The sequence below is a fragment of the Choloepus didactylus genome, chromosome 2, assembly GCF_015220235.1.
Source record: "Choloepus didactylus isolate mChoDid1 chromosome 2, mChoDid1.pri, whole genome shotgun sequence".
Classification (NCBI taxonomy): domain Eukaryota; kingdom Metazoa; phylum Chordata; class Mammalia; order Pilosa; family Megalonychidae; genus Choloepus; species Choloepus didactylus.
Window position 1 is genome coordinate 108,745,592 of NC_051308.1, and position 67,593 is coordinate 108,813,184.

The following is a 67,593-nucleotide window of genomic DNA, read 5'->3' on the forward strand; positions in this document are numbered from 1 at the left end:
GAGCGCCCCGCGGGGCCGGGGGAGGGGCGGGGACCGCTCAGTCCAGCCCGGCGCCAGCTCCTCCCGGGCGGGCGGGCACCCACCGACAGCGGGCACACAAAGCCTGCTCGGCCTGCTCGGCGATCGGCTCCTCGTGTCTGTTTCGCCGCCTGCCGCCAGGCGACTCCAGGTTGGGCGGCGGGCTGGGGCAGGCACAGGGCGTCAACAAGCTGCGCACATCGAACCGCCGCGGGAGGGAGCGCGAGGAGGGGGGCAGGAGGAGGAGGTGTGGGAAAGGGAGGAGGGAGGAGAACGAGGAGTGGGGACAGGGCGGGGGGTGGAGGAAGAGGCCTCGCGCAGAGGAGGGAGCAATTGAATTTCAAACACAAACAACTGCACGAGCTCGCATCCACCGCGCCGGAGAGTTGCCCGGGATCCGCGCCCGCCCCGTCCGAGCGGTGCGCAGGCGGAGACGCCGTGGCCGCGCCGGAGCTCCGGCCGGGGGCCACCATCGAGGCGGGGGCCGCGCGAGGGCCGGAGCGGAGCGGCGGCGCCACCGCCGCACGCGCAAACTTGGGCTCGCGCTTCCCGGCCCGGCGCGGAGCCCGGGGCGCCCGGAGCCCCGCCATGTCGCGATCCAACCGGCAGAAGGAGTACAAATGTGGAGACCTGGTGTTTGCCAAGATGAAGGGCTACCCACACTGGCCAGCCCGGGTGAGCAGTGCGGCCCACCGCCCCGTCCCCCACCGGGCTTAGGTTGCATAACACCCCGGCGGGCACTAGCGCCCTGCGCCGAGGGGTGGCAGTGGGGGTGGGGGCAGGGGACGTCTGGGTCCCGGACTCTTTCCCTATCGCCTTGGAGCCTACCCGCCGGTTATATGTATAATGGGGAGGTGGGGGACACCAGACGGGTAGGGCGTCCGCGCCTAGAGGCGTGTGCGCGGCGTGGGGATTCGAGGGAGCCGGTCACTTCCCGGCCCCGGGCTCCGCGTGCTCAGTTCCGCCCCCAGCCCCCATTCTCCTGGAGGTTTCGGGCGCGCGGCTTGGGTTTGAGCCAATCATGTAACTACTCCCACCCCACCCCCCCAAGCCCCGTCGCCTCCCCCTTATGAAATCCCCCTAAGTCCCCTAGTTTCTCCATTGATTGTTCCCAATTCATATTCTCTACCTGTATTAAATGATTAGGCAAGATCCCAGCCCAGAGTGGCATAAATAGAAGCGTAGTTCGCTTATAGAAAACTTTAGTTTGGGGCGTCCGAAAGAGGTCGAAAGTTGGAAGGGTCGAAGAATGGTTGGGGGCGGTTTAAGAGATGGTCTGTCTGGCTCGGAAATTGTCCGTCAGAACCGTTCACTCCTCGGCCCCACAAAAATATTACTCCATATGCTGCCAACTCATATTTGGAACCGAGGGTGGCACGGTCCAGGCTGCCTCTGGCGGGGCTGGGGGGAGCTGGATTGCCCCTCCTCCCCCCATAGGAGCATCTCCCGCCAGAACTGCAGTCTCTGCCATGTGGTTGAGCCGGCTGGCCAGTATGGGGGCTTTACTCCCCCACCCCCAGCCTCCTTAGCACCTGGCCAGGTGGGAGGGTGGGGCTCAAAAAGCCAAGCCCCGTGTGTTCCTCGTGTTTTCCCTAAGGACTAAAGCAGGTTAAGTGAGGAGGAAGGGAAGTTGCCAGTGCCTGGAGGAGGAGGATGGGGTGTCACCAAGGGCAGTGTAGAGGAGCCTTTGGTATTGGGTGAGGGCATGACTCAGTCCCCTAGAGTGTAGGAGTCATGTAGAATGAAATCCAAGGACAGAGGGATGAGGAGAACAAGTCTTTTAGGGGAGAGGGTGAAGTGCAGAAGGACTGCCAGTGGCTTAGGGTTGCTGTTGTCAGAGTGAGTCTGTTTGGTGGGGTCCCTGCTCTGAGCTTAGGAAGTTGCCTCAGGCTCCTCTGGGTCCAGCTCATGATGTCAGGCCAACATAGGGACCACTCTGAAAAGAACCCAGGGGACCCTTATTCAGTCTGTACCTTCTCTAGAGCAGCGTGACTAAGCCCACGTGCCTTGAGTTCCTTGTTCCCTGAAACTTTCAGATGGATAAAGGCCTGGCCTATGGAATGGGGGTGAAGTACAGAGAGAAGCAGAACTCTCAGCTCCCCAGGCCTCCTAGGGGACTCTGCCAGCTCCCCGGCCTCCTAGGGGATGGGGGAGGAGGGCAGTGTGAGGAAGGAGTCACAGACAGCCGTGTGTGTGCATGTACTTATGTGGCGTGTGAATACTCCTGTACTTTACCCTGCACCTTTGATCCAACTGGCTTCTTGGCCTAGATGCCCAGGCCCTGGTGGGAAGGCAAGAAATGAACCCAGGTCTCTATGGCTCCTACCTCCTGGGAGTAGGACAAAGTCCAGAAGCTGGGCTAAGCCCCGGGGAAGGGGCCTTTAGCTTGTATATGGGCTGCAGGGAACCCCTTCTGCATCAGGGAAGGAAAAAAAGGGGAGGAGGGAGTAGGGGCACAGAAAGGTCCATATTAGCCCCTGTGAGGAAGACCCTCAGGTTTCTGGCAGGCTTTGAATGAGGGTAGGGACTGGGACTGGGGATGCTATCCATTTCTTTTCATCCCCCAGGGCCTCTAGGACAGAAGAGTGGGACAGGCAAGGCAGGGTCTCTTCCTCTGTTGAGGCCTGGACCTTTCAGATAAAGTTAGGGTTGGAGAAGGGAGATCAGACTGGATCCCAAAGAGATAGCGCCCCACCCTTTGCTAGTCCCCTGGCGCTTGAGTGTGACACTTGTGGGGAAACGTACACCCAAGGCTGTTACCTCACAGATATATTCCCCCTTGAACTTCAGAAGAACAGACAGATCTGAGTCTCTTCACCATTTCCTGGACGTTGTCTTACAGTCCCTAGAGCAGCAGAGCCTGAGGGGTTGATCCCTCTTGAGACGGATGAGGAGCTGGAGGGAGCCTCACTGACTGCCCACCTAATATGGACCATTCCTTCCTCAGCCTCCTGCTGCTGGGGAGGATGGGTGACTCGGGGAGATAGCAGATTGGCCCAGGGCGTGGAGAGCCCAGCCAGAGAGGGGCCATGTGGCAGGCACTTAACAATTAACCTCCAAGACTCAGGGATTTTTCCCCCCAGGTTCCTTCCTCCTTTCTCTGCTTCCTGTTTCACAATCCCAGAAAACCTGAGCAGCCACAGGGCTTCACCCGCCTTTCCTCCCTCCACCCCTCCCCCACATCCAGGCACCACCTCCCTCCTTCTCTTTTCTGCCTCTTGGGCTTGCCACACTTTCCCGGGCCCCAACCGTCTCCTGCCCCAGATTTTCCGGTTCCTGGGTCAGGTTGGGCCTCGGCCCTGGGTGTGGTGGTCAGATCCCTGGCCGGCGGCCAGTGTGAGCTTAGCCCTTCCCCACTGCTTTCCAAAGCGCTGGGCAGGTGATCCCAGGCCTGGATTTGGTCTAATGTTGGGGGAGAGGTATCCAGTTCTCCCCCCTCACTCCTCACCTGGAACCGTCATACTCATCTTTAGATCTCAAAGGGTGTCCGTGGGCTCTTAGAGGGTGGGGGTTTCATGTACTCGGGCCTGTCTGATGGAATCAGGCAAATGCAGAGAGCCTGGAGTGAAGGTGGGGAGAAGCAACACTCTTGGACCCCTGGGATGACAGATGTAGCAGAGCCCACTCCTCTTCAGCCAGTGGAGGGGATGCACTGGGGTCCCCAGCACTCATCTGGCCCCACCCTGACCCACTTAGCCTTGACTCACTCGTTCTGAGTCACAGCCTGGATATAAAGGCACCGCCTGGGAGACATGTCTGCATTAGGGGTACAGGGGTCCCCTGAGACTGCATATCCTCTAAGTCTAGAAAGAACCACTCTTCACTTCCAGATGCAAGAAGACTTCCTTTGTATCTTGAGGATTGGCAGTCCCACTACAGAGGGGGCCTTCCCTCCTTTTTTGTGGGGAGGGGGTTGGGAATTCCATTAAGTGAAAAGAGCCCATCTCTCTTGACCCTTCCTTCATAGGTGCCTACACTCACTGGGGTAGGGGGTTGGAATGACCCTTTTGGGGCACATGCCCCTCAGCCCTGGCTCCCATCCTCCTCCCTCTTCCCTGTAGACCCACCCTTTATTTGGCTAGAAGTCGGCAGGGCGGGTATATCTGGTGTGTCTTGTTCCTTCTATTTTTAATTCGCATCCGTTCTTTTGTTTCTCCCCCACCCCTGGGGTTGAGCAGCTGGGAGCCTCCTGGGTCCTCTGTGTGGCTACCCCTCTCTGAGCTTTTCCATGGGAAGTTAGGGTGACAAGAGACAAATGGCGGGTAGACGCTTTTCAGTGTCTGTGCTCCTTGAGAGAAACTAACCTCATTTCTGACCCTTTACCCACCCCACCCCCTTTTCATGAGCCTCAGTTTCTCCCCATTCTTCACACATTTACTATGGACATACTAAGCCCCTGGCTCAGCTCTGGGCACTGAAAATCCAAGGATCAAAGTTCCCTTCTGGGCTCTCAGCCTCAACCCCTTAGATTCCCTGCCCTTACCCAGGTTCCTAGTCCACCGAAATCCACCTAGAAGAGAGGCCTTAGGGAACTACTTTTGCTCTTATTGTCCTTTGCCTGTCTCCTGGGATCTCTAAGCCCTAGAGACTTTCATTTTGTTTTTTGCTTCCCCCTGAGGGGGGTGGGAAGCTAGCTGGTAACAGGACCCAGGTGCCCTGGCCCGGGACTGGCCTGTCCGCCCCCGCCCCAGGTCTGGCTTCCTGAGTAGGGCCCTGGCCCTCCAAGCCTGGCTGTGGTTTCTAGCACAGCCAGGGACCCAGGTGCCAGACTCCAGGCTTGGGGGTGGGGTGTGTGTGTTAGTATCCCCTCCTCCCGAATCTGGAGGGAGGGCGTGGGGGGGAGGGGTGGTCACATTCCTGGTTGCTGAGTGGCCCCGGGGGCGGGTTTGGGTTGTCATGGTGATGAGGATCATGTTTGTGGGGGGAACGGCATGCCTTTCCACCCCCTGCACTCACACCCCGGCATCTCCTGGTCATGCGGAGGGCCCAGTTTGTGTCAGGCCTTCCTGGGGGGTGGGGCTGGACCTCTGCCCCCACAGGCCACGGGGCAAGGGGAGGGTGCCTGGGAGCCCAGAGACTCCATGTCTAGGGCAAGATGCCCCTCAGATTCGTGCCCAGGACCCCTACCCCCTCTCCTGGGTGTGTCTCATCTCATTCCCATCCACCCAGCCTTCCTGTCTCCCCAGGCTCCTAGACGGGCACTCTGTCCCGGTCCTCTGTATGTGTTATGTGTTAATCACTGCCTTAGCCTGTCTGTCTCTCTGCTGTCTGCGCCTGGGGCCCCAGTCAACATGGCCACCTGGCCTCTGTCCGGCGGGAAGCCAGGCCGCTGGGGCTGCTGCAAGGGTTGCTGGGAGTTGTAGTTTCCCTCACCCCCACCCCCAGCTCAGCTTGGCCTAGGCTTCCAGGGCCTGATCTGGGAGAGGCTGGCTGGGCCTCTGCTTCAGCTGCCTCCATTTCCCTGACCTCACATCTCTGTCCCTCTCACCCTCTCTACCACAGCACTCTTCACATCCCCAGGAGAGTCTGAGGCAGAGGATCAAGTCAGGAGATCTCGGTCTGCAGACCTGGCCCTCGCTAACTTGCCCACTTATCTCAGGCAAATCATTTTCTTTTTCTGGGCCTCAGTTTCTTCAGCTGTAAAATCAGAGTTTGGCTACATTAGTGGATTTTACAGTGTTTCCCAGAAGCCTTTAAAAGGCTGCTACGAGAGGAGGTTGTTGAACAGGCAGCTCCTTAGCCTCACCCCTCCACTTCAGCCAGAGCAGTCTGCTTTCAGCTGTTTTGTAGATTCATGTAGCTGGTATTTATTGTGCACCCACTGTGTGCTGGGCACTGTGCTGGGGAGGAAAACAGGCCTGGGCTCTAATCTCAGGGCAGATGTAGTCCCAATAGACGTTAATCAAATGACAGTCAAATAATTTGAATAAATCTAGAGCCGGAATTTTGAAAAGTGCTGTGAAGGAGAGGTGTTAGGAAATCCGGAGTTTTGTCTGGGGTTATTGGTGGGCCGGAGTGATGGGGAAGCTTTCCGAAGGAAGTGATGTTGGAGCTGAAGTTGGAAGAAAATCAGGAGTTAGTGAGTGTGAGACTGGAAGGTCAGTGTGGCCAGTGCAGACCATGGAGGGGGCCGTGCACTGGGTGAAGGTAATGACAGCTCCCACATATATAGGACTCGCTCCCTGCCAGGCTTTTCATCTTCATAGCCCTGCGATGTAAGCACTATGATTATCTCCATGAGGAAAGTGAGGCAGAGAGAGGTTAAGTAAGTTGCCCAAGGTCATATAAATATTGGAGGTAAGCTTGGGACTCAGACCCTGACATTGTGGAGAAGCGGCAAACAGTGCAGAAAAGAGGGGCATGAAAAGCCACTGAAAGGTTTCAAGCAAGGGGCGAAAGGTTCAGATTAGCATTTCGAAAGGCCCACTCTGGCTGCAACTTGGAGAACAGATTGTAGTGGGACAAGAATGGAGACTAAGGTGCAGGCTGTGATTTTAGTCCAGGTAAGAGAAGTTTTTGGACCAGGATGATGGCAGACGCTTGGAGCTTTGTGAAGAGGTTCTGAACACATTGGGGGGCAGAATGGATGCCATTTGGTTTGTGGAGGGGGTGATTCCTACATTTTGACTGGGCTTTCATGTCTGACTTCATTTGAACCAAGTTTCCACTGCTAAAAACAGTTCAAAACTTACCTTGGAGATCTCTTGGGTCCCTCCCAGTCTGATTTTATACAAATGTGCCTCAGATGTCAGCCCCCCTACTCCAGATTTGTGACCTCAGGACACCAGCTCACACTCCCTTTTCTATCTTATTCCCAGATTGATGAGATGCCTGAAGCTGCGGTGAAGTCAACAGCCAACAAATACCAAGTCTTTTTTTTTGGGACCCATGAGACGTGAGTGAGGGGCCGGATGGGGTCCAGGTGGGGGGACCGTTGGGAGGACCACCTTGGGGAGAGAGGGGGTGATGGTGCCCCTTCCCTGTGGGGCTGTCCTGGGGAGGAAGCCCCTGCTCAGAGGCCATGAGGCGCTAGAGAGCACAGTCTCCCATCTCTCGCCAGGGCATTCCTGGGCCCCAAAGACCTCTTCCCTTACGAGGAGTCCAAGGAGAAGTTTGGCAAGCCCAACAAGAGGAAAGGGTTCAGCGAGGGGCTGTGGGAGATTGAGAACAACCCTACCGTCAAGGCTTCTGGCTACCAGGTGAGCTTCCATCTGCCCCAAGGCCCCCCTGGAAAGCAGGCATGGCCAGGGCCTCTGAGTCCAAGGCCCACAGCGGGTGCTGCTTCTTCCGGAACTGAGGCTCAGAAACACCAGGGCTTTCAGGATAGGAGCTAATCTTGAGGTGGAAGCGGGGAGGGGATCTTCCTGAAAGAGGGGCTAGGGTTGTGGGTTGGGTGGTGTAGTTGTGTTTAGGGAAACTATCAGACAGCGGCCTGGGGTGGGGGGCAGGAACAGGACGGAGGCGGTAAGTGGGGGGCAGGCCTTTGTTGGGGGCAGTCCGAGTACGCAATGTGGCCTTAACTCTTTCCACAAAGGCCTCCAGGAGAAGGCGCTTGTGAGCCGGGCAGGACAAGGCGGGAGGGCGGGGGCGGGGGTTGGCGGGGAAAGGGTCCCAGCTCCCCTTGGGAGAAGTTGACCCGAGGTTTTGCCTCCTGCTCCAGCCCTCCCCCCCTCCTGCACAGAGCCCTGCCTGCCCGGCCAGTGGGTTTGCCCCGGGGCTAATCCGACAGAGGTGGGTCTCAAATCACTTGTGAGACTGGGCACCTGGGTGGGGGCGGGGGCGAGGTGGGAAAAGGAAGGAGTGAGTGGCCGAGGGAGGGGTCTGGGGAGGGGTCCCAGCACAGCGGCCACTGGTGCCACTCAGCCCCTGCCATCTCCACCACAGTCCTCCCAGAAAAAGAGCTGCATGGAAGAACCTGAGCCCGAGGCCGAGGCCACAGAGGGTGATGGCGATAAGAAGGGTAATGCGGAGGGCAGCAGTGATGAGGAGGGGAAGCTGGTCATCGATGAGCCAACGAAGGAGAAAAATGAGAAAGGGGCACTGAAGAGGAGAGCAGGGGACATGCTGGAGGTAATGCCATGCCTGGACCCCCTTGAGCATCCCCCCCTGGGGCATCCCCCCAGGATCAGGGCTCTGCCTTGGAGAGTGCCTAATCTGAGAAGTGAGACAGCTGCTACTTCAGTGAGTCCCCTGCTAAGAGACAGACCCCACCCCTAATCTTGGGGAATCTGTACCTGAGGAGAGGACAGGACACAGTAGCAGACTTTTCACTAGTGGACAGTTGGGGAGGGACTGTGGATGTCAGCCCAGGGAGGAACCTTGGAGGAAAAGAAGTGGGAGATGCAGGGAGGTGGCTGGCATATACCTCCCTCTCCAGCTTCAGCGTGCCTTATCTCTGCTAATGCTTGCCTAGGACTCCCCAAAACGTCCCAAGGAGGTTGAGGACCCCGAGGGGGAGGAGGAGGCAGCCACCTTGGAAGGTGAGAGGCCCGTTGCCGTGGAGGTGGAGAAGAACAGCACCCCCTCAGAGCCTGGCTCTGGCCGGGGGCCTCCTCAGGAAGAGGAGGATGATGAAGAGGAGGAAGAAGAGGCTACCAAGGAAGATGCTGAGGCCTCAGGTGTCAGAGATCATGAGAGGTAAGTGAGCCCCCTGCCCTCTTGGCAGCTGGGCTGGGAGGGCCCAGCCACCTGTGGAGAAGAGGCGGCAGGCCTCGGTGGTCAGCCTCTTGGGAGGCAGGGTGGGCTCTCCCAGGAGACCGGCACTGGCTGGGGCGAGGCCAGGCCAAGGCCACACCATTAACCCTTCTCCCCTCCAACCCTCCCCTGCAGCCTGTAGCCACCAATGTTTCAAGAGGAGCCCCCGCCCCGTTCCTGCTGCTGTCTGGGTGCTACTGGGGAAACTGGCCATGGCCTGCAAACTGGGAACCCCTTCCCCACCCCAATCTGCTCTCCTCTTCCACTCACTCTCCCCACCTCCAAGCCCGGCCCCTGGAGATTGACTTGGTTGGGGCAGGCCACCTGGCTTCAGCTCCAAGTCCCCACTCCCCTGTGATATGAGTCAGGGCCATGTCCCCTGCTCCCTGGGATAAGATGAGGCCATTTGTCCCCCCTGTCTGGAGCTGTTTCCCAGGGCTTCTTTTGGGGCCTGGACCAGCTGTTTCCATCTCCTGACACCCCTCTCCGACTCCTCTAGGCCTTCTGGACCTCTGGGTTGTGATCAGGGGTAGATGTGGAAGGGATGGAGGATTAACAGCAGGATATACTTCCCTGGGCCTGGGAAGGACAGTTCTCAAATTGCTATGGGGGCAGGGTGGGGAAAGGAGGTGTTGTCTTCCTGAGTTCCTCTCCCTCCCACACCTACCATCCCAGCTGCCTAGATTCAGAGAAATTGGGCCAGCTTGTGGGGGAGGGGCTTGCTCCCTTCCATAAAATCTTGATGATTGACGATGCCCATTCTTCCTTTTGCTGACCCAGGGAATTCTGGGAGTTGAAGTTTATCAAAAGATTTGGGGACTTTCAAGTTGTTTGGGCCAAGGATCTGAGATGTGAAGGGTTGACTTCATCCAGTTTGGGTGGTAGGGGACCGGTGAAAAGCATCTTATCGGTTCCTTTAGATCTCTGGAGCGAGACATGGGGATGTCCAGGGGAGATCCCTTGCTGCCCTTTTCCTTCTACCCACAGCACTCAAGGCCAGCCTACAGTCATATATATCACCCAGACATAAAGGAAAGACACATTTTTTAGGAAATGTTTTTAATAAAATAAAATTACAAAAAAAAAAAATTTTAAGACCCTATCCCTTTGTGTGCCCCACTCTACTCCTATCTGCCCCACCACTGCTCCCTTTTCTGAGGTGCACTGGGAGGCTCCCCTTCTGTTTGGGGCTTGATGACTCTTTTTGTAGCTGGGGCTGTGGTGTTCCTTCTGGTGTCATTTCCCATCCATATACCCTAACTGGTCCTCTCAGTGTTGTCACCAGATCCGATCTGTAACCTTCTGAGAGGACACAGGGCAGTAAGTGCCCTCTCCCAGCCTCTTCCTAGTGGTCTTTCTATGCCTCTCTCCAGTCTCGTCTCTTTCACCTTTGCCCCTCTCCCATGGGCTCTGATGAAAAATTGCTGACTGTAGCTTTGGAAGTTTAGCTCTGAGAACCGTAGATGATTTCAGTTGTAGATGATTTCAGTTCTAGGAAAATAAAACCCGTTGATTACTATTTTGGATTCTGACTGATTCTTTGGGGGTATACTGGTTAACTGAAGAGGGGGAGAGGGGAAAGAGAATGCAACTGATTTGCAGATCATCTCACATACAGGTAGAGGATGCCAGCGTCTCCTCCATTCCCAGGTTGTTAGAAATCCAAAATTTTAGATGAAGACCGAGTCCCAGAGTAAACCATATCATTCATTACACATCTCCTGCCCAGCCACTGTTTAATGCAGATTCCTCCATGAACAATTAAAAGACTTGGGGGGAAAAAAGCCACAAGAAAGTGGGGTGTGGGGTGATGCCAGTATCAGCCACGGCTGGTGACGGCATGGAAGAGGGGTGTTTGAGCTGGTTGTAGAAACAACTTTGACCCCCAGGGCAAACCAAAGAAAAGAAACCATAACCCTTTCTCCTTGCTACTGTGGAGGGTGTCTGCCACCCTTAACTGGTCGTATGCAGGAGGCTGGCACTCTGAACTCTGGTTCTGAGTCTGCCACTAATTGCTTGTATGATTCTGGGCAAGTCTTTTTCCCTTCCTCGGCCTCTTCAGCCTTTTCTTCAGTTAAATGGGACAGCTGGATCGGGTAATCTCTTTACTTTCATGTCTGACATTTTGTGACTAGACAACTAGCTTTGGCCCACATTTAATCCCTTCCTTTAGAGAAGACCCGTTACAGTTTTGGAATCTGACCTGGTTCCCTCCAGCAGAAAAGGGCGGGAAGAGTATTAGCAGCAGTCTTGCCTGTAAACGGGGCTCGCTGCCTGGAATAGGAAGCCACAACCAAACCACCCAGAAAATGGAGCCATCCTCCAGAAACTACGATCCTCAGCCACCCCCACTCAGAGCATGCGCAGAAACGGCCGAGGCGCGGCAGCCTATCCGGCTTTGCCTTCAACTACCGACGTGCTTCACAGTGTTCTGCTTCCTTGATTTCCTACCCCCAGCCAAACTTCCGGCTTCCAGCACGCTTCCTAGCGGTGGACTACAGCTCCCAGCATGCAGAGAGACTAAATTCACTGTTGAGCTTCCGCTCTGCAAGTAGACTACATTTCCCAGAAAGCTGAGGAGTGGGGGCGGGAGGGGCTGAAGGCCCATGTGTAGAGGTGAGAGGCGGGGGTCCGGCCGCACAGCGAGAAGCCGAGGTGCCTTCGGAGGTGTTGCAGGCTCGTGGCTCGTGGCTCGTGGCTCGTGACTCGTGACTCGTCCGGGAGGCGGGCCCGGTGAGGGCTTTCCTTTTTCCTGGCCGTGGCCCGGCCGCCTTCCTGGGTGCCCCTTTACCAGAAGCTTGAAACAGGTGTGTGTTGAAGACTACTAAGGCCTGTGGCGTCCAGGATCAGGGTCCATACCCGGGATGGGGCGGGCGGGGAAGTCCTTGGAGCCAAAGCCGGAAGGGTCAGGCATACGACCACAATACCTTGCACGGAGCCTTCCGAGCACGAAGTGAACGCCCTAGTGCGGAAGGGACACCAGCCTCTCCAGGGTGTAGAGGTAAAGAAAAGGAAGACCTAGGGGCGTGCAAATTGCCCAGGTCCGGCTGGCTTCTGGGATCTCCTCCCAGAGCCTCAGACCTAGAATGACTGAAAGGGATTTCTTGCAGCAATCACGCTGGTGGCTTGGACTTTACTAATGGCCTTGGGCAAGTCACTCCAGCTCTCGGCCTTGGGTTTCCTTGACTGTAAAACGCGATTTAACGGTATTTGCACTCGTGAAGACCAAATGCCAATAATAGTGAAGTTCCCGGCAACTAAATCTGTCGCATAGTGATTGGTGCTCCTGAACATTTGTTGAATCTGAATGGGAAAACTGAGGCCCTTACATTCAGCCAGCAATTAATTGAAAATAACATTAAGCCTTCTTTTTTAAATCCTGAGAACTATAAAAAAGAAAAATGACCCAGTATTTCATTGTTCAGATAAAGTAATTGATATTAAGAAAAACACACATGGTTAGAAAATGCAAATGTATGGCAAGAAACAAGATGGAAAGTAACAACCCTCTCAAACAATTCCTCTCCCTGAAAACAAATACAACTAGTTTTTCTTTACTTGCCAAAAATTTTTACTCCTGTGCCAAAAGACATATTTTTTCTTTAATTTTTCAGAATTGTTATTGTAGTAACATATACAACACAAAAATTCCCATTTTAAACCCTTTCATTGTACAATTCAGTTATATTAATTTTGTCACCCTAAGTGGGAGCCCTGTACCCATTAAACAGTAACTCCGCTTCCCTCTTTGCCCCCAACCCCTGGTAACCTGTAATCTACCTTCTGTCTCTATGTATTTGCTTAGTCTAGGTATTTCATAAAAGTGAAATCATACAGTATTTGTCCTTTTGTGTCTGGCTTATTTCAGTCAACATAAGTCTTCAAGGTTCATCCATGTTGTAGCATGTATCAGAACTTCTTTCCCTTTAATGGCTGCATAGTATTCCAGTGTATGTATATACCATGTTTTGTTTATCCATTCATCCGCTGAATACTTGGGTTGCATCCACCTTTTGACGATTGTGAATAATACTGGTATCAACATTGGTATACAAATATCTGAGTGCCTACTTTCAATTCTTTTGGGTATATACCTAGGAGTGTAAATGCCAGATCATATAGTAACAATACATATTTTTCAAATTATCTAAAAGGAATAATATTCACATTATTCTGCACCTTGCTTTGTCAGTGAGTACTTTCAAATCCGTTAAATGACTCCAACAACCTGTCAAGTTTTATGGATGATGAAACTGAAGCTCAAAAGTTAAATAAGTTGCCTAGGGTCACATAGTAGGATAATGGTAGAACAGGGACTAGAACCCAGGTTATCTGACTTCCAGTTCCAGGGCTCTTTATACCATTACAGTACACTTCATTTGTACTTTGAAGTTAGGCTTCATTCCTACCTATAAAACAAGATTGGTAGTCCCTTTTTTCATGGGTTTGTCCTAAGGCTTAAATGAGATGGTACAGGAAAGCACTTAGCATGGCACTCGCAGGTAGGAAGTGCTCAATAAATTGAAGCATTTATTATATTTTTGCCCTCAGTTCTCTTACCAGTCCATTAATTTAGTCCCTTGCCCAAAATTGGGAGGCTTGGAGCACATACCTAGTTGGGAAATTCAGGACCCAGTAATCCTAGTCTGACTCTGGGTCCTTGTCATTTAGAAAAGAAGTTATATTAGGGTGTGGTCATTATTTCTTGTCTGAGGGTAGGAATTGGAAGTGGGGTAGGGATGTTTTAACTCTGGTTTGTTTCTTTTCTGCTACCTGTTTCGTTTTACCTTAAAGATGCCTGCCTTATGGCCCTAGGCCAGTGTTTTGTTTTGTTACCTGTTTTCTTCCTATCCTGTTCATCATTTAATAGCTATTTGAGTACCTACTATGTGCCAAGCCCTACTGAGGTCTGCTGTCCTCAGAAGTGAGTCAGAAAACAGGGTCCTTGGACTCAATGAACTTTTTGGACTTTGAAAGCAGATATATGTGGGGAGTAGCATATCATTTACGCTCTCTCAATCTATTCCCTCATCTGTGAAGTGGGGATAATATCCTGTGAGGACTCAATGAGTTGAAGTCCATTGAGCAACAAAGTGTTTTTTAAAAATGTTCCTTCTCCTATCAGTTGTTTATCCATTCACAAGTTGGACATTTGGATTGTTTCTAGTTTTTTTATAATTATGAATAAAGTTGCTATGAATGCTTTAAAAATATGTTCTTTCTCTTGCTTCTTGGCCTCCTTTTCTCTTCCCATCTACCCCAGAGCTGACTAGTGCGCTTTCTGAGTCGTTCTCTGACAAGGGGATTTCCCCTGGTCTCCAGCCATGCGTCTCTCTGCCCTGCTGGCCTTGGTTTCCAAGGTCAGCCTGCCCCCTGAATACCGGTATGGGATGAGCCGCCCCGGCTCCCTGGCAGACAAGAGGAAGAACCCTCCAGGGACCAGGCGGCGCCGGGTGGCTGTAGAACCCATTTCTGATGAAGACTGGCATCTGTTCTGTGGGGACACGGTGAGAGCCTCAGACGGGAACAGAAGAGTGGGAGAGCTCCTGGGCAAGAGTTCCCCTCCCTGACCCTTGTGTCTTCCCACAGGTGGAGATCCTAGAAGGGAAGGATGTTGGGAAGCAGGGTAAAGTGGTTCAAGTTATCCGGCAGCGAAACTGGGTCGTCCTGGAGGGGCTGAACACAGTAAGTGATGAGGGAGGACAGGGATACTCCGGAAGCCTGTTTTATCTGTCCCTCTCCATTAAGAGCTGCACAGGGAGGCAGGAGACTGGCTGAGTGGATGTTGGTACTACTGAACCTCCTGCTCTTCAGTTTGGGCTTAACACTCTGAGCGGCAGTGGGCAGGCCCCTTCACTTCCCTTTGGTTCTGACATCCCCCCTCTCTTGGACAGCATTACCGCTACATTGGCAAGACCAAGGATTACCGGGGAACCATGATCCCTAGTGAGGCCCCCCTGCTCCACCGCCAGGTCAAACTTGTGGATCCTGTTGACAGGCAAGCACGTGGGGCTCTGGTCAGACGGTTTCCTCCCCTCTGTGTCCACCTAGGTGTTGACCACAATGGGGGTGTACAGCCCATTTCTCCAGTGGGAATGGTGGGGGTGGGCAGGTCAGATAGTATCCAAACAGATAAGGTAATGGGTTGGATGCTCTGGGAATTGGGAGTGGCCATCTCATGCGTATGACCCCCTGTGGGTACCAGCACAGAAGTAGCAGAGAAATAAGATGGTGGCCTTGGTGTTTTCAACTGTTGAATCCACTTTGGGGGAGGAGGTTGGCAGGGGCCCCTGGCTCCCAGGCCATACTCACCCCGCCTCTCCCACAGGAAACCCACTGAGGTGGAGTGGAGGTTCACTGAGGCAGGAGAACGGGTACGGGTCTCCACAAGATCAGGAAGAATTATCCCCAAACCTGAATTTCCCAGACCTGATGGCATTGTTCCTGAAACATGGATTGGTGAGGCTGGGTGAGGGGCAGGAAGGTAGGAGTCGGGGGAAGGGATGTAAAGGAGACTGAAGGTGGCACGCCCTCCCACCGTCCCATCTTCTTTCCTCTGGCCCAACAGATGGCCCTAAAGACACATCAGTAGAAGATGCTCTACAAAAAACCTATGTGCCCCGTCTAAAGACGCTGGAAGAGGAAGTGATGGAGGCAATGGGGATCCAGGAGACCCGGAAACACAAGAAAGTCTATTGGTATTGAGTTGGGGAGAGCAGCTTCTCCCCAACTTCTCTGTCTTAGCCTTGAAGGCTGTGCCCACCTTTTCTTTGAACTCCAATAAAGAGCCATGAATAATCCCCAGTGTCAGGGACTGAACTGAAGGAGCATCTGTCCTGATGTTATCACAAAACCTGGGTGGAAGTTAGCCAGCTTTAAGAAGGCCTTCCAAGGGGCAGAGCCTACAGATTCTGGGATGGGACCAGGGGAAGAGAGATTCCTTCCATGGAGACCTTTGAGTAACAGAAGATATGGCCTAAGCCCCGTTATGGAGGACAGTGGGATTGGGGGTGTGAAAATTAATTGTAGGGCCTCTGCAGGATCTCAGTAGGAAGGTTGTATGTCTCTCCTTTTCTCTACTATAGAAATAGGGAATAAAGATTTCAATTTTTTTAATAAAAATAAAATTTTACATACTTTTATATAACACATGTTCGGAGAGAAAGACTATGAAACAGAAGGTTTGTGGGGAAGCAGGATGCCAGGGAGGATGCAGAATGCTGGTTCTCGGGGTGAGGAGCTACAGACTCTGCCACCCACTGTGGCACCTAGATGATTTCAGACGGGCCGTGGATGTGACCTTCCTCAGGCTGGGTCAGCCATCTTCAGTCTCCAGGACAGAGAAGGCCTGACCCAGGGGCATCTTAGTGGCCACCAGAACCAGGTTTCTGGGGGAGAGTTCAGGGCTGAAAATAGGCAGGAGCTCAGCATGGAAACCTGGGAGAAAGGGAGGACTACTTACAAGGTGAGAAATGAACCAAACCCTCCCTTAGCTACTCCTTCCTGCTCAGCCTGTAGGCACAGCCCCTTTTTCCCATTAAGGTGGTTCTAGGGGAACTAAGGAGACCCAGCTGTTTACGGAGGAACAGGGGTGCCTAAGGCCCTAACTTGGAAGAGGCGGTCCTCAGTGCACTGTAGGTTCTTAAAGGCCTGGGATGCTTGCTTAAAATGCACCTCAAGGAGGGAGCCCTGGAGGCTGAGTCAGTAGGAATCTACATTTTTAACCACTTTTCCACCCTGTCCCAATCCACTGGTGATTCTGAAGCAGGTGACCCATTCCCAGCAGATGTGGGGCCGGAAATGGAAGGAGGAGCCCCAGTCCTCCAACGCTCTGGCCTTGGGTCCCTGTTGTCGGCCACCCTCACCCTGCTCCTGCAGGTAAAGCAGCCGGTCCAGCAGAATCAGCGTCTCCACCAGTGGGGCCAGCAGGAGGGCCAGGCTGAAGAAGGCCACTACACGGTGCTCCTGTGCCTGGAGGGCCCGAAGGGCAGCCAGGTTCAGTGGCAGCTGGGGGTCCAGCCCCACCTGCTGCAGCCCCTGCTGCACATATCTGTGGGACCAGCCACAGACAGCAGTTTGGTTTTCGGTACCCCCCCCCCACCTCCCACTTAGACTTCCTAAATTTATTCCAACTTTGCTCCAACTTTGCTCAATTTGCTACACTAATATGCATTTTTAATATTTCTTTGGCTGTGAGTGGTCTGTCCAAGAGCAAATCGATCCAAAAATTTACTTTTAGCCATATTTTGAGCATTTTTGCTAAACTTCTTTGATAAAGTCTCCTGATAAAAAAGAAACAACTCCCTCTTAAAGGAATTTGGGGAAGCCGCCCCAGGTACTCTGTGTGCTTTTCGATTTTCTTTAGGACGGGCTAACAGGTGGGGGTGGGTGGGGAATCAGACCTCCATTGGTGATGCTCCTGCCCCACCCCCACCATCCCCAACCTCACTCTTCAATCTTGAGCTCGTGGACCCTGGGGATCCCCTGCACGCCTGGCCGTCGGAGCTCTGGCTGCGCACACCGGATCACTGTCTCCAGTGCTGCACGGTAGCAGTGGGTTCGAAGGCCGGGGCCTGCTTTCTGTAGCCGCTCAGCATATTCCTCCAGTGCATGGCAGGCCCCCTCCCGCAGCCTGTAGGGCAGTTCACAGCCAGGCAGCCCGGCCACCCAGTGGCTCAGTGGGTAGCCATCAGGGTCACTAAGCTTCATGTAGCAGCAGCCCACCGAGGCCAGGGCTGCCACCTCAGGGCAGCAGGAGAAGTGCCTCAGCAAGGCGACACTCAGATCCCCACAGGCATGGAGGCCTGTTAGCAGCAAGCGGAACCCACCCTGAGGTGGGGGCTCCAGTGGAAGCAGGAGCTCCTCACACAAGGCCGTGGGGTCTACCCACCTAACCACGTGGTGGGGGGGGTGGCGAGGGCCAGCTGGGACTACCTGTGGAGACAGGACAGGACAAGGGCAGATGGGAAGTCTGTTTGCTGTCTCCATGCCACTCAGGCCACAGGAAGGGATCTATCCTCTGTGTTTCTTCCCAAGGAGGAAAATGGCAGAGAAGCTGAGGCATAGGAGAGAGTTGGACCATGAATGAGGAGATAGAATACATTCTGGGTCCTACCAGTTGTTAACTTTGTAAAACTTTTTATGTTGATCTCAGTTCACAGGACTTTATCAGTGTGGAAAGCACTTGTAACCTAGTAAGTGCCTTTGAGATGTGGGGTGGCTTTGGGAAAGGGGGGGCATCTTGGGAAGAGGTAGCAGAAATAGGGGCCATACCATCTCAAACCGACAAACTTGAAAGAGGGAATTCAGCCTTGGTGCCCAATTCCAGCCAAGCAGAGCCTGTTCCTGCAGTTCCTGGCTGGAAGAGGGAGTGGCCTACCTTTGGGTTCCTCTTCTCTTCCTTCTCCAGAGCCTGCAGGAGCTCCTCATCCAGACGCTGGGCTCTCTCCACCAGTCTCTGATCCCCTTCAATGCTCTTCACCAAGAGGCCCAGTCCCAAAGACATGAAGCGGGAGAGATGGCCCTGAAGTCATGAGAGGATGGAGACAACCCTGTTCAATGCCCATCCCACTATCACCTTCCCTATCAATGGCCTGGGTGCCTGGGTATGACACCCCACAGAAGGCTTCAGTTCTGTCCTGCCTGGTTCCACCATTCTCAGCACTTGCCTCCCTGGGCCTGTGGCCTAATAGCCTCCCTTCCAGCTGTTCTGTCCCCACAATTCAAAAAACAATATTAGAGGTCTGGCTCACCTGGCCTGAGCCTACATCCACAACCTGGGTGCAGCCTGTTAGGTCACTCAGCTTCTTTACCAACTGAAAGAGGAGGGAACAAAGGACTCCTGGCCATTGGTTCTTCATTTTTGGCAAACACCCATAATGAGGGTAGAGGAACTGAAGATGGCAGAGGATGATGGGCAGATAGAGCCACAAAAGAGGCAAGAGATAACTAAATCAAAATGGGTGAGGAGAGGATGGGTGCTGACCCCAGGTTCAGGCTACTTTTCTTAGTCCTCTAAGGTCAGTGAGTCACCCTTCCCCACAGAACAAGGAAGAGCTGTGCTGTGAATCCATGAGTGGGTTGTGAAAATGTGAAAAGAATGTTATTCAGACATAGGTACTGATCAGTCCAGGAAAAGGATGGAGTTTAAAAAACAACAAAAAAAGCAGTGAGATATGATTATAGGATGTCTGCCAAGGAAGGTAACTTCTAGGGCCTGTGAGGTAAGAGGTATGTGCCTAAAATGCCCCAGGGCTCCCAGACACCACCTATACCCATCTCCTCCTCACCTCTCCCAGCCTCCGGATCTCATGTTGCTTCTTGGGCCTGACATGTTTCCGGAATGGAGCCATCAGTCGGGAGCTCTGGCTGGGGTTCTCCAGGAATTCCGAGGGGGTCTGGAACCCAGGCATCCGGGTAAAGGCCAGGGCATTGGCTGTGGACTTCAGGGCCAGCAGGGTGAGTGGCCACACCGACCTGTACCTGAGATAGCCCAGCCCAGGCCAATAATGAATAGTCCCATCACATCCTGAATGCACCAGTTTACAACCCAGTGACACCAGAAAGCCCTTGTGCAATTCTCTGAGCAATGGCTAGCTACAGGGCTCTGTGCCCTGAGTTCCCCAGCACAGGGCCCCTCGCACCCATACCTGACTACCTCCCCTTCCCCAGGCATCCCCAGCAGCAGCGAGGCCAGCTGTGGTGGGTTCAGTCCATCCAGGGCTTCCTGCCATGAACAAGGGAGTGTGCCCCACAAGTTGTCTGTGAAAAATTCCTGCAGAAGGGGAAAAGCAATCAGCAGACCACTACCATTCCCATTCTTCACCACCCAACTCACAACTGCCATCTTGTCTCCTGGCTCTTCCCAGCACTGTTGCCACACAGGGCAACCAGCTGCAGCCAGCAAGTATCTATCATACTCATCCGTGACACCTCTTCTCTGAAGTCTCTTCCAGCACCCTCCAGCTCCCAGGTGGTTGACCTCTTCTTCCTGCATGCCCAGATAGCATTCTGGACACACCTTCCATTTAGATGTTTTCCCACTATTTATGAGTCGTTTTCTCCACTCAACTGCCCTTCTTAAGGGCAGGAATGGTATATTCTTTGCATCTGCATTCCCAGCACTTAACCACAGTGACTGGCACACGATAGTATGTTATTATCTTTTAGTAACCCACCATTTTATGTGCCAGACACCAAGTATGTTTATTCATTTGTTTGATTAACACAAATCCTGGGGCTTTGTTTATGCACAAAAGCACTGTTCTAGGCTCAGGAGATACAGCTGTGAACCAGACAGACGATATTTCTGCTCTTGTGGAGTTTATATTAAAATTTTTTTTAAATTTAGATAATTAATTGCCACAGACAATAAAACACTACTGAAACAGTAATGTAATGGAGAGTTTGGGAGAGGACTACTTTAGATAGGGGTTTGAAGGAAGACTTGTCAGAGGAGGTGACATATGAACTCAAGCTTGAATAACAGACAGGAAATCAGGCATATAAACAAATGCACGTAATAGCAATTATGTAATCCTTTAATATGCCAGGCACTGTTCTAAACATTTTACATGTGTTAATACATTCAATCTTCAAAACAACCCTGTGAGGTAGGTACTGTTGTTATCCTCCATTTTACAGATAAAGAAACTGAGGCACAGCTATTAACTTGCCCAAAAAGCTTCTAAGTAGCTGAGCTGGGGTTTGAAATCGGTTCAACTCTAGAGACTTTGCTCTAACCATTCTGTGCTACTGCCTGTCTGTGGAAGAAAGCCACTCCAGACAAAGCAGTAAGTGCAAAGGCTTGGAAGCCTGCAATATTTGTGGAAAAGAAATCAGGCAAGTGTAAGTACAACATAGTGAATGTGGGAGAGAATGAAATGTGAAGGGATTGAAGAGGCAACAGAGGCCAGATCAGGTAGAGCGTTAAAGATAAGGAGTTAGAACTTTCCTCAAAGCACCTAGGAAGCAAGGGGAGTAATGATGTTTAGATTTACATTTTAAAGAGCTCAATCTGATTGTTCTGGAAATTTGGTTATGGAGGGGCAGAGGTAAACATAGATCTGTTAGGAAGCTATTGTAGTTCAGGGGAGAGATGATGGTGCTTTGGCCCAGGGTGGTAGCACTGGAGATGGAGAGAAGTGGATGTATTTGCTATCTATTCTGGTGGTACAGCCAACAGGATTTGTTGAAGGATTAGATTGTGGATCAGTGATGGAAAGAGCTGAATCAAGGATGACTTCTGGGTTTGAAAAATTCAGTGGACGTTGGTACCATTTACACATTATCTCCTTTATTCTTCACAATGATCCTTCAGACAGGGATGCATTTTACAGCTGAGGAAACCAGGGCTAGGGAAAATAAAAACAAGATTGCTTAAGGCAAACACAGTAGGGGTAGGCAGGATTCTAGTCCAAGTCTGTCTGATTCCAAAGCCAAAACTGTCCACGACACAAAAGCATGAGTTTATTCAAAGCTTGGTGAACATGTGTGTTCTAGAAACATCTTATATGTTCCTAGAACCAGAGCTCAATGTGGCTGCAATATAGCTCACATGTCTATGCGTTTTAATACCTCAGATTTGGGTAAGTTAAAAAACAACCTAGGTATTAGAAATATTAATATTTATGTCACATGAAAAAAGGGGGAGGGATCAACCCAGTTTTAACCCTTCTTGTAAACACGACTGAAACTCATAGAAGAAAAGAGCTCAGAGGCTAAGTCTCCTTACTCCCTGCCGTGAACACCTAACCAACCACACGACCAACACTTGACCCGGGAGCACCCCTCCCACACCCCTGTGGCCTCACGATGATGTAGGCGTCCAGGATGGAACGGTAGAGCGCCAGAACACGGGTGAGGTTCACAGCTAGCTGCCTCCTCGCCTCGAAGGAGAGGCCCCGGACAGAGACGCCCGGCATCCCGGGCTCCAGCCAGTGGAGCGGGAAGCGACAACGCGGTGATGAAGGACCCAGGGTCACCACCGCGCAGGTCCGAGAAGCGGGCTGGATTCAGCTCTGCAGGCGGGACAGGAATAAAGAGTTTTGGGTCTGGCCCCCGACACTGCCTTTCTGGCATCCCATGCTGGGGCTGAAGATATGAGGCGCCCCTTGACGTCATGATCGCAAAGTCTCACAATGTTAAGAGATCAGCGTCAGAGACAAGTGGGACAGGCTGACAGCGGACTGACGCCACAAAGGCTGGCCGCGGCGCCACGCCCACGAAGGGAGCGGGTCAAGTTCCAGATCCCACCCCTTCCCGTACACTACCCGCCTTTCCCGGAAGTAAGGCCCACGTCCCGGCGCGCTTCCGTTCTGGTTTGTCGCGGCTTCCCCGCACCTTCGAGTTGTACCTCCACGGGGCTAGAGGGGCCGGGGAGCGCATGCCCCCCCCCCCCACCCACGCCGCACCCCCCACCGCCACCGCTGCCGCTCCTCACACACTCGGAATCCCTGACCTCGTTCCCGGAGGTAGGGGCGCTGCGGACGCGCGCGCGCCTGCCGTCCCGGGCCTCGTCGACGCGCGCCAATTTCCGCATCCGGCTCGGGACGCTTCCGGTCCTAGCAGAACACGTCTAGGAGGTAGGTGTTGGAGCACTAGGTCTGGCCAGGGTGTGATGGAGAAACGGTCTTCTAGGCGGGAGTCAAAATGTTTTCGCCGAGGTGGGCTCCCCCGAGCCTAAGTTTCACCCCTGCGTATATGTGGCATAACAGGTCCTTTCTTGAGAGAAGGACTTGGATGATATGCATCTGGAGATTTCCCCCCCACCTGGAGCCAAGAGAAAAGGGTGCCTAGGTTTGTATCTCTATTGGTGGAACCCGGGGATGTCTAGGTAATCCAGAGGTCATCTATGCCATGCCTTTCCTTGCTTTCGAGCATACTTAGAGTACTGGAACGATCTTTTATAGATTTCACCTATTCTGGTTTTCCAGACTCACCGAGTTCGAGCTCCGTGGGCTCCCCAACTCCTTCAGTTTACAAATGAGGCTGAGACCTAGAGAGGGAAATGACCTTTCTAGGACCATGTGGCTGCTAATTGTGGGGCTTTGCTAGAATCCAGGCTCCCTGACTCAGACGAGTGCTCTTTCTATTATTTTACTTTGCAGTTTCATTCCACTTCCATCTGGGAGGTTGCTCTATTGTCTTAACTTTCCTTCCTTAAGTCCTATGGAGATCTGTCCTCATTCTTCTCCCAGGTTTATGGCTTGATTATCAGGGTCACTTTCTTCCCCAGGGTATACTACAAACTTCCAGATGTTGGTTTTGGGGATTCAGCAGAGAATGAGGGTCACATCCTCTTTTCATCCATAAGCCACTCTCCCCAACAGCTCTTCCATCATCTACTGTCTTCATGTCAACCTTACTTCTCAATCTGGATTTTGGGGAACCTCCCCCAAAAAAGGCATTAGAGGGGAATGCCAAGCACCGAAATTTTGTCAAGAAGCGGCGGTTCTTGGAACGGAGAGGCTTTTTGAATAAGAAGAACCAGCCCCCTACCAAGGCTAGCAAGGTGCCTAGGTTGCACTCAGAACCTCCAAAGAAAAGGGAAACTCCTAGGGTAGATGGCACTTGGAAGGGCCCTCCTGCCCCAAAAAAGAAGAAGAAAGCTGCCTCCAGCAATGAGTCAGAGCAGTCCCTGGACAAGAAAGCTACAGTGTCTTGGCTGACCCCAGCCCCTTCACAGAAGGCTGATTCTGTTGCAGCTAAAGTAGATTTGCTGGGGGAGTTCCAGAGTGCCCTTCCAAAGGTTAAGAGCCATCTAACTCATTCCCAGAAGAAGGGTCCCCAGAAGAATCCTCGGAAGAATGTTCCGCAGAAGAACTCCACTCAAGCTCACTCAGAGAATAAATGCATGGGGGTAGCCCAGAAGATGCCAAGGAAGATGGTGGCAATTGACTGTGAGATGGTGGGCACAGGACCCAAGGGGCATGTCAGTTCTTTGGCTCGATGTAGCATTGTCAACTACAATGGAGATGTGCTTTATGATGAGTACATCCTTCCCCCCTGTCCCATTGTGGACTACAGGACCAGATGGAGTGGTATCCGGAAGCAGCATATGGTGAATGCCACACCCTTCAAGATTGCTCGGAGCCAGGTGAGGGACATGGGGCATGGTGGTGGCAGTGAGATGGGTAGGGGGAAGTCCAAGTCATTTTTCAGCAAAGGATATCACCATGGGAAGGTACCAAAAGGACTGGGGAGGGTGGGAGGGGGTGGTGGGTATTAGATGATGAAGAAGGCTCCTGCTGGGGTAAAGTGAAGGTTAGGAAGCTTACAGGTAAGCGATGTAGCACACTTTATTAGCCTAGACCTGTTTTAGGTCCCAAGTGGGACCCTGATCTGCAGAACTGGGAATCTGCATAGAGAAGTAACAGCCAGTGATGAAACTGGACAGAGCAGCAGGCACGAGTGCCAGGGAGAGGGCTGAACTCAGGAATGCCTTGTAGAGTTGGAGCCTATGCTTACAAGCTGAGAGGTGGAGAAGGCTTCCAAGCAAGAAGTAGCCTGAGAAAAGTGTTGGTGGTAGGAGAGGGCAGAAAGTTGACAGAAGAAGCTGAGGCATGTTTGTATAACTGGGACAGGAAGCCTGTGGTAAAGGGAATAAGAGATATAGGGCTGGTTATGTCTTGGTTCTCATCTCATTCATTGAGCAAACCTACTGATTCTAACCCTGTGCTGGGTGCTGGGAGCACAACAAATGAACAGGAAAGGAGGGTGAGGGAGGAGAGGGTAAAGGAGTAAGTGAGAAGTGAGAGAGGAGAGAGTAGGGAGAAAGAAGAGCCTGCTGGCCTTGGGGAACCTCCAGAGGGCGCCATTGGCCCACTTTTTTAGCAATTTCAGTTCTACTTTCTTCACCATCTCTAGACAACAATGTTCCAAGGATTCCTCTTATTGCAGTTGTTGGGCGGTTCATCAGAGGTGAATCGCCTGGTTTTTAGAAAAGACTTGAAAGGAAGAGTTGAAGGAGGTCCTGTGCACAAGGGGCACAGCTTGCACAGAGGCTCGAGGGCAGAATATGGAGTGGGTCTGAAACTGCAAATCTGCTCAGCTTTAACGTGAGCTGTGTGTCGAGGTTAATAAGTAAAGGTAGTGGTGGAGAATGAACTCATATGCATACCTATTTGCATATAATCTGGGGCTTCTGTCACCTTCCTGGAGCCCATCTTGGATTCCATGGGTCCAGCCACACATCTGAGGCCAATTTAATGATAGTGGTTAAAGGTCTTCTACATGACCAAGGAGCAAACCAGAACTGAACTAGATAGTTACACGAACATCTCAATTGTGAGTGTGATTTAGGACTGAAAACAAATTAACTTGACACTGAGGTAGAAATTAATAGGAAGGTGTTCCGATTTGCTAAAGCTGCTGAAATGCAAAATACCAGAAATGGATTGGCTTTTACAATGGGGGTTTATTAGTTCACAAATTTACAGTTCTAAGGCCATGAAAATGTCCCAATTAAGACATCATTAGGACAATACCTTCTCTGAAGAAAGGTCAATGGTATCTGGGTTCCTCTGTCACATGGGAAGGCACATGGCGGGAGTCTCCTAGGCCTCTCCTGGGGTTAGCTTCTCCAAAATGCCTCAGGGCTCTGTCTTAGCTTCTCTCTCTCAGCTCCTGTGCATATTTGCTAGTTCCTCCCGGGGGGCATTTCTGTCTAAGCATCTCTGGGTGTTCTCTCTTAGCTTCTCCAGGACAAATTCTGGATTTCATCTCTTAGCTTCTCTGGTTTCAACAGCTGTCTCAAAAGTCTCTAGGCATTTTCTCGTCTCCATCTGTGTCAGCTGTCTTAAGGACTCCAGTGAACTAATTAAGACGCATCTTGAATGGGCAGCTTCACACCTCCATGGAAGTAATCTAATCAAAAGGCCCCACCTACAGTTGGATGGGTCACATCTCCATGGAAACAACCTAATCAGAAGATCCTACCCAACAATAGGTGTGCCCCCACAAGACTGGATTAAAAGAACATAGTCTTTTATGGGATACATAATAGATTCAAACCAGCACAGATGGTAAGGAGTCACTGGTGATATAAGTTCTAACAAGGTTGCACCATGGAAATTACCTATTTGTCTGGAGGAGAGGGGATTGGGTTTCAGGGGAAAGAAAACTTATGGGGAAGAGGACATTTCAAGATTGAGGCAGGTGGGCAGTTAGTGAAAATAACCCAGAAGGACCATGTTGTGTTTTTAGGACACTGGGGCTCGACCTTCGAGTTCTCCTCATCACCTTCTCTTCTTCTCCTATTTCAGATCTTGAAGATACTCACAGGCAAGATAGTGGTGGGGCATGCCATCCATAATGACTTCAAAGCTCTTCAGTACTTTCATCCCAAGTCCCTCACCCGCGACACCTCCCATATCCCCCTTCTCAACCGTAAAGCTGACTGCCCAGAGAACGCCACCATGTCTCTGAAGTGTCTCACCAAGAAGCTGCTGAACCGGGACATCCAGGTAGCCTTTTCCCAGATGCCGCCAGGCCCCTGGCTTGGGCAAGAGGAGGCTGTTGTTGCTGCCTCTTCCCAGGCTTTGACCCCAGAATTCTCTGGTCATAGAGGTCCAAGAGGGCTCCTCTGGGAAGAGTTTTAGACTACAGGGCCCAGGATTCTCTGTCCATCTACACCTGGAATGATGATTCCTGTTCTATACCTCATGCGGTGTCCTGGGAACTAAATGAAATGTTAGCTAAAAGGATACTTTGAAAAAGGAAAAAACCCTAAGTGTAAAAACCCTAACTAACAAGGGAGGAAATCAGGTAGAGGTGGTGGTAGTGGTCTAAAAGCCCATGTAGTGGAGGCAGAGACTTCATGCATTTCACATTTGGCATTCAAGGAAGAGGTGGGTGAAAAGAATGAGGACATAAGTCATACATGGAGCAATTAAGGGACTAGGGAAAGTGGAAGACTCAGAAGGCCTGCTTTCCCCGCTTAATAAACATTTATTGAAGAACTACTATGTCCTCTCAGGCACTGTGCTGACGTTTTAGATAACTTTGATTTTCATAGGGACCAGGGAGCAGAGAAGAAGGGAGGAGGGGTTAGCAGGGAGAGGAGAAGCCAAGGGTGAACAGGGAGCGCATCGGGGCCAAGTCAGGAACCCCAGTCCTCCAGGGTCTGCTGTGGAAACCCTGGATGGAGCCAGGATGCAGAGAGAGCCCCGTACCAGCCAGTCACCCCCTGCCGGGACCCTTATTGTCCACACCCACAGGCCACTGTAAGAACATTTCCTTTGCGGGGCTGGCCGAGGCTAAGAGGGGAGAGGGCAGCAGGGCACTACCCTAGGTGGCAGGAGCAGAGGGCGGGGCTCCTGGGACCACCTAAAGGAAGCACTATGGGCTCCTGAAGCTCCCACTTATCTGTTTAATCCTGAACTGGAAGAAGGCAGAATGGACAGGCCTTTATAAGAATTCCACAAGGTTCTTAAGCCCTGAATTCCCTCATCGCTTTGTGAACTCTGTTTTCCAAGGTTCATAGTCAAGGACCTACTAGATGGGCTTCAGGGCAGCAAAAGGGGGGAACTGGGAGGTGGCATCCCACACACTCCCCCCAAAACCAGGAGGGGGACAGGAGGAGAGATCAAACTGCTGCAATGGGTGACTTCTTGGCAGTGTCCAACAGACAGCCCAGGCCATGGGCTGCTCCTCCCCCAGGGAGCAGTGTCTCTATTCAGGCTGCTGCAGGCAGGAGCTGAGCTCACCCCGTCACAGCTGGTTTGTTGTCTTCAAGAAGGCCTGTCTTTTAAAGGGGAAGGAGATTGTCTTTCTCCAGAGCAGGCAGCATAACCAGTAGGTAGATTGCAGCTTGGTGTGAGGAAGACTTTTTTAACAATTGGAGCTAATAATGGGGAAGGCTGCCTTGCGAGTTGTCCTCATTGGGTACTATTTTAAAAGGCAGGTTGACCTCCTGCTGTTAGATGTTTGGGGTTAGGGGGTACTGTACACCTTCGTTGTGCTGAGCTCAGTGATTCCCCAAATTCCTTTCCACCTCCGAGAGTTTCTGCTCCCTTGGCAGCTATAGAGAAGCACCAGCCATTACAGAATCCCACCAACATCCCAGGCCCCCAAGCTAAGTGGGCCTGGGGAAGTTTGGCCCGCTGTCTTCTTTCTCCGTACAACATAGAATAATTTGAGATACACGTGTTACCACAGAAAGACTGGAGGTGGACAGTAGTAAAGACTCCTAGGAGTTGAGCTCCTAAAGTTAGATGAATAAAGAGCTGGGCCGCTCCGACGGTACATCTTGCAGCCCACTGACTTTACAGAAGAAACAGCTTGTGTGTGTTAGGGACTTGGGGGCAGAGTTGGGAAGGGAAGGAACAGTCTCTTGTAACTTTGTACTCTTTTCTTCCTTGTTTAGGTTGGGAAAAGCGGACATTCCTCTGTGGAAGATGCTCAGGCTACCATGGAGCTCTATAAGTTGGTTGAAGTTGAGTGGGAACAGTACCTGGCCCAGAATCCCCCAAAAGACTAGCAGCAGTGGGGACGCTGGTGATGGGAGGCAGAGGCAGCACCCAGGAGAAACAGGGCAGCTGATCCATTGGACAGCTCTACCAGCTCCACACCCTTGGGAGATAAGATTGCTGGGGAGTGACAGGCTCTACTCCAGACTTAATATCCATTGATACTTCACCTCAGATGTTATGTTCTGTGTCTGGTTAAGTGTCCCATGGAAGTGGGAAACCCTCCATGTCAGAATCCAGCCCTATACTGTTTACCTCTTAAATGGTGCTTGCCACAGGTCCCAGGATGTTTGCTTCCAGTCAAGCTTTTTTGACCTTTCAAGGGGCAGGGCATACTGGGAAATGTTTCTCAAACTGCCTTACCACTAGGATGACCATGTGTCCCGTTCATGCCTTTTGTCCTCAAGTAATTAATAAGCACTCACTTTGACTCTAAGAAGTATTCTAGTTTGGGCGATATCCAGTATGGTCACATTATATATCACAGACCTCCGTGCCCTTGGGTTCAGAGTCCCCATCTAGGCCAGGTTGGATATTAAGTCATTCGTCCCACCCTGACTTCCAGAGGAGCCATCATGGTGAGGTTGAGTTCTCCTTAGGGTTACAAAGCAGATGGTAAGAGAGTATAGGCTTGGAAATGAACTTTTCCAATTTAGGCAGAGCAGTCTCTTTCTTAACGTAATAGAGGATTTATTTAACTTTGGCTCCTGCTGGTTAAAAAGAATTTAAAGGTTTTAATGGTTTTTAGTATTCTCTGACCTTGCTGCACCAAGCCTCTAAAATCTCAAATTGGTCCCTTGATAAATTTTTTAATGGAAAAAAAACAACTGTGTGGTGTTTTATTTTAAACCTATGTTAACTGGCTTTGCAACATTTTCTATGTAGCTCTAATCTGTAAGGGGGTTCTCAGGGTCTCTGCGGAAAGCAACTAGCTGGGGCCCTTATTGCTGGACCTCATCACCAAGAAGCGCTGACCAAGCCTTTGTATTTAACCCTGTGCTCTTGTGCCTTGTCGTCATCCCTATCACAGATCGATGAGCACACCTCAAACGACACCACAAACCACGTGAACAAATGTAATACTGAACCCAAATGAGAGTGTGTAATGAGAGTGAGGCGGAGAGTGAATCAGAGATGGGGCATGTGGGAGGGACAGAGTGCGGGAGGAAGGGTGTGTGACGCTAGTCTGGTCGCTGCTGCCAGCTCTTCTCAGCGGGACACACCCGCATCTTGGGAAGGTGAGTCACAGCTTTGACCTGGTGTCCGGGATTACCATGTCTGCACCCTGTCTTGAAAGAATGGGTACCCTGCATATACACCGGGACTTGGGCCCTTTTGAGTGACTGGTCTGGCTCCAAGAGCCAGAGTCACAGCCATGGCCACCTGTAGAAGGAAAATTCCTGCAGCCAAACCAGACGCCAGGCATGGTCTTGCTGTCAGGTCCTGCATTGCAGGATCGTTGGCACAGGCAGCTGCTGAGCAAGTTGGTTCCTGTTAAGCCCAACATATGTAATGTCCATGACTGTTCACAAAGAGGTGCCAAGCACCCTGATACAGCTCTAAGTGGGCATACATAATCCAGAAAGGCCACACCAAAAGCTGGGGATGCACATAAAAGCAAGTCTTAATTATAGTATGACTTGTAAACTGGGAAGATGACTGGAAAGTTCTCATTTGGGTTCAGTATTTAAGGTACCTGTTGGCTGAGACAAACCTGGCTTTGTGTGTGTCATGGTAAAGTAGCAAATGGCTTTCATGCTCCACCCACACCCCACTCCCTGTCCAGAAAGGCACCTGGTCTCAATCCAATGTTGGAAAGAGCTCAGTCTCAGTTTTGCTCACCAAGAAGAACCTGGGAGACCAGAGGACTTTGCAGCCTTCTCCTTACTCTTTTCCCTCATTGCACTTTCTGATTAGAGACCCACCCACCTCCCAAGGGTGCCTGGAAGTCCCCTGAACTTCAGTCTGCTTCCTTTTCTGCCCCTCTATCCTCACAGTCCTGGCTTCATGTAACTGTTGGCAGACAAGCTGCCTGAATCTAAATCAGCAAGTCCCATTTGGATTTAAATTTAAGGTCCTTCATAGTAGAGCACGTAAATGACAAAATCTCTTGCTGATAATACTCTTTCCATAGCATAATGATGTTTTCTAGTGCCAAGAGATGCCTCTGCTGCAGCTGCGAATGGGAAAGGGTAAAGGGTGTGAGAACTGTATCTAGCCAGACATAGTTGAATCGTTAATACTTCATTTGACATAGTGGACTCAAAAGCGTAGAGGAGGGCAATTGTTTTGAAATTTCAGGTGATACTGCTGCCTCTCCCTCTGCCTTAAGAACCATTGGTCTAGCAAAGTCTTCAAGGAGGAATCATTTGATTCCTAGTTTTAACACATGGTTACAGTTGACAGTAGGAAAGATCAACACTACTGTAATTGTGAACTTGCTTGAGGGCACATTAGCCTAAGTTCAAGTTCAGAAAGACAAACACCCCTGTGTGCAATATGCCAGTCACATCTATGGATATCCTAAATCTACAGTCTGTATTGCAGTTCACAAAGCACTTTCACTTACCCTAAATGGTAAAGCAGGTTAATCAAACAACTGCCAATTTAACAACGGCAAGTTACATTATATTGTTCCTGTCTTCCAAGTTTGATTTTCCCATTGACATAAATTCATGACAATAGGTAAGTCACTTTGCCTTTTGGAGCCTCAATGGATCTAGCATCAAAATCCTGGGATTCTTTTCTAACCTTGATGTTTAACTGATGGTTGCTAACATTAATAGTAGCAACCACTTACTGTGTTTTTGCCAGACATTGTGCTAGATCCTTTTTGTGCATTATCTCATTCTCTGTAAGACCGGTGACATTATCCTAATATTATAACTGAGGAAACCAAGGCTGACAAAAAGATAAGAAACCCTCCACAGGCCACATAGTTGGAATTGGCAGTGGTGGCGTTCAGACCTGCCAGGTCTGCCTGTCTGAAACCTCTGCTCTTAACCACTGCCCTTCCCTACTGTTAATACATCTAAGTGGCATCTGGTGAGACTTGGAATCCTTCCACTCAAACATTTATTAAGCACCTGCAGTGTGCCAGGCATTGTGCTGAGCACTAGGGAAAAGGCATTGTCATTGGCCCTGAGTTGCATACAAAACCTAAGAGAAAACAGTAAATTAATTTTGGCACATTGTAGCAAGTGCTGCCCAGTCATGGAAGGCTGTAAAGCAGGGGAGTGATGTGATCGGATTTGTTTTAGGAAGATGATGCTGGCAGCCAAATGGCAGCTAGCTTGGAGAAGGGCCAGGAGATGAGTTAGTCTGTTGGGGTAATTTGGATGAGCAGTGATGGAGGCCTAAATCAATGAGGTGGAGGATGCATGTGAGTATCACTGAGGAGGTAGAATCAACAGGGCTGACTTAGAGCTCAGGGCAAGACAACAAAAGGCTGACCTGGAATTTCTGATTTGGATGAGTAGGCAGTGCTGGTGCCATTCACCAAGACTGAGAATATGGTGGGGTGGGGGGTGGGACAGGAGAGCAGGTTTAGGAGAAGAAGAGTTGGGTTTTGATTGATATCTAGGTAGGGCCATCCAGCCAGCAGCTAGATATCCCAGACTGGAGCTTAGCAGAGCAGAGAGATCTAGGGCTGGAAATTAAGACTTGGAGACAACAGTGTAGCAGTGGGTTGGAAGCCTTGAATTGGGATGCAGCCTTTCAGGGAGGGTATATAAAGAACAGCAGGAGCGCAAGATCAAAGTTTCGGGAAATACCAGTACTTAAAGACTGCTGGAGGAAGAGAGGCCTAAGTGAGGGCTACCGGACAGGTAATAGGAAAACCAAGGAAGACACTTTTCAGGAGGGAGGAGATAGTATCAAATATCATGGGGAGGGCCAGCAAAAGGAGAGCCGAAGGTCCATCTGTTGTAGCAATTTGGAGCCGTTCATCTGAGCAGTGTCTCTGGTGGGGGTGGGGAAAATCTCCATTGCAGTGGGTTGAAGAATAAATCAGAGATGAGAAAAAAGAGAAGGCGGGTGTGGACTGCTCTTCTCAGCTCTAAAGGTAAATCGATGAGGGTAACTAGAGGGGTAAGATGTCTAAAGATGCTGAGGGATGGATTCAGTAGGGAATACAGGTGGATGCTATAGTGGATCCCAAAAGAGTAAGGGGATGGGATCCTGACCTTAGCCTTGGCCAGAAAAGGGACATCTTGTCTTCTGGGACAGAAAGGAAAGGGGAAAGGGTGAAGGCAGATGGTTATATTCCTGCACCACGGTGGAATAAAGGGGTTATCATTTGGTGACCTCGATTGTTCATTAAATTGGGGGCAGAGTGGTCTACGGAGTGTGACGAGTTTCTTTCCAAGTCAGAAACTTGGAAAGAATAAAGACAGCTTGGAGAAGCCACTGGAAAGAATGGGAGAATGAGCTGACCGAAAACACAAGGAAGGGCTGCTGAGCAAATGTTGAAGTTCTCAAGTGAGGTCAGACATTGTGAATTTCTGGGGGCATTGCAAGCTGGCTGTGAGTTTTTGTTTTGTTTTGTTTTCCCCCAGCATCTTTCGGCAGCCCAAATATAGAAGTAGAGAATTTAAATGGTTGGGGCTGTGTAGGCTGCAATGGAAGGAAATGGTTTGGTCCCAGAGACATGTGTCTGAAAGAGAATGGAGACAGGTGGTTGGAGTCCAGGGAATGAAGGAACTGAGAGGCTAAGCTGTTGTGTATGCATTGGAGAGCCCAGCTGGTGGTAGGGTTAGAAGGCGAGGGAGGTCAAGAGCCTGAGTTACGTCCTCAGTGACCTGAAGTGGGCAGAGCAAATGACGAGTAGAAGAGGGAATAGGTACATGGCATGAGCCGCAAAGTGGGGTGAGTGGTTTCACAAAAGTGCAGCTGAAGCATGGGAAACATCAGTGAGAAACACAAAGCGTTCTGAGCACACCAGCCAGTGGTTATGGTCTCAGCCAGGGCTGTGTCACCCTCATTTTCAGACCTAATATTTTTCCAAGTATTTCTTTGACTCATGAAACCTCTCATCAAGGACAATTAAACAAACAATTAAATCAAGAACAATTGAATGGCACAATCAAATATTTCTTGAGCCTTAGTAGACCTTTACCGGTTGCTGGAGTTCAGCTGAAAATGCATTTGCTTACATTTCATTCATTGTTCAGCAAATACTTATTGAGCAACAACCATGCAGCAGACACTGTTAGCAAAGCCTACATGGACTTACCTTCCACTGGGGGGTGCTAAGTGATATGAAGAAAAGTAAGGAGATAGAACAAGTACATATGAACATAGGATTTTAGATGGGCTGTTTCGGGAAGACATCTCTGAAGAGGTGACATTTGAGCAGAGACCTGAAAGAAATTAGGAAGCAAGTCACATGGATAGCTGGGGGAAGAACATTCCAGACAAAAGAAGTACAAAGGCCCCGAGGCAGGAGTGTGCTTGGTGTATTCAGGGAGCAGAGCAGCAAGGAGGCCAGCATGGCTGAATCAGTAAGCAGGGGTAAGAGAAGAAGTCGGAAAGGAGGGGGAGATGCAGGGCTGATCATACAGGGCCTTGTTAGCCATTGTAAGGACTTGGGCATTTGCTCTGTATAAAATGGGGAGCCCTTGCAAGGTTTTGAGCAGAGGCGTGGCATGAACCAACTTATGGTGTAGAGGGCTCCTTCTGGCTGCAGTGAAGGGAAAGGAACGGGAACAGAGAGAACCAGTGTGGATGTTCTTGCTATCATCTAGGCAGGAAACGACAGGAGTGGTGGCCGTGGAGCTGGAGACAAGTGGTCTGGTTTGGGACAGATAAACTTTATATGCACGTGGATGCTCTTTAATATGGTTGATGCTGAGCAAATGTCTAACTCAAGGCTGACATCCTCAGCTTCTCAACTCTCACCTGAGCCCCTGTACATGCTGGTTCACCAAAGAGTGCTCAGGGAGGGAACATGCCCCCGGAAGCAGCCGGCCCAACCGTGGGCAGGGATGGAGGTGTGCTGCAGACACATAGGGGAGACAGTCAGGATCGCATGATCTCTTTTAGGCAGTGAATAAATGGGTAAGTGACATCTAGTCACAATGCTGGGTGACAGGGACAGGTGAGCCAGGCCTCTCTCTGCCCACCCCCTCACTGCCCCAGCCCCTGGCCTTTGCAAACTGCTGCAGAGGCCTTTGTTCCACTCTCCACCATGCATTCCCATCACTCAGCTGTGGTTTTGTTTCATAATTTTTTATAAGCATATGACTCCTGGCCTTATTAGGGACAATAAATACATCTGAATGGAATTTGGTTGAGCCTGGAAGAGAATTAAGGTCTGCCTGTCTATGCCAAATTCTTTTCTTCCCTCTCTAACAAAATCTTATGTATTACATACAAGCCCTCTCAAAGAAAGCATAGGTTGATGGTGGTTAAGAGCAAAGCTTTGGAATCAGATAGGCCCAGGACAGCACATGTAAACTTCTTGCATAGTGGTGGGCCCAGAATGTGTGTCACTCCTCTCCCAGGCCCGGACACCGAATGGGGAGCCCATTGTGCAACCCGACCCCTCTGTCAGAGCACAGAGCAGCACCAGAAATGTACATTGTCTGGCACCCCTAGGCCAGAGGCAGCTTCCCCAAAGGCAAGGCCCTTTGCTCCCTTCCCTGTGGAATCCTGCTTGGTCGCTTCTTTGGAAGGATTCCATGAAAGGGATCCAAACCATAACGAAAGGAGGAAGAAGGCAGACTGTCCCTGCCCTGGGTGGTGGGGGAGGGAGATGGAGCCTACACCCAGGACCGACAGACAGGAAGGCAGAGGCAGATAATCCAGCCAGGCAGCTCTAGACCTGAGGGCTGGGGCTTGGTCTCTGGGCTAGCAGAGTGGGTAGAGCTGGGAAGGTTTCCTGAGGGAGGGGAGAGAGGGGTTGGGGTGGGAGAAAAGGGGCCAGGACTGGGGAAGGGCTTCTGTTACCAAGAAGTTAGGATTTAAGGGATGACTATAATTACTGAATCATTATATAGATATTTCTTTTTTACTTTCTGGTATATTAGAGTAGATAGAGGGAAATACCTAAAATCTCTGAGCTGTAATCCAGCTGCCTTGATCTCTGATAATGATTGTATAGCCTTTATCTTGTGCCCTTGTGATTGTAAAACCTTGTGACTAACCTTCACTTGTACCCATTTTATCTGGTTTTTCGACTTCGGAGTCTTGTGATGACTGAAGACAGCCCCTAGTGTTTATTAATGAAGGGTCTTCAGTCAGCCCAGAACTAACCCACCCCAATTCAAAAGCTCTCTTAATAACCCAAGCCGGAGCTAACCAAAATGGACCTGCCTGACATGTGTAGTAGCTTAGTCTTTAACCTATAAATGACCTATACCTCATTATAATACTAAAAATCACGCCCATCCTTACATTAACGCTGCCATTTTCTTACATACATTCTGTGACTAAGCACGTAATCAATCTGCCCATGCTCAATAATTAGATCACCTCTAATTACATCATTTGGGGCCATTGTACTCATGATCCTAAACCTGCCCGTCTTTTAATATTATAAAACTATCAGAATTACTGCAGTTCAGGAAGACAGATTTTTAGGCTGATACATGATCTGATCTCCTGCTTCATGCCTAGCAATAAACTCTCTCTCTTTGAAACCCTGGTGTCTCAGGAATTGGTCATTTGAGTGCATTGGGCAGAGAATCCACAGCCTTTGTCTGGTATCACTTCTTGCTAGGTTAGAAACCCACTCTGCCACACACACCTTCAAGGCAAGGGCCTGCCTCCTCTTAGCTTTGGAATCAATTCCCTGGGGCTCCTGGGAGCCTAGCACCGGAGGGTAGGGGAGCCTATAAGAGGATACTTGGCCCAAAGAGACTACAGGCGCCCACAAAGAGCACGAATGGCGCACACGGTGAGCATCCTGGACTCGGGATGGCTCCCTCTCCAGGCCAACAGCTGTGAGCTCAGCGGGAAGACAACTAACCCAAACTCCAGAGCATCTGGAAACCTGACACTGAGCGTCCCAGGGCTCTGGAATTTAGGAGGTGTGAGACTGTGGCAGGGAGGTTGGCAGCTGTGAAATTTGTGAGCTTCTGGCTCCTTTAATTCCCCAGGGAAGGGCCCCTGAGGATCGAGGTGGATAGAGGACTCAGGCAGGGGGAAGTTGAGGCAGCTTTGTCAGAGCAATGTGCATTCTCCGCCTGGCTAAATCTAAAATTCACAGGCATTAGCTCAGTGCCCTCTGGGAATCCAGACAGGCTGAGGGGCCCTGGTGGATGGGGTAGAGTAGGGGTACTGGGATGAGGGGACTGTTCAGTCTCTCCTCTGACAGCTGACATTTTCCAGAGCTGGCGCCCGCAAGGGAAAGGAAATCAAAGCTTCCCACCTCACACATCTTTTTCCCATTTTGTTCATGCTGCCCAGAGAAAGCCATTAGAGTTAGGTCAGTCTGGGGCCTCCCCGCCCCCGCCCGCCCATCTCTCTAGTCTGCTATAAGGAGGGGTGGGGGTGGGGTCATTGGAAGGACAAGGCCCTAGCCCGGCTAAGGGGCCAGACTCTAAACTCTTGGATCCCTTCTTAATTCCCTGCCGGCTCAAGATGGGAGGGTGGGGGCAGGGACCAGGAAATGAGGCTTTTGGAGCCCTCCCTTATTCTGCTCAAATTCCCCTGAACCTCTAATTCTGTTTCTAGGGAGTCTAGCCCCCTGGCCCCAAAGGAAAGGGTCTGCCAGGCAGCTGGGCCTAATCTGGTCTGTAGCAGGAAGGGCCCTGGGGTGGAGGAAGCTGGTCCTTATTACTCCACTCCTGGGACTCCAGCCTCCTCCCTGGAGCCACCAGAACAGCTGGTTTCCATAGGCCTTTAGGAGTCAGGCTAGGGGGTAGAGAGAAGAGGGAAATGGGAGCACTAGGACTCCCTCCGAGAGAGGAGCTCGATCTTCCCTGAGGCTGCTCCAGCAACCCCTCTTACCTGCCCTCCTCCAGGGAGACTGAAGCTAATACCCTCTTTCTGTCCTTATCCAGATCTGGATCTCCCTCAGCCTCCTCTGCTCTAGGACATTGCCCTTCTTCCCTTTCTCCTCCCTCTTCTTCTTCCATCCCAGAATCTGATTATCTGGCTCTGGGCCCACCTTCTGCAGTCCAGGCTAGAGGGGAAAATAATACCCACCCAGTCTATAGCCCCCCCACCCCCACCCCCACCCCAGATCTCTTCCTCCTCCCCCCAGAAACTACAGATCATCCCAATGTGGGGGTGGGAGGGAATTCCCCCAATCCCAGGCTCTTTTTCTTTTCCCCATCCTCAGAGATGGGAGAAAAGGCATCTGGGAGACGACTTGGGCTCCCCAAGGTCCAGCACACTGGGCAGCAGTAGAAGGGATGGAGGATAGACTGCAGGTTGTTTATCTGTTCCCAGGGTTGGCCACTTTCCCCAGGTACCACACAAACTGAGGGGTGGAGTCTGCCAAACTTGCCAGGGCTACAGGCTTCTCCCTCCTGTCCTGGGCTGCCAGGGGTTAAGGAGCAGATGCAGGGCAGGGGGTGGGAGTGGCAGAGGGGTCTGGCCCCAGTAACTGGATCATAAAAGCCATGAGGAGTTTAACTGCAGGTCACCCTGCTGACTGACTTCTCCATCTTGCAAAGCCGCCCTGGGGGGATTTCTTCAGGAGGGGGAAGAAGGGGTGTCACAGCCCGCCCGCTGGGGTCAGGCCCAGGCCTGCCCAGCTGCCACCAACAGACCCAGCCACACTGGACCCTCACCTCAACCTGGAGGTTCTCTGTGAAGCAGGGAGGGTCCAGAGGAAGGGAGGTCTAACTGTGTTTCCTTTCCCTGCAGGAGGAGAGAAAACTGAGCAGGGATCTGAGTAGGGAAAGAGATTACCCCTATGCCAATTTGGAGCCAGGCAGAGGGACGGAGAAGCAAAAACCCCAGAGTCAGAGAACGACTCATCACAGGAGGCCAACTGCTCCTCTGCAGGGTCTCCAGGCTCTTCAGTGGCTGCCCCCACTCTGTGCCACCCTCCCGAGAAGGCCGAGCAGAGCCAGGGGCCTCTCCCAAGGGGACAGAAACCCAGTCTTGACACGTCCTCAGCCAGTGCATCCCCACCTCCTCCCTCGGCTTAGACTACCTAGCCCAACCCTACGGAGAGCTTGGCAGCTGGAGCTGGGAACAAGGTGGCAGAGCCAAGAACAACAGAGGCGACAGTCTAACTGCAATCCCTCCTACTGCAGTCAGCCCCCTCTCCCCACCGGGACCACACTTGCCTCACTTTGCCAGGTCCCGGGTCTGGCCCTTGCCTTTGGATCCAGCTGCCCCTTTCCCCAGGACATTCAGGATTCTGTCTGGTTAAGTGTCCCATGGAATCTCCTCCCTAGTTTTCAGGGTCTCTCCCCTGCACCCAAATGTTTCTGAGAGAGGAGTTTCCTCTTTTCTAGATCTCTGATCCTGTTTCCTTGCTCACACTTCAATTGGCTGGAAGTTCTTTTCTGGTCTAACCCCCATCCATCCTGTTGCAATGGCAATTTTATCTGGGAAGAGTCTGAGCCTGACCTTACCAGGTTTGAAAAGGGCTGGGTCCCTGAACCCAGGGAGACAGACAGGAATGGATCACTTTCCTCTGTTCTGAGGATCGGACCAGACTGGGAGACAGGACACTTAGGTTGGCCTTCAATGCCCAGTAGAATACTGAGGTGCTCAGGGAGGCCGGGGGCACACGGCCCTGCCCCAGCTCTTCCGGACCTCCCTTCTACTCTCAGACCTCCCCACCTTCGATAGGAGTCCTGGCTTCTTTCCTGCCCCTACTCTGAGCCTCTCAGAGACCCAGGTGTCCAGCCCCACTTGGGTTTAATTTCTACATGACTCCCAGCCAACAAACCCTCTGACCCTGCAGATACAATAACACTTTTCAGGGCGAGGCTCTTCTACAAGTGCTGAATTTGGCCAGAGAATCTGCTTGGTCCCGGTTGGGGGTGAGGGGTTCATGACTCTCCCACTCTCCCCACACCTCCCCAGTGACTGGGCTGCGTGGAATCTCCTTCCCCATCCAGCCTGAGAGGAAATGATGGGGAGGAGTGGGGGTGTTTCCTCTTCCCAAGCCCCCTGGGCCCCTCAGTTGTGCACATATCCATGCCCACTCACACTCCCACTCCTCCTACATCTCCATTCCTTCTGGTGCAAAACCAGCCACTTTCCTCTTAGCCACACTGTCGCAGAACCAAAGCTCCAGAATGTTCCTTTCCTAACTCTCTCAAGCCTCAGACTCTTTCCTCCCCTCCCCACCCCCAATCCTGCCTCTGCTCCCCCAGCTTCTCTCACCTACTTTGTGCCCTCCTCCCACTTAAGTCTCCAAATTCCTGGGGGAACTGTGAGAGGGATGTGACCAAAGCTCCTAGGGAGGGGGAAGGGGTCGCCCTGGGCAGATCTGCAACTGATTTGGTCATAATTAAAAGGCCAGTGACACTGGGAAATTCCTTCTCCTTATTGATCCCGGCGGGAAATTAAAGCCAGTTGTTTGTGACTGAGTGGCTGATGCTAGCTAGCTCCTCCCCATTGCCTGGTTCCAGGGCCCCTGCCCCTATGCTCCTCCATCCTCCTGTTTCCCTCCTCTCCCTGCACCCCACCCACCCAGCCTTCTCATCTCCCGCTCCCATTCCCCCAACCCCCTTCCCCAGTGTCTTCCTTAAGCAAGACCCCTCACCCCCCAAAGCCTGCCTGTTCCCATGGGGTAACAAGGCTTCTAGAGGCTGAGACCTCCAGCCCCAGCTGTTCAGCCTCCTGCTCCAGACCATCTACCCACCTCCCTCAGCCAGGGTTGGGGTGCTGGAGCTGGAGCTCAGGCCCAGAGCTGCCAAACCGCAAACACACACATCTGGAAAGAATTCCCCTCCCTGCCCTACTTCTCTTTGTCTTACTCCTGTCTCTTTGGAAATCCTGTCCGGCTGGCTGATGGGGGGAGTAAGGGAGTGAAGTGAGGGGAGTGGGCCCAGGCCTCCCTGCCCCCATCCCGGGGAGCCCACCCCTCCCTGGCTCCAGCCTCCGTAGTATCCTTCGCCCCGAGCCATTGAGACGGAGACTGTGCTCCTCCTGCTCTAGTGTTGAGGGGCTAGACCACATCCCTCCAAGGACTCCTGGAAGGAAAGGCTCCCTCCTCTTAGTGACCATCTTTTGGGTGAGGTTTTGACATCCTTAGTCACAAGGCTTGTGTGGGGAGACGGTCTGCACTGGGCCTTTTCCTTTTGCAGTAAGAGCAGTGCCTGTTGAGCAGATGACTGGATTGTTTTGGCTGGAGGCTCAAGAGGCTGGAGTGGAGTTGGAGAGAGTGGAGCTGGACATAACGACCTGGGTGGGAGAAGCAGGGGGCAGTGAGGGGGGGAGGAGGGGCAGCAGGAGTCTGTTTTCCGCCAACCATGAAAGCCAGGTTCCCTCCCCCAGCCTCTCCTCATCCCTTTGGCTAGGAGCCTGATTTCACTGTCAGAACCTAATCCCCCTCCCTTTACCTACAGCACTGCAGAGCCGGCAGGGTGGGGAGGGGGGCGATGAGGCTGGGCAGTGCCTGCAACCCCAGGCCCTAAGCACCCCCCAGCAACCCCCCTTCTTCCCTCCACCGCTGCCTTTGTCTGTTCTTCCTTATAGAGCTCCTAGATCTGCTGCTTTCTTACTTCCAGAAGCCCAGACACCACCCCCTCACACACACACACCCAAATAAACTCTCTCACACAAATCCTGGACCCCTAAAGCAGGCCAAAGCATCCAGCTCCCGTCCTCAAATTTTAGTTTATTGGCTAAATAAACTATTGGGTGGGGTCCCATCAAGAAGTTCTTTCTACAGTCTAACCGCCATGCTTCCTGCTGCAGTCGGCCTAGATACCCCCCCCCCCCCAACACTCCATTATTCAGAGATTTCCCTCTTTGGAGCCCAGAGACCACACCGTAGTACATCCTCCAGTTTTCAGATATCAACACCGAGGTCTAATCCTACAACTCCTCTCCTTTGGCTGGATTTCTCCGGTCTCCTCCCCGGCTCCCGCTAAGGCCCCCAACACCTTAGACTGGTCTGGAGCCTTAATGTAAGGGCTCGGGGATCCCAGGGAGTAAGCCTGCGGTCCGCTCCACTCCTGGCCACGCTAGGATCAGATGCGGGATTTTCTATTTGTCCTCTGCGATGAAACGATCTGGGAGGGCGTGTCCCGGGAGGGTGAGGGGTACGGGCCGCGGGGCCACGTGTGAGGACTCGCCGAGGGCAACCCGGCTGCAGCGGTTCTTAGCGCCGGACAGGCAGGAGCACTCGAGGCACCTCATCTCTCTTTTGTTTCTGGCCTTGGGTCTCTAGGCCTGGCTTCCGTTTCTGTTTCTCTGCCTCCCAGTCCTTGCCTCTGGGATCTCGCCCACTCCCACCCGGGTCTCCTCCGGGAGCCATGCCCTCCTCCCCCTCCTTTAATCTCCCACTTCAAAGCCGCTCCTTCCGCGCGATTTACAGCTCAGGAAGGTGACACCTGAGACCCCAGACCCGCCCCCTCGCGGGCACCCAGGCTCCTTCCAACCTGGGTAGCAGCGAGCTCCGCGCCTCTGTCCCCGCCTCCCCTTACCTTCGCCTAACGCTACCCCCGGGGGTCTGGGGAAGGGAGAGACCGGGAAAGCGCCTTAATAAAGAGTTGGTGTCAAGTGGCTGTGACCTCTGCCCTCCCCCAGCCTTGCGTCCCGGGCTCCTGCTTAACTCTTCGAATGCCTCCCAGAACAGTAGGAGGAATGAGTCGCCTTCCACGGATTTCTACAGTCCCCAGGCGCAACCCCGGCCAGAAACCCGGAGGTGGCAGGAGACGGTGCTGCCCCCTTGGAGTCGTTCCAGCAGGGGGCGCCGTTGCTTCATGAGGTGTCTGGCCCCGGGGTTCGGGGCCGTCCGACTCGATCCAATTCAGGCTTCAGTGGAGCCAGAGCTCCGCGGCCCGTTCCCTTTCCCACTCTGGGTCGCGAACCCCGCTGGGGTTGCAAGGTGTACGACGCCAAGGAGTCCAGCGCACAGAGTCAGTTTGGGGAGGGGTGGGCAGCTGGTGAGATGTGACCCTGCTGCCCGGGCTGCAGGACGTGGAACCCAGGCGTTTGCGTCCGGGGCCCGGCGCCCCCTCCTTTCGGCCGAGAGCCCAATCCTAGTGGTCGCCTTCCATCCGCCTCCCCATCCACCCACTGGAGCTGGAGCAAGCTATCTCCGCCCGCAGCTCATCCTGAACCCACCCACCGGGCTAGATCCAGAGGCCGGGGTGGGGGGTGGAAATGCAAGGCCCCGGAGCTGGGTCCCCTAGGTGGGGTGAGGGGCGGAGCGCGAGGCGGAGCCACTTCATTCCTGGATAGGGGCTGGCCCGGCGCCGGATATAAAAGCTACCCGCGCGGGCGCCCAGTACGGCTTTGGGGTTGCCCCGGCACGTTGCCTGATTCGTGAGTTTAGCGATCGGGCGAAGGCGGCCTAGTGAACTCTGTGTCCAGTGCTCCAGCCGAGGGATCTCGGGAGACCTTCATCCACGTCGCCACCATGCCTAATTTCTCCGGCAACTGGAAGATCACCCAGTCGGAAAACTTCGAGGATTTGCTCAAAGCTCTAGGTAAGGAGGTTTCCGAGCGCCCGAGAGGGGTGAGAGGGGCGCCAGAATCCTCCGAGGTGGGGGCAAGAAAGAAAGGGGAGCCGGATCGGGAGGGGGCCGGAGTTAGGGCGTGGGAGGCAGGGCGCCTGCATCTCCAGGGAAAGGTGTCGGACGCCTGGGTCCCGCGGCGCTGGGTCCGGACGCCTAAATCCTGCTTTTCTCTCGCGGGGCGCCCACGGGTGCCAGCTCCTGAGGTGACTCGTAGCCTGTGAATCAAGTAGGAACCAGAAGCACGAGGTCGTTTCCCGGGTGGTGGCGGCGGCGGGGGATGGGGTGGGAGGCGGGGGGTGGGGGGACGGCGCTAGCTTCGGCGCCTTGGCCCGGCTGACCAGAGCACTTGACTCTCCGCAGTGCAGAAGCTGCTGGCTGCGAGAGTCGCAAACCCTGCATCCAGGCTGGGAGCCTGGGTACCTACCCAGCTGAACCCCTCAGAGGCATTCCAGCCTCCTTCCCCATGTCCGCGTGTGTCGTCGTCCCCTGCCCTCCACGTAACCCAATCCACCCGGCTAGTTCATTCCCCTCCGAGCGGGTCTCCACCCACTTGATGATTCGCTGCCTCAGCGCCCCCTGATCCCCATTCCCCCTTCAGCTCTTTTCATTCTGCTCCCGCCCCGCACCCCCCCACTCCCCCACCCCCCACCCCCCATCTGTGAGACGAATATTTTCCTACAGCGAGCAGCTCCAGAGTCCTAAAATCGCTCTGGATAATTATCACTTTCTTGGATTTCAGCAAATGGTTTCGTGTGAAACCCCAACCCCCTATTTGCGAAAATCCCGGTTCCCTCCTTCCTCCCTCACCCGGAGAAGGGCTCTGGCCCAGCCTGGCCGGGTTGATCTGAGGTAGGGGAAAACTGAACCAACCCAGACTGCTCTTCCAGCCTTCCCTGCAAGCTTTCCCTGCCCACCTCCTGCAGTGCCTTGGGACTGGGCTGGAGGGGCAGGGGACAGGGAGACGGTCAGGGCTTCATGACCTTTGGGGAACTGCTCTGGGATGGAGGTTGGACTGCCTCCAGGATGGCCCAGCAGTTGGGAAAGTACCAATTTCTGGATCCAACAGAGAGGCCAGGTTGGGCTGGGGAGAGTAACACTTTGTGGGGCAGGGGGGGCTGTGGGAGTGAATCTAGACCTGAGGAGGGTCTGGAAATGCTGTGGGAAGAGTAGCAATTTCCATCATTCTTTGATGTTAAGAGCCCTTTCTGCAATCTAACCACAATATTTCTTGCAATCATGTCAGTTTTTCTTGCTCTACCCTTTCCGAAATTAAAGACTAAAGGATAGAAGTTTTCCCTTCCGAAAGCCTAGATGCCACTCCCCTCCCCCCCTCTCTGGATTCTGGTCCCTCTCTGCAGCGGATGAGGCTGTGGCCTGGCACACCCCCAGGCCCCAGCTGGAGAGTAAGACCCAAAGCCCAATCCTGTTGGCTGTCTTCAGTCTGTTTGTCCTCCCTGCAGGGTCCCCCAGAGCCACGTGCCCTCCTCCTCGGGCCCTGCTGAGGGACAGATTAAAAACAGACCCTTTAGACAAACACAGTCCTGAGTCAGCCAAGGTCAGCTGATCCCCTTGCACCCCCACTGCCCCAGGCTCCATAGGCATCAGGGGCTGGTTGGAGGGATGCGGCTGAACCCAGCCTTGCCTCCCCAGAAACTTCAGTGCCTTCTCATCCCCTGTGCCTTATTCACAGGCCAGCCCCTCTCCCGGTTAGGAGTGCTCAGTTATTTGGAGGATACTTACCCCATCCAGTGTGATGGTTGCGGCACATAGCAGATTCTGCTATGGTAATAGGAAAGACAGATGTTAAATGCGGGAAGGGCTTTCAGGTAGTAGCAGAGAGTGAAGTAAGTTCCTCCATCCACGAAGATGGGTTGGCACATGTCTCCTCTGCCAAGTCAGTGAGGACCTGAGTCCATTCTCCTTGGCCCCAAGAGATCAGCAGCCAAGAAGCAGGGCTCCTAGGTCTCCGGAGGGGCAGGGCTTCCTGCCCTCTTCCCCTCCCCTCTGTCTGGAGCAGAGGGCCTGCTTTAGTATGGAGAGGGAAGAGGATTTGTGTTTCTCTAGGAACTCGGGTCTGGAGGAGGGCCAGGTGTGGGCCCAGCCCAGCTTGGCCCTTTCTTCCCCATCTGTTGCTTCCTTGAAGGATTCTGCTCCAGTTCAGGGCAAGAAGCCAGGCTCTTGCCTGGTGAGACAGGGATGTGGAGCCGAGGCCTGGGCTCTGGCCCTGGCCAGAAGTGCCTTCCTGCCTGCTGGTCTGTCCGCCACAGGGGTTCTCTCTCCTGTCTCCTGGGGAGCAGAGGGAAGGGGTCCAATCTGGATATGGGGGGTGGTACAGTACAGGACTCCAAATCCACAGAGGCTGAATGAGAAGGCCTGACCCACTTGAGATGGGGTGGTGACCCTGGAGGAGGGGACACATCAGGGTAATGGGGGAGAAACGTCCCTTCTGTCCCTTCTCTGGGGCAGGAGAGACTCCCCTTGAGGGGAGATGGGCATAGGAGCCTTCCAGGAGGGCAGGTGATCAGGGAATCTGATGCAGGGACCTTTGTCCGAGCCCCCTTTCTGGCTTTCTCCTCGCCTTCTCTCTCATCAGTAAAAATAACAGCAACTGTTCCCCTGAGGAACTAAGGGTGTGCAGGCATCGCATGTGCTAGCTCCTTCTAAACACACATCATCTCATTTGATGGCTTTTGAAGAAGTTAGCATTTCCATTTTACAATAGAGGAAACTGAGGCTCAGAACAGTTAAGCCATTTGCCCAAGCTTACCCAGCCAGGAAAGGGACTGAGCCAGGTGGAAATCACAACCTAAAGGATCTTACTCCAGAGCCTCTGGTTTCCCCAGGCTGCTGGCCATTTGGTAGAGGGAAACAGCTGCCTCATCTCTTCCCTTGCTGAGAATCCCATTTTCACTAGGGCAGAGACTGGGCAATTGAAGGCCTTCCTAGCACCAGATGGGATAGGGATGGGAGGAGATAGAGCAGAGAGAGGTGACTCCTATATCCCAGAACATGAGTGGTGGGGCCTGGCCGGGGAGGGTCTGCCCTGCACCTGGGCAGGGGTGAAGATACCGTGACCCTGATGGGCCCATTCCAGCAGGGGTTCCAAAGCCAGGGTGGACAATAAGGTGAACACAGCCAAGATGAGGCCTGCAGCGGTATACTCGTTAGAAGAGGGGCATGGGGAGAAGCTGCCCCCGGGAACTCTAGGAGCTGACACTTGGGGAGCCCAATAGACCTGCTGATTCATCAAGGTGGGGCCACAGCCAGGAGCAGGGACTCCTGAGGGCAGAGCACTGCCTCTCTGCCCCTCCACCCTAAACCCCATCATCCTTCAGGGTTGCATCACCTGCTGTCTCCCCTGAGGTACTTTCCTGGATGCTCAGGCAGATCCCCTCCCCTCACCAACCACTTACTGTCTGTCCCCACAGGGAAGGTGTGAAACAGGTGCTCAGAGCACCCCCAAAGGTGAGCCTCTCCCTCTCCCTGCAGGGGTGAATGTGATGCTGAGGAAGATCGCTGTGGCTGCAGCGTCCAAGCCAACAGTGGAGATCAAACAGGAGGGAGACACTTTCTACATCAAAACATCCACCACCGTGCGTACCACGGAGATTAACTTCAAGGTTGGGGAAGAGTTTGAGGAGCAGACTGTGGATGGCAGACCCTGTAAGGTGAGTGCCCAGGAAGGGGCCCCTCAGGGTCTCGCCATCCAGTGCTCTGCCTCTCAGGGCACCATTGTCCAGTCTTTCCTAGATTCTTTTCTCCATTCCCAGTGGAAGAGTCCCTCGGTAGTTGGGAAGGGGTAGGTAGGGGATCCAGCCCTCTCCCCTGCTGCTGCATTGCCCCTGCAGGGGGCCTAGCTCACTTAGCCACCTCTCTTTTGCAGAGCCTGGTGAAATGGGAGAGGGAGAACAAACTGGTCTGTGAGCAGAGGCTTCTGAAGGGAGAAGGCCCCAAGACCTCCTGGACCAGAGAGCTGACCAACGACGGAGAGCTGATCCTGGTAAGCCTCCTCCCAGCGAAGAGCAAAACCGGTCCTGCCTTGGGTCACGAGCTGGGAAATCCAAGGTGCGGGAGGTTCAGTGACAGCCATGGCTGGTCTCCCCACTTTCCTGATAGGGGCCACAGGGGCAGGACTAAGCCATCCTTTTCTCTCACAGTGCATGTGCGCAAATTAGAAATGGTGCCCCTTCTGTGAGGACAAAGGCTCCCCACCTATGAGCTGGCAACGGGACACTGTGTGCCAACCATCCTGAACATTCTACCTTGCATGTCAGTAGGGGCAGGCACTGAGGGGACCCAGCAATTCTCCTAGGGGATCTTCCTGACTTGAGGAGGGGGGAGGTGGAAAGGGTCCCTGGGACTCTATTACCACCTTCCCTCCAGTGATGCCCAGGCCAGCTCCTGCCTACTGGTCCTGGGCCAAGAAGGAAGGACCTGGAAGCTAAGAAAAGTATCTCCATTCAACCTTCCTCCTCCAAAGCCTTAGGACCCCAGGGGCCTCCCAAGTTAACAACTACTTCTTCCTTCCAGACTATGACGGCAGATGACGTGGTGTGCACCAGGGTCTACGTCCGAGAGTGAGTGGCCGTGCATCCAAGAGCTGCCCAGGCCTGCATCCAGCCCAGGCCCATCACCCTGCTTCACTGCCCCGTAGGCCACCCTCTCCCTTCCATTCCCTCTTTCTAAACTAGCTCTCCCCTTACCCTGGTCACTTCTGGGATCCACTGGGAGGCCTCCTGCAGGGTCTTTATATTTTTCTGACCCCTTTTCCCCTCCCCTACACCACCAAAGAGGGATGGATTGCAAGAGCCCAGATTACCCATTCCGGAATCACTGCCCCCCTTCCCCAAGTCAACCCCACCCCCAAACCAGAGTCTCTGCTGGAGGGCTTAAGGGCCAGAGTAGAAAAGACTGGCCCTCTGGCTTCCACTCTTTGTTCCTGTAGCCTATATAGTTTAGAATATTTATTTGTTAATTTTATTAAAATGTTTTAAAAAAAATAAAGCCTGTTTCTGGTTCAGTGGGAAGGGGAGTAGATAAGTCACCTGAGTTCAACCTTGCCTTTGAAATGTCATGTGGGAAAGAGTTGATGGTTCAGAAATGTGGATTTGAGTTATATGATTGAGAAAACAACTCTTTCCCTCATTCTTCTAACCAACACCACTTCCCTTACTGCTGAATCCATGAGCATCACCTCCTCTCCCTCTTCTCCAACCTCCTTGGTTCCCTGCTCTGGCTTCCGAGGTCACCAGGGCCTCCTCTTCCTCCTCCTGACCTCTCCGCGGGGCACTGAGGAACTGAGCCCCATCTTCTCCTCCCACATTTCCTGTGATGGTGACACAGCTCCTTCTCGTTCTCCAATTGTTCCTTTTCTCCTCCAGCCCCAATGCCTAGGTGACTCGTGGCCTGGCCTTGGCCTCCCACACAACCCCAGATGAGCTCATCAGTGCCCATAAGCTGGCCCTTGCTTCTGCCTAGGTCTCGCTCTCTTTTTTTTCAATGCAATTTTATTGAGATATAGTCACATAACATACAGTTATTCAAAGTGTACAATCAGTTGTTCACAGTATCATGTAGTTGTGCATCCATCACCACAACCAATCTTTGAACATTTTCATTACTCCAAAAAGAAAAAAATTAAAATTAAAATAAAAAAGAACATCCAAAATATCCCATTCCCCTCCTCCCTCCCATTGTTCATTTACTTTTTTAAATAGTTTTATTGAGATATATTCACACACCCTACAGTCATCCACAGTGTAAATCAATTATTCACAGTACCATCATACAGTTGTGCTTTCATCACCAGAATCAATTTTTGAAACTTTTCCTTACTCCAAATTAAAAATGAAAGCAAAAAAAAAACACAAATCTTTCCATCCCACCCTATTCTTCGTCTAATTTTTGTCCCCATTTTTCCACTCATCTGTCCATACACTGGATAAAGGGAATGTGAACCACAAGGTTTTCACATCACAAGGTCATGCTGTGCAAACTGCATAGTTATACAATCGCCTTCAAGAATCAAGGCTACTGTGTTGCAGTTTGACAGCTTCAGGTATTTCCCCCTAGCCATTCCAACACACGAAAACTAAAAGGTGATATCTATGTAGCGCATAAGACTACCCCCCCACAGAGTGACCTCTCACTCCATTTGAAACCTCTCAGCCACTGGAACCTTATTTTGTTTCATCTCTCTTCCCCATTTCGGTCAAGAATATCCTCTCAATCCCACAGTGCTGGGTCCAGGCTCATCTCCAGGAGTCATTTCCCACATTGCAAGGGAGATTTACACCCTTGGGAGTCACATCCCACGTGTCTCACGTAGAGGGGAGGGCAGTGAGTTCACCTGTCGAGTGGGCTTAGAGAGAGAGGCCACATCTGAGCAATGGAGAGGTTCTCTGGGGAAGGCTTTTAGGCACAATTATAAGTAGGCTTAGCCGCTCCCTTACAGTAATTAGCCTCACAAGGGAAAGCCCCCAGATCAAGGGCTAAACCCACTAAATTGGCAGTCCTCATGTCTTCTGCCTAGCTCTCTTGGCGAGAGGTCCCTTCCTGCCTGTTGGAGAGACAAGCCGTCTCTGCTACTATCCTTCTTCCTCTCTGTGTTGAAACCTCCCACAGACCTCATCTGCCCCTGACTCCTAGCTCTTCCAGGCCCCTTGAATCCCTCCATCTCCTTGAGCTCTCACACTTTAAACCTCATCTTCTTAGACTCCTTCATGATCTCTTTCAAATGCCTCTCCTTCCCCAGGCCACTGCCCTAGACCATCTCCTCATTGTTCACCTGGTTGAACGCAGCAGGAGCTTCTACCTAGGTGGCCTGTCCATGTTCTCTTCACTCTCGTGGCATGACGGAGTGAAATGAGCACAGGTGTTGGAATGAAAAAGAGGAATTCAAATTCCTTGTTTTGCCATGTACTAGTTGTGTGATCTTGAACAAGTTTATTCGTTTCTCTGAGACTTAGTTTTTCATTTTGTTTTGTTTTTTTAAACACACCTAAATGGAATTTAATGCCTAATGTTCTGGGAAGCTCCAGCTGGGTTGAGCTTCAGTGGTGGCTAGATCCAGGGTCTCAAACAATTCAGCAACCTCTCCCTCTTCATCTATGGTTCTGCTCATCTGTTTCCTTTGGCATTGGCCATATTCAATCCTGTTGCAGAGCTTTATCCAAGTCATGGTAAATTGGCTTCTGACACCCCCAGTTTACATGGTTACAGCTTGAGATCTACAAAGAAGAGGGACTATCAGGGTCTGTACCTCAACATCCTAGAAGAACTCAATTTTCTCCTGCTTGTATTACATGACATCACCATCCTTGGACAAGTTGCTGTTGGCAGGGCAAGGGGTCCACATGATTGGCCAGGCCTGGGCCTCACGCCACACCCATGGCCCAGGAATAAGTGGGGGGCTGGGATTAACAATCCCACCAGAATCCTAGGGGAAGGAGCATTTTTCCAATAAAGAGGGGACACTCTGAGTCTCAGTTTTCCAATCTATAAAATGGCAGTTATAACAAGGTTGTTGTAAGAATTCAGTAAAATAAGTTCATTTAAGAAGTAGAACTAGCCAGAATAAGCCCTCAAAAAACAATGGTTCTGGAGAGAGGTATGTACCTATTTACTGTTGGTGGGGGAGTAGAATGGTGTAGCCTATCTGGGGGACAGTGGGGTGGTTCCACAAAAAGCTAAGTATGTGGGTGCCATAAGATCCTGCATTATGGGGTATATACTTGGAAGATCTGAGAGCAGAGACATGAATTGACATTTGCACACTGGTGTTTATGGAGGCAGTATTTATGATTTGCAATGGGTGGAGGTGGCCTAAGGGTACATTGACTGCGGAACGGAATGGTGAACTGTGGTGTGTGCATACAATAGAATATTGAGCAACTGCAAGAAGGAGTGAAGCTGTGAGACACCCAACAAGGTGAATGGATCCTGTGGACAGCATTTTGAGTGAAGTATGCCAGAAACAAAAAGACAAACATTATAACGCCAATATGGACTAACTACAATGTGTAAACTCTGATAATTGAATCTTCGAGCACAGCTTATCAGGGGAATGCTTATTGTAATGGCCTCTAGATTGTAAGCTCTTATAGCAGTCACATCTATTCCTGAATTGTAATGGCTATCTCCAAATTCTGAGATGCTGATCCCTTTGTATATAACCTGGTCAGTCTCTGGAACTTTGGGTATCTGTGTGACACCTGATACTCAGAGCTAGAGCTCAGCAGCTATGAATGTCAGTATTCGCACATACAGCAACTGTTAAAAAAGCTGAAAAAGAATCCAGAATTCTATTAGAGATATGAATGAAGCAGACCTGGTTAGGACTAAGGCAAATCAGGCCAAAGGGTAAAGAATGATATTGACTGTGTTTTAAAACTTCAACTTCTGTGTGAGACCAAGGGAAGACATGTTTATTTGGTGCAGGATATGTCTCTTCTACAGCACACTAAATAATTTAACTTGTATGGTCAGTATGGAACTCTGAATAGGAAGTGAGATCTGGTAGGTTTGTGCAAGTTAGTGTGAATACATCCCAATACATCCCAAAGTAGTCTGGGCAGAGAATAAAAATATATTTGCAGGACCCCCCTGAGGAGCTGGGGAAAATGTGGAAATGTGGGACGTCCCCACTTGGGTTGTTACTGATATTCTCACAAATACTGAGGACTGACAATTTGGTATGCAGAGCCCTCGATCTTGGGACTTGCCCTTATGAGGCTTGTTACTGCAAAGGAGAGGCTAAGCCTACTTATGATTGTGCCTAAGAGTCTCCCCCAGAGAACCTCTTTGTTGCTCAAATGTGGCCCTCTCTCTTTAGCTAAGCCAATCCAGCAGGTGAACTCAATGCCCTCCCTCCTAAGTGGGACCTGACTCCGAAGGGTGGAAATCTCTCTGGCGATGCAGGATATGACTCCCTGGGGATGAGCCTGGACCCAGCATCATGGGATTGAGAAAATCTTTTTGACCAAAAGGGGGATGTGAAATGAAATGAAATGAAATAAAGCTTCAGTGGCTGAGATTTCAAATGGAGTTGAGAGGTCACTCTGGAGGGCATTCTTATGCACTAAATAGATATCCCTTTTTTGGTTCTAGTGTATTGGAATAGCTAGAAGGAAATACCTGACACTGTCAAACTACAACCCAGTAGTCTTGATTCTTGAAGACGATTATATAACTATGTAGCTTACATCGTGTGACGGAGTGATTGTGAAAACCTTGTGGCTCATACTCCCTTTATCCAGTGTATGGATAGATGAGTAGAAAAATGGGGATAAAACCTAAATGAAAAATAGGGTGGGACTGGGGGGATGGAATGATTTGGGTGTTCTTTTTAACTTTTATTTTTTTTATTCTTATTTTTATTCTTTTTGTTGTAAGGAAAATGTTCAAAAATTAAAAGGACCACACTCCCCTTTGTCCAGTTTATAGATGGATGAGTAGAAAAATAGGGGAAGGAAACAAACAAACAGACAGACAAAGGAACCCAGTGTTCTTTTTTACTTTAATTGCTCTTTTTCATTTTAATTACTATTCTTGTTATTTTTGTGTGTGTGGTAATGAAGGTGTCAGGGATTGATTTAGGTGATGAATGTACAACTATGTAATGGTACTGTGAACAATCGAATGTACGATCTGTTTTGTATGACTGCGTGGTATGTGAATATATCTCAATAAAACGAATATTAAAAAAATAAATTGATTGGGGTGATGAATGCACAACTATATGATGGTACTGTGAACAGTTGATTGTATACCATGGATGACTGTATGGTATGTGAATATATATCAATAAAACTGAATTTTAAGAAAACAAAAAACAAAAATCAACAACAAAAAAACAATGGTCCTACCTCTGGCCCATTCTCCACAATGCTGCCAGGGGGGTGTTTCTAAGACATAAATTTGATCATGTCGGGGCCCTGCTTGAAACAGAAGAAAAGAAGACTCACCTTAGCTGCATTCCTACTTTTGGTCCAGAATGAAGTCCAGGCTGGTATTAGAGGCCTTTCAAGGCGTGACACCCACCCCTCACTGTGCACCCTCCTCCGGGCAGGCCTCTGCTCAAACCCCTCCCCAGATGGTAGACCAGCCCACCAGCTGGCATCCAGCTCCTCTCCAAAGCCTGGCTCCTCACATAGCCCAAAGCAGCCACTTCCCCCTCCCTGAGTGCTGGCAGCCTGTGGTCACCCTCCACAGCCTCTGTGCTGGCAGGTGAGCCTCCTCTCCCTGCAAGTCCAGGGTGCCCCGGGGCCAGGTTTGGGTATCCTGCTCCTGCCCCATGAAATGCCATATGCTGCAGCTGAGGGCCAGGGAGGTGGTGTCTGGAGTCCCTGGGCAAGTGAGTGAGTGTGGGGTAATGGACCCTTTCATTTATTCATCCAACACTTGCTTCTTGAGAACCTCGTAGGAACTTGGCACCCTGCTAGGTGTTGAGAACACAACAATGAATAAAATGGGCGAGATCTCTGCTCTTATGGGGCCTGTGGAGGAAAACAGATTTTTAGTGGAGAAAGGCAGACAATTAAAAAAAAATGCACCAATAAATATACAATTGCATTTGGTATGAAGGAAAAGAAAGGGGTTAGGAGGTGGTGAGGGCAGTGGAGGATAGAATGATAGAGGAGACCTGATTTAGATTGGGGGTGGGAGCTGGGGTGTCAGGTGAGGAAGTATCTTGGAGGACAAAGCATTTAAGGTGTGGCCTGGAGGAATTAGCCAGGTAGAGAGCGGAGGGGAAGGTGTTCCAGGCAGAGAGAACCACAGGGTCAAGGCCCTGAGGCAGCAGAGTGTTTGGGCCCCAAGGTCCCTGTGACAGGAGGGCAGGGTGGTGGGAGGGCCGTCTGGGCCTGGAGCACATAAGCATTTCTTATTTCATTCTAAGGGCAAGGAGAAGCCATTGAAGAATTTTAAAAAGGGGTGGCAGCCCACTTTTGTTTTAAAGAGTTCCTTCTGGTTGCAGAGTGGAGATGGATTGGAGGAAGGAAGGATTGAAAGAGCCAGTGGGAGGCTGGTGAGGTGGAGAGAAATATGGCGGAGGGTGGACATTGGGTGATGGTGGACGGTGCAGATTGGGTGATGGTGGAGGGTGCAGATTGGATGATGGTGGAGGGTGCAGATTGCGTGATGTGTTAGGTGGAAAGTGAGGGAAAGGAAGGAATCAAGAATGGCTCTTGGGCTCCTGGCTGGTGGTGCTATTTTCAGAAATGGACAAATGAACCAGGGTGGGCTGGATCCTGAGAGGTCTTTCGGGATGCCTATTTTTGTTTTTGTTTTTTAATAATAATAATTGTTTGTTTTAATCCAGAAGAAATCTAACTCCTCAGGCTGAGCTCTGCCTCCTCTCTTCCTTTCTGCATCACCGTCTCCCATTACTCTCTGACTCCCAGCTCCTTCTAATCCCCATCCAGGTTTCCTGACTTCCCAGCCCACCCCTTCCCACCTTAACTTGACTCCCCACTCCCACTCCTAGAGAAACCTTTTTCCAAGCCCTCCCTACTCCCTCCCCAGGCCCTGGTGGCTGGAGCTGAATCAGTCAGTCCATCTGGAGCATGTGCTCTTGCTTCTTTGCCTAGTCACCTTCTAGAACAAAGTTGTCAAGATAGGGAGGGAGGGAATCCCTGAGGGTAGGGGTTGGGTCTCCCCCATAAGATTGGGGGCTCCCTGAAGGCAGTGGCTGTGTTCCCTGTCCCCTCCCCCGGGCCCCGACTGGTGGCTGGGCCCTTTCCTCTGGCTCTGCTTTTCTAGAACTTTCCTGCCTGCCAGCCTGAGATGATGGGAAAATTACAGTCATGGACAGGGAGATTGCATCAGGGTGCAGCCACCTCCCCTTGATGACCCAGCCTGGCCCAGCCTGTGAGAAAATCTCTCCTGCTTCTCCGCCCACCCCAAAGGCGCTCCTGGGCTCCTCTTCCGCTAACTGGGCCTTCTACCTGGGCTCTCCATAACCTGGCTCTGCATTTGGGAGGGAATGCACAGAAGTTCCTAGCCTCTGCCTGCACCCCAAGAATTCTGTGGGATCTGTGGGCAGAATCTTCTCTGCAGTCTCTCCTTTTCTTGGAGCCCAACCAGAAGACGGGCTGGCACATTGCAGGCAGCAGAGGGGCCTGGGCCACCAATCTTCCTGTCCTGCAAGGGCAGAGCAGGGAGGGCCAGAGAGGGTAGAAGGGCAAAGAGAAGGGCTGGGCATGGGTGAAGAGAATGAGTTCCTTGGGGTTGGGAGGGTGACATACATGGAAGAGTCTGCAACAAGATCTTAGGGAAACTGAGGCAGGCACACACAGACACACCAAGAGACGGAGTAAGGAGCCAAAAGACCCAGTGATATTAAACCCAGAGATTCAGGGCAGCCCAGGCCCTGGTGTGCCTCCGAGGTCCCCAGCACCCGTGCCTATATGTGGCAGGAAGAGCCAAGTTCAAGGAATCCAGGAAGGAGGGAGCAGCGGAAGTGGAGCTAGAGACCCGATGGAGAAAGTTCCACTGAGGAGACAGAGGCAGGGAGGAAAGGGAGGAAATGAGGAGGGGACAGCAGGAGAAAAGGGAGGGAGACCCTGACAAGAGGGGGCTGAGACACCTCAGGGGGTGGGGGGGGGAGAGGGGGCAGGCCAGCCAGGCCCTGTGACCCCAGCTTCTGACAAAGGGCTGCCGATGGCCACCACTGGCAGAAGATGGATGGGCCTGGGGCCTGGAGCCTTTGAGGCGGGGGATGAAAGAGAGCAGGTCTGAGGAGAGAGTACCCCAGGGCTCCCCCACCTCTTGCTGTCGGCAGTGATAGACTTAGGGAGTCTTCAAGCACTGGTGGGGGGTGGGGTGAAAGACTTGAGAGAGGGTGGGTGGCTGGGCCAGTCCTACCAGAGAAAGAGGAAAGAGGAAGGTCTGAGGGAACTGGGGGCTGGTTCCATTTATATAGAAAGTGAATCAACCATATGTAAATGAGATGCAAATGCAATGCCACTGGAGACCCCAATGGATTGCCCCCGTGGGTTGCCCCCGTGGGCTGTCCCTGTGGGTTGCCCCTGTTGTTCTCCCCTGGGCAGGTCTGCCCGTCTCTCCATGGGGCCTGGCCCTGCCCTTCTGACCTCTCTGTCTCCTCCTGCCCTGCTTCCCCTTGGCGTTGCCAGTCGAGAAACCAGTTCTGTTCCTGCCCTGGATAAGGATCTCTGGGCTGGGCTCTTCCCAGGCAGTGGCAGAAACCTGGCAGGCTGTCAGCACCCCTGCCCCCAGCCGGGGCGGCCTCCAGGCCCACCTCAGGGCCTGGCCCCCTCCTCACCGTGTCCCAGGCAGAGACCCCATCCCCGCTCCCAGGGCCCAGGCTCTCCTTGCTGTCTGTCCTCCTTCCTCCCTGCGTCAGGGTGAGTGTCTCTGCTCTCATGGAGAGAGGGTACCAGAAGAGCCTCCTTCCTCACTTGCTCCAGCTCCTGCCCCCAGGAAGTGTCCCCTATGTCTAACTTCCTTCTCTTCCAATGACGTTGGGACCAAGGCCCTCTGCCTTGCCTGCGCCTTTCCCACTTGAAGGGAAGTTCTCCGAATATCCTTTCATAAGGCTGGATCCCCCTCTCGGCTTTTTGCAAAAGTCTTCCCATCTTTTAGTTGCTAGCGTATTAGAATAGCTAGAGGGAAATAACTGAAATAGTGGAACTGTAACCCATAATATTCTTTGAAATTTGCTTTCTAACTACTTGTTAAATCATACTTTGGAGGTTATCACTGTTCTGTATATATGCTAAATCTCACAATAAAAAATGTATTTAAACAAGAACAAAAACAAAAAACCTCCGGATAACTGCAACAAAATATGGATGTAATGCACATATTTTCAATTGCACCATTAACAGCATATCATATTTTTCTCCAATTGCTATAGAAGTTATTGTAACAATATGTAAATTTTCCACATTCATAAAAAAATGCAGAAAATATTTTGTGATTTTTATCAGAGCATAATACAGACCAATTCTGTCAAAAAAAAAAGTCCTCCCATCCTGACTCCCATTTCCCACCAGTGTTTGCTGACCCCCTGCCGCCCCCTCCCCCAGGCACCCCACAGCTGCCGGGATCAGTCGCCCTGCTCCCCACAGCAGCCCCTCGCCTAGTCGCTGGCACCGGAGGGGGTGGGATGAGATAGGGTTGACCCCATTTAACCCCAGCCCGTGGGCTCCTCTTGGACCATCCTTCATGCCCCGTGACATTCTGGCCCCTTTCTTATCCCTCGGAGCTGCAGCCCCCCACTCCTTCAGTTGGAAGGGACTTTAAAGGGTCATCTCCTCCATTCTTCTGCCCCCTCATCAAATGTCTGCCTGACCTCTGCCCCTGCCCAGCACTCCAGAAACCTCAGACCCCTCCCACCACAGGGGTGGCCGGCCTCTCCCACCTCCCCACAGGGATCCAGCCACTTGCGGGAGGAGTGGGAAGACAGGACACAGAGAGGAGAGCAATTCTGGGAGCCATCGGGGAGACCCGGGGGTGTCTGGAGGAGTCTGGACTCTGGCTTCAGCTCTCACCCTGGCCCCTCGAGGTGAGCAGGGGTGTCAGGCCCGGTGGGACTCAGGCAGCTGACTCAGCCCAGAGCAACCCGACAGCTGCACAGTCCTCAGCAATGAGCCTTCCCTTCCAGCGGCCCTGAGGTGGAATCCTAGAAGCTGGGAATTCTAGAGCCAGAGAACACAGTCCCAGAAGGAAAGGACCCCAGGAATCATGCCTCTTTCCTTTGTAGGAGAGGAAACTGAGGACCAGAAAGGGGTGCAGCCAGCTTGGGGGCTACTTAGGCTCAGTACAAACCAGCTGGGTCAGCTAGACCCCCTTCCCGCCCCCACATCCTCTTTCTCTCCAGCAAGGGGAGTGGGTTCTTCAGTGTGGAGGGAAAGGTTAGTCTTTCCCGTAGTCTAACTTCCATCTCTTACCCTGAAGTAGGGCAAGCCTCTGCCCCCGCACTGGGCCTCCTTCCTCTCCTTCTTGGCTGCAGATTAGGAGGCCGGGACAGGTGTGGGGCCCTTCAGGCTCAGGTGGGGGATTATAGGCTAAGGTTTCAGCAGGAGATGGAGGGCAGGGGCATCCTGGGCTCAGTCAAGAGCTGCAAAGAAGAGCCACCTTCCCCTGACCCAGCTTGCAGGGGGACACAAGAGGGTCCTCAGAGGCCCCATCCAGCCTCCACCCCACCTTAGCCCACCCCGTGATGCACGTGAGGATAAGGAGACCCAGGAGGTGTCATTACTGTTTTCAGTGTTATCATGTTCACTTGGGGTGTCTACGAAGGGGACCCAGGCCAGGCCCAGCCTTAGGCAGATCAACAGCATTTATTCCTTGATGTTTATTGAACATCAACAATGGTGAGCAGGGCCAATGCAATCCCTGACCCAAAGTGTCCCTCTCGCCTTCATCCACTCACCCATCCCTCATCCACTCAACCACATCAGTTCTCACACCTCCCTGTCAGCTCTGGAGCCAGGGTGGGACCTCCACAGCAAGATCTGAGGGACAAGGTGTCAAGGAGGGCCCCCCCTTTGTCCACTTCCAGCCATCCCCTCCTCTGCCATTCTCCGGCTGCCTATGCTCCAGCCCTTTCCTCACAGTGATAAATAGAGGCTAAATCTTTCAGTGAACTATCCTGCAATCGTCCTGTCATCACAGCTCCTGACTCAGAAATCAACCAAGGAACTGTGGGAACATAGAGGCAGACAGGTGTCCGGCGCCTTCTCGCTCGGTCCCACGCGTCCTGTCCTCGGCCGGCAAGGAGAACAGAGGGAAAGAGGGAGAGACACAGACAAACTGACACTTGAGGCACACAATGGCAGTGAATGCAAGCCTTTTACTGGAGCCAGGAAGAAAACTTTCTCTGTTACATATTCCACACGAGGCCCTACACCCCGTGGGAGAACAACCTCTATGCGGCCGTCAGGCACGGCTCCCTGTGGGCTGTCTCCCCGGGGCTAGCCCGGGCAATTTCTTATATACAATAGTTACAACCAATGTGCTGGCACTACGTAAGCGTGTACAATAGGCTAGCAGCAACCGCTGCCTCATGCGTCATATGCGGAAGCAGGATACGGGCGCCATCTTGGCTCAAACGATGGGCGGGGGCTACTCTAGAGCAGGTCGCGGCGTGTCCACCAGGCCCTAACCCGGAAAGCGGCTCCCCACATCTCCCCCCTTTTTATATATTTCAACCCAGTGTCTCCATTGATGAGTGTACTCCCGTGGGCTTGAATGACCCACTACATGTTTTGGTGCTTTGGGGAGTCTGGACTAGGCCCCTGCCATTTTACGGCGGAACCTCTGGCACCGACCAGAATGCTTACCTCATATAGAGACCGGAGAGCTCGTGAGCTGGAAACAACGTGACTCTCCCTACAGTACTTCGCCTCGTAACTGGGGAAAGACGGTTGGGGCAGGAGAGTGGCAACCAGTGTCAAAAGCGTTACTAGGCGTCTCTGTGCAATGGCCAGAGCCCAGTCTGGCCACAACTGGGACTCCGCCTAAGAGACTCGCCTGAGACAAAAATTAAGACAGCTGGAGCTATATGTTATATCCGGGATACGGCCATGGACTTTGCCGCGAACCTGGCCCCAGAGCGCCCCACCCCGAGTGGCCGGGACGGGGATCGATCAGTATAGAAGCTGCTGTCAAAAGTACTACAGGTTGAAGACATAGCCATCATAGTGGTAACACGCAGTTGCTGCTGTGCTTGAAACAAGCGTTCTAACAGGCATTTGACGATTACTAAACCCACCAACAACCCTATAGCGAGGAAAACCCAAGTGGTCAGATTGGGCTATGAAAACCAGGAGGTAACTTGGTTCCACAGGTCAGTTACCAAACTGGCAAGGTTGAACTTAACGGGGGTCAACTTAACGGTTCCAATTTTGTCCAGGCTGACGTCCACCTGCTGGGTAAGATTGGCAAAAGTTGGCAGATAAGTATTTTTAAGCCAGTCAGAGACTTTGTGGGTGTTAGTAGTTACATTGGCCCTGACCGGAGTGACACAAAGTCTGAAAAGGATCCATCGGGTGTCACACAGTTGCACAACTGTTTTCCAGAGCCCATCTATCTCTTGTCCAAGTTCCTGTATTTCACTTTGCATTTTCTGGATCGCTTGCGAATTCAACTCTAACATTAGATTGTGGGCGTGCAACGCGTCCCGGGTGGCATTGGCTAAAGTGTTGACTGTTTTCATTGTCAGGGCGATCTGCTCCGTTGTCCAGGCTTGAAGCACCGCATTCCCCACTGCTGGGACGAACACTGAAGCGACGATGCCGCCGAGGTTCCACAGCCAGCTTTTGACACTTCTTGGTTTCCTGTTAAGGGAGGGATTAAAAGGCCCAGAAAACGGAAAGTTTTCCGTTGACACAACCTGGGTAATAGGGCCTACTCAATCAGTGGTATTGACCGGGACCCAAACATAGCTGGGACGGTAGGTTAGGATGGCGTAGGGAGGGAATCCGTTCCAGCATTCAGACAGGGTACAGAGGACGCTGGAACAGTTGAAGGTAGGCTCTGTAGAGAGTAGAAAGGCGAAGGGAGGGAGCACGCAAACCTGTCTGTGCAAAGGGAAGGAACAATTTTTATCCACATATGTTCCCTCTGCACCCGAAAAAGAACAATTGGGAGAGTTACCCGTCGCGTCGGTTGACGTGTTGGTAAGGGTACCATTCAATAGCATGAAATAGCGCAGGTCCAGACATGCCCCCAGGGGGTTGCAGGCCAAATGCTGAGCGAAGGTTTGGATACGGGAGGCTATGGGGTCAATTAGCGGTTCTCGACATTGGTTTACGGTACCCCACGCCGATGCCTCAGTATAGTTTCGGATCTTGCTTATTGCTGTGAAATTACGTATGTGAGGGCGCACGGACCAGAGCCACCAGTCCTCACTTAAGAGGAACGGGTGTCTCACGGGCACACAGCTGTGCCAAGAGAAGTCCTCCAGAGTGGCTTTCCTGTGCAGGTCATGCGCGCAAGGAGGGAGAGAAGGCTGCGGGACATCAGGATCTCGAGAGCAGTTAAGGACTGTTGGTCTAAACCCAAAAAACTTGAGGCATCTTTTCGTCTCATTTTTGTTAAGCAACCCCTCACAGTCCTGTTGATAGCCAGCCGAGGTATTAAGAAATTCTAGCAAGACTCCAAAAGTCACCTGAGTGCAATGGGTATCACAGGCAGTACTTGTGCTGTTTGCGCAGGAACAATTAGCTATAGAGCGATTAGCAAATGAAAGGATCAGCGTATCATCGGTTAGAGGAAAGGTCTCGTTGAAGGTTATGGAGGAAGCATTGGTAGGCAAAGGTAGATGATGGAGGCTAAGAGTTAAATTAGGAGTGAAGAACTGAGGAGAGGCGGGAGACCCCGCAGAAAAGGGAGCTAGCGTCGGGGGATGGTGCCAGAGGCCCCAGAGGAACTGATCCTCTCCCTGAACCACTGCAACACTGCTGAGAAAGAGAAAACAAATTAGGAGGGTGTTTATAGGGGAATAGGGGTTGGGATCACCGGTCCTCCCCCTGGGCGACGGGGAGGCGGTTAGGATCATTCTCATCATCTTGCTGGTCATCTTGCTGATCGTCACCAGCGTTGAAGGTTGGGTCTCTTGTGTCATATTGGGGTTTTCCCAATTGGTCAGGCTGCAGCTTCTCAGCGCTCTCGGGCGTTGATACGGTTCTCACCAATCTCTCCGGAACCCACACCGGTTGACGTCCTGGTTCCTGTGGGAAGACACAAACAGAGCCTTTGGCCCAGCTGAGCACGGGGTCAGGGCCTTGCCACTGTCCTGACAGGACATCCTTCCATCGGACTAGACCTCTATGTGGAGGACTCGGGGTGGTGTGTTGAAGGGCAGGTGTCATGCCCTGTGAATTTTCATTTAAGAAATTATACGTGAATAAGGCTACAGACAGTTGAGCCCTTGGGGATAGGCCGTGACCTATCCCCTCTTTCTGTTTGTTGAGCAAGTTTTTTAGAGACCTGTGTGCTCTTTCAATGATACTTTGTTCTTGAGGGTTGTAAGGGATTCTGTGCTTCAATTGTACTCCCATATTATCACAAAATTTTTGGAAAGTTTTACTGGTATAAGCAGGTCCATTATCTGTCTTTAACATTTTTGGCTTGCCCCACGCTGCCCAAGCGGCAAGGCAGTGTGCAATGATTTGGTGGACTTTCTCTTCTGTTTTAGCAGAGGCAAATAATATTTGAGAACATGTGTCTACTGACACATGCAGGTATTTGACTTTTTCGTACTCTGAATGATGAGTGACATCTATTTGCCAAATGTTTCTTGGGACGAGACCTCTAGGGTTAACTCCCACAGATGGGATATGCTGTTGAGTAACACAATTTTCACAAGCTCGGACTATGTCTCTAGCGGCCGCTCGTGGTATACCAAACCGCTTAGCCAGGGTACTTGCATTGATATGAAATTTGGCGTGGAACTCTTGGGCTTGCTGATATGGTGTTAGCACGGGGAAGACGTGTGGTTGTTGAGTGGTCACATCTACTATGTGATTTTCTTGGGCCACGGGACCAGGTAGGCCTGTATGGGCCCTAATGTGAGTTGTGTAAAAGGGATGTTGCCTAGTACGAATCGTCTTTTGCAGCTTGAGAAAAAATGTGCTTACAGTGGAGGAGCATTTTATAATGCCCACAATTTCTAGGATTTGTAGAGAATTTACGACATAAAGGGAATTAGAGACAATATTTAGGGGGCCAGGAAACTCTCTCAGGACTGTAATAGTAACCTGCAATTCAACCCACTGCGGTTTTTGTGGTTGAAAAAACACTGTTTTGGGAGTGTCTCCTTCCACACAATACGCCCTTGTACCGGAGCTGGAGCCATCCGTGTACACGGTGAGGGCGTTTGCTAGTGGCCTAGATGAAGTCACTTTGGGAAAGATTACCGGATGTTGGGTGACAAACTGTAAGAGGGGGTTTTTGGGATATTGGTTATTAATACATCCCGAAAAGGTGCATTGGAGAACAGCCCACTGATCTATGCATCCGGTAAGCACTTCAATTTGTGGGAGAGAGTAGGGTACTCTAAGGTTTTTTGGTGGTTGGCCAAGGTGTTGGATGGTCTTTTTGATGGCCTTCAGGGCCAGATCTGCAACTGCGGTAGGGTAATGCTCTAAGATCTTTTTTGGAGAAACTTCGGGGTGGATCCAGAGTAATGGCCCCTGTTGCCACAGCACCGCCGTGGGCTGTGACATCGTCGGCAGCAGGCAAGCTTTGAAAGGCTTATTAGGGTTTATTCTTTTTAACGTGGCACTACTGAGTGCTTGTTCTACTTGGCATAGTGCTTGTCTCGCTTCAGGGGTGAAGGACCGGGGCGAAGCTAAGTTCGGGTCCCCTTTAAGCAAGTTAAACAAGGGTCTTAATTCGGCATTGGGCAACTTCAGGTATGGGCGAACCCAATTTATGTCTCCCATGAGCTTTTGTAGGTCATTGAGGGTGTTCAGGTTATCTAACCTGAGAGACACCTTTTGGGGGGAGACTTGAGTAGACGTAAGTTTCGCTCCCAGGAAGGTGACAATCTCGGTCATCTGGATCTTTTCCGGGGCTATTTCGAGATTGACCTCTCTAAGTGTAAGAACCAAATGTGATAGTGCAGCGTTAAGGAGATCTGGGCTTTCATGAGTTAGCAAGATATCATCCATGTAGTGAAGGATCCTTACTTTGGGGAATTGCTGCCGGGTATCGGCCAACTGTGCAGCGACATACAACTGACACATGGTAGGGCTGTTGGTCATGCCCTGGGGCAGGACTGTCCACTCAAAGCGGTGACAGGGCCCCTCTTGGTTTAGAGAGGGCACAGTAAAAGCAAATTTTTGGGTATCCTCTGTGTGAAGTGGGATAGAGAAGAAACAGTCTTTGATATCTAAGATGATAACAGGCCAACGCTCTGGCAGGGCCGAAAGGAGGGGCAACCCCATCTGAACGGGCTCTAAAGGCTCCATGCAATTATTGATGGCTCTTAAATCGTGCAGCAACCTCCACTTGTCTGATTTTTTCTTTATAACAAAAATAGGGGTGTTCCAAGGTGATGTGGAGGGAATGAGGTGGCCCTCTCTTAGCTGATCTGACACCAGAGTGTGCAATGCAGAGAGCTTTTTCCGTGATAAGGGCCACTGAGGCACCCAAACCGGAGATTTGGTCTTCCATTTTAGCTTTATGGGTGTGGGTGGGAACATTCCCTCAGTGGCCCCCAGGAAAAACCCAGGCCTTGCTTGACAATGTTGGAGGTAGCTTGTATGGGCTCTACACGTCCCTGTAACGAGGCTCCTAAGCCTTTGCTAGGGACATATCCCATTCCTTTTAACAATCGCTTAGAGGTTGGGGAACAACCACTGGTCAAGGTAACGTCCATCTGGGTAAGAATGTCTCTTCCCCACAGGGAAACAGGCAGGGCCAATACATATGGCTGAAAACTACCTTGGTGTCCTTCTTCGTCTGCCCAATGAAGGGCAGCGGCACTTAGCATGGGTGCCGAAACCTGGCCTATTCCTCTGATGGTATCTTCCGCCTTGCACGTCGGCCAGGTGGAGGGCCAGTCCTGTTGTCTTATAATTGACCGATTGGCCCCGGTATCTAGCAAGCTTAGGAAAGATCTGCCTTGTACCTTGATAGTCAGCATGGGTCGAGACTCCAGAGACATATGGAGGCCCTCAAAAACTTCCCCTGAAGACCCAAATCCCTTATCTCCTCTCTGTCTGGGTCTACTCTGAAAGAGTGTATGCAAGCTGGGTAGGAGCAAGAGCTGTGCCAGCTTGTCACTTTTTGCAATGACCAGCGTACCTTGCTGAGATTGTACCATAATCTGGACGTAACCTGTGAAATCTGAATCCACAACACCTGGTATGACACTTAGTCCTTTCAGGGCTGTGGATGCTCTCCCAATTATGAGCCCAACAGTCTTTGCTGGCAAGGGCCTTTTAAAGGAGGTCCCTACCAACTGGACACCCATGGAGGGGGTTAGTACGAGTCTGGAGGTGGCACAGAGGTCCAGTCCCGCTGACCCAGGGGAGGCGCGAATTTGGGCGGACTTCGTGTCGCCGGATGGCATGCAGGGGGGCCCACCGAAAGGGTGGACCCCCCCTGCCCGTTTTTTGGGTCCTGTTCAGGACGGCCAGAAAGGCGCACACCTTGCGCATCGAAGGCTGACCTACAGTCTTCTGCGCGATGAGGTCCCTTGTGGCAACGGCCACATAGCCTGGTTGCTGCATATGGTCTACCAAACTGTGGAGTGGCAGGTGGCTGACCTTTATTGGGACAGTTCCTCTTAATATGTTCCAGCTGGCCACAATGATAGCATCCTCTGGGCTTCATTTCTAGTTCTTTAGATTTCTTTGCAGACACTTGTAAGGAGTTGGCTAGCATGGCAGCTAGACCTGCATTAGTTAACGGGCTGCCAGCATCTCTGCAAAGCCGAACCCAGTCCGTTAGCTGTTTTCCTCTGTTTTGTGCTAAAATAACTTTACATTCTTTATTACACTGTTCAAATATCATTTGTTTAACTACAGTCTCTGCCACCCCTGGATCTGAGAAAATTCTCTCGGCTGCAGTCTGCATTTTGGCTACAAAGTCCACAAAAGGTTCTGTGGGGCCCTGATGAATATTACTGAGCGAGGCTTGAGCCTCTCCCTCACCTGTCAGCTTTTTCCAAGCTCCCACGAAACAACGGAAGATTTGGGCATAGACCTCTTGAGGGAACCGCGTTTGATTTTGGGCATGGGCTCCCCTTCCTAACAGCATGTCTGTATTCCACGTGCCATGTCTTCCCGCTGCGTTCTTAGCCGCTTGTTCCTCAGCTAACTCCTCAAACCACGCTTTCCAATCTATAAATCGGCCTGGTGGCAAACAAGCACGGGCTAACTGAACGATATCTGCGGGCGTATGATTTAGGGCGGAGAGGTTTTCAACCATGTTCAGGGTATAAGGGGCATTGGGGCCGTACTGATGGACGGCCTGCCTTAGCTCCTTCAAAAGTTTGTAATCATATGCTTCATATTGATTGTTGCCTTGGTGGTTAATAATAACCGGGTACATTTCTGGGGATGGTTCTGGCTTAAGTGGTTGGTACCCACCTAATATACCGAAAGGCCTAAAGGTGAAAGAGGGGACCCATTTCCAGAAATGCCTCCCTCCACATTCCGATGATCTGGGGTCTAGGGGGCCTGAGTATTCAGGTGGGGGATACGGCTGTGAATGCCCCTCCTCCGGCCCGCCTGCAAGGGGTTCCGGGTCCCGCAAAGGCGGACCATCGTGATTATCGGATTCGGGCACTAGGGGGAGCTCTCGGTAAGGGCCTTTGACGGAACCGCTCAACCAGCCCACCGGAAGCCGCGGCGTTTTTCGTGACGCGGCAACAGGCGCCGGCGGGGCGGAAGGCCGTGTGGGTGGGGCGGGAGGCTCCTCCCAATCAATTAATGGAGGCGCTTCCGCTCCCTCACCGTCACCGCTATCCGATTCTGAGGCAGAGGTGTCCGAGCTACCACCACTCAACTTTGGCTGCTTGCCTTTATGGGAGCCGACCGCAGATGACACCGACTGGGTTTCTTGGAGAGCGTGCAGTACCTCTTGCAAGGTGGAGGATGGACTTAGGCCTGTAGTCGACTCTAGTTCAAGGACCGCGCGGACGGTCTCCCATATAGGGACTAGAATTGGATCCAGACAAACGCCCGTCTGACGCGCCCGGTCTATATCGTGACCAAGCTTCAGCCAAGAGGGAAGACTGAGGCTGCCGGTGGAGGGAAACTAAGGGGCAAAAGTTTCAACATCATCGAGAAACCTCTGTAGGGAGCTTTTCTTAACTGAAATACCCCTCTGCTTCAGGAGGGTTTTTAAAGGAGCCAGCAAAGGTGAACTTCTAGACTGCCCCATGCTTGCAGTCGGCACTGTACTTTAACCACTCGGAGAGCTCTTCCGAGTCCCCGGGACCGCCTGAGAACCCACGGGCCCTGACTCTCACGTAAAAGGAACACTCACCTTCTCGCGCTGATCAGGCGCGGGAAGTCCACTGCAATGAAAGAGGAGCGAGGCGAAAGGTATGTGTGTTCCCCGTACGGGCCACCACTTGTCCGGCGCCTTCTCGCTCGGTCCCACGCGTCCTGTCCTCGGCCGGCAAGGAGAACAGAGGGAAAGAGGGAGAGACACAGACAAACTGACACTTGAGGCACACAATGGCAGTGAATGCAAGCCTTTTACTGGAGCCAGGAAGAAAACTTTCTCTGTTACATATTCCACACGAGGCCCTACACCCCGTGGGAAAACAACCTCTATGCGGCCGTCAGGCATGGCTCCCTGTGGGCTGTCTCCCCGGGGCTAGCCCGGGCAATTTCTTATATACAATAGTTACAACCAATGTGCTGGCACTACGTAAGCGTGTACAATAGGCTAGCAGCAACCGCTGCCTCATGCGTCATATGCGGAAGCAGAATACGGGCGCCATCTTGGCTCAAACGATGGGCGGGGGCTACTCTAGAGCAGGTCGCGGCGTGTCCACCAGGCCCTAACCCGGAAAGCGGCTCCCCACAGACAGGTGAGGTCACCCAGCCCAGTACCGTGTCTCAGGGCAGAACACTTTCCACAACCCAGCTGAGTCTTACCAAGGAGGGACCACGCCACCAACACAACCCTCTCTGGCTCACTCCTTCCCAATGTTTGATCCCATTCCCCCCTGGGAAGTCCTTCCTGAGGGCTAACTTAAGTGCCTACTGCTGTAGCTTTAGCTCCTGACAGGGATGGAACCTAGGGGAGGGAAGTAGTGTGGGCACCCGGTGGGAAGACTTTCTCCATCTTTCTGTCTGGCCTTTCTTTTTCTTTTC

The 67,593-nt window shown here is 51.9% G+C and overlaps 5 protein-coding genes across 12 annotated transcripts; 4 read left to right on the plus strand and 1 right to left on the minus strand.

Annotated features, from left to right (window-relative positions):
* The first annotated feature begins 312 nt into the window (after positions 1-312).
* Positions 313-9,812, plus strand: HDGF (heparin binding growth factor). The gene is made up of 6 exons (XM_037825700.1): positions 313-693; positions 6,837-6,913; positions 7,079-7,217; positions 7,903-8,088; positions 8,432-8,655; positions 8,848-9,812. The coding sequence occupies exons 1-6, from the start codon at positions 607-609 to the stop codon at positions 8,852-8,854; spliced, it is 720 nt and encodes a 239-aa protein (XP_037681628.1). The 5' UTR covers positions 313-606; the 3' UTR covers positions 8,855-9,812.
* Positions 9,813-11,309: 1,497 nt separating this feature from the next.
* MRPL24 (mitochondrial ribosomal protein L24) lies at positions 11,310-15,531 on the plus strand. Its single transcript, XM_037825710.1, has 6 exons — positions 11,310-11,519; positions 13,976-14,219; positions 14,302-14,397; positions 14,607-14,710; positions 15,041-15,171; positions 15,281-15,531. The coding sequence occupies exons 2-6, from the start codon at positions 14,037-14,039 to the stop codon at positions 15,415-15,417; spliced, it is 651 nt and encodes a 216-aa protein (XP_037681638.1). The 5' UTR covers positions 11,310-11,519; positions 13,976-14,036; the 3' UTR covers positions 15,418-15,531.
* Positions 15,532-15,809: 278 nt separating this feature from the next.
* RRNAD1 (ribosomal RNA adenine dimethylase domain containing 1) lies at positions 15,810-22,233 on the minus strand. 7 transcript variants are annotated; one of them, XM_037825702.1, is made up of 9 exons: positions 22,172-22,233; positions 21,525-21,731; positions 19,362-19,486; positions 19,002-19,194; positions 18,465-18,527; positions 18,092-18,235; positions 17,162-17,646; positions 16,578-16,762; positions 15,810-16,149 (listed from the first exon to the last, which is right to left on the minus strand). In XM_037825702.1, exons 2-9 carry the CDS (start codon positions 21,633-21,635, stop codon positions 16,028-16,030), a joined length of 1,428 nt encoding a protein of 475 aa, XP_037681630.1. In that variant the 5' UTR covers positions 21,636-21,731; positions 22,172-22,233; the 3' UTR covers positions 15,810-16,027. The 7 variants fall into 7 exon arrangements, 6 of the variants coding, with proteins under 6 accessions (XP_037681630.1, XP_037681631.1, XP_037681632.1 ...); XM_037825703.1 differs by having other exon boundaries at positions 22,154-22,223; XM_037825704.1 differs by having other exon boundaries at positions 22,158-22,201.
* Positions 22,101-28,994, plus strand: ISG20L2 (interferon stimulated exonuclease gene 20 like 2). Of its 2 annotated transcripts, none has more exons than XM_037825707.1 (4): positions 22,101-22,295; positions 22,949-23,809; positions 25,977-26,177; positions 28,079-28,994. In XM_037825707.1, exons 2-4 carry the CDS (start codon positions 23,066-23,068, stop codon positions 28,190-28,192), a joined length of 1,059 nt encoding a protein of 352 aa, XP_037681635.1. In that variant the 5' UTR covers positions 22,101-22,295; positions 22,949-23,065; the 3' UTR covers positions 28,193-28,994. The 2 variants fall into 2 exon arrangements, with proteins under 2 accessions (XP_037681635.1, XP_037681636.1); XM_037825708.1 differs by lacking the exon at positions 22,101-22,295 and adding an exon at positions 22,308-22,509.
* A 13,583-nt stretch (positions 28,995-42,577) lies between these two features.
* Positions 42,578-47,725, plus strand: CRABP2 (cellular retinoic acid binding protein 2). The gene is made up of 4 exons (XM_037813772.1): positions 42,578-42,754; positions 46,274-46,452; positions 46,668-46,784; positions 47,315-47,725. Exons 1-4 carry the CDS (start codon positions 42,685-42,687, stop codon positions 47,363-47,365), a joined length of 417 nt encoding a protein of 138 aa, XP_037669700.1. The 5' UTR covers positions 42,578-42,684; the 3' UTR covers positions 47,366-47,725.
* The last annotated feature ends 19,868 nt before the right edge of the window (positions 47,726-67,593 follow it).

What these genes read in the sequence shown, in the direction of transcription:
- RRNAD1 (XM_037825701.1), bottom strand. Translation starts at nt 19,708, where the DNA reads ATGCAGGAAGAAGAGGTCAACCACCTGGGAGCTGGAGGGTGCTGGAAG. An exon ending in GGGGAAGGGGAGGTAGTCAG is followed by an intron (nt 19,195 to 19,361) that starts GTATGGGTGCGA and finishes GGGCTATCTCAG; the next exon opens with GTACAGGTCGGTGTGGCCAC. An exon ending in GCTTTACCTGCAGGAGCAGG is followed by an intron (nt 16,150 to 16,577) that starts GTGAGGGTGGCC and finishes CCTTTCTCCCAG; the next exon opens with GTTTCCATGCTGAGCTCCTG.
- ISG20L2 (XM_037825707.1), top strand. Translation starts at nt 23,066, where the DNA reads ATGTCAACCTTACTTCTCAATCTGGATTTTGGGGAACCTCCCCCAAAA. An exon ending in TCAAGATTGCTCGGAGCCAG is followed by an intron (nt 23,810 to 25,976) that starts GTGAGGGACATG and finishes CTCCTATTTCAG; the next exon opens with ATCTTGAAGATACTCACAGG. An exon ending in TGCTGAACCGGGACATCCAG is followed by an intron (nt 26,178 to 28,078) that starts GTAGCCTTTTCC and finishes TTCCTTGTTTAG; the next exon opens with GTTGGGAAAAGCGGACATTC.
- MRPL24 (XM_037825710.1), top strand. Translation starts at nt 14,037, where the DNA reads ATGCGTCTCTCTGCCCTGCTGGCCTTGGTTTCCAAGGTCAGCCTGCCC. An exon ending in ATCTGTTCTGTGGGGACACG is followed by an intron (nt 14,220 to 14,301) that starts GTGAGAGCCTCA and finishes GTCTTCCCACAG; the next exon opens with GTGGAGATCCTAGAAGGGAA. An exon ending in CTTGTGGATCCTGTTGACAG is followed by an intron (nt 14,711 to 15,040) that starts GCAAGCACGTGG and finishes CCTCTCCCACAG; the next exon opens with GAAACCCACTGAGGTGGAGT.
- CRABP2 (XM_037813772.1), top strand. Translation starts at nt 42,685, where the DNA reads ATGCCTAATTTCTCCGGCAACTGGAAGATCACCCAGTCGGAAAACTTC. An exon ending in TGGATGGCAGACCCTGTAAG is followed by an intron (nt 46,453 to 46,667) that starts GTGAGTGCCCAG and finishes TCTCTTTTGCAG; the next exon opens with AGCCTGGTGAAATGGGAGAG. An exon ending in ACGACGGAGAGCTGATCCTG is followed by an intron (nt 46,785 to 47,314) that starts GTAAGCCTCCTC and finishes TCTTCCTTCCAG; the next exon opens with ACTATGACGGCAGATGACGT.
- HDGF (XM_037825700.1), top strand. Translation starts at nt 607, where the DNA reads ATGTCGCGATCCAACCGGCAGAAGGAGTACAAATGTGGAGACCTGGTG. An exon ending in TCAAGGCTTCTGGCTACCAG is followed by an intron (nt 7,218 to 7,902) that starts GTGAGCTTCCAT and finishes TCTCCACCACAG; the next exon opens with TCCTCCCAGAAAAAGAGCTG. An exon ending in GAGCAGGGGACATGCTGGAG is followed by an intron (nt 8,089 to 8,431) that starts GTAATGCCATGC and finishes ATGCTTGCCTAG; the next exon opens with GACTCCCCAAAACGTCCCAA.